This window comes from Ictalurus furcatus, chromosome 16 (assembly GCF_023375685.1).
Source record: "Ictalurus furcatus strain D&B chromosome 16, Billie_1.0, whole genome shotgun sequence".
NCBI lineage: Eukaryota > Metazoa > Chordata > Actinopteri > Siluriformes > Ictaluridae > Ictalurus > Ictalurus furcatus.
The window spans coordinates 9,542,168-9,614,256 of record NC_071270.1 but is presented as its reverse complement, the minus strand read 5'-3'; the positions used below and the strand labels follow the sequence as shown (position 1 = coordinate 9,614,256).

General features: G+C 38.2%; 2 protein-coding genes across 4 annotated transcripts; one reads left to right on the top strand and one right to left on the bottom strand.

Annotated features, from left to right (window-relative positions):
* The first annotated feature begins 13,951 nt into the window (after positions 1 to 13,951).
* On the top strand, positions 13,952 to 71,097 carry LOC128620334 (adhesion G-protein coupled receptor G2). 3 transcript variants are annotated; one of them, XM_053645238.1, is made up of 36 exons: positions 13,952 to 14,009; positions 29,004 to 29,101; positions 34,503 to 34,652; positions 34,967 to 35,059; positions 35,197 to 35,289; positions 35,421 to 35,519; positions 35,657 to 35,749; positions 38,593 to 38,640; positions 38,742 to 38,815; positions 41,610 to 41,776; positions 43,895 to 43,934; positions 44,107 to 44,144; positions 44,242 to 44,372; positions 44,635 to 44,752; positions 47,749 to 47,813; positions 47,999 to 48,046; positions 48,147 to 48,214; positions 48,321 to 48,352; positions 52,275 to 52,317; positions 52,401 to 52,426; positions 52,665 to 52,783; positions 54,665 to 54,785; positions 54,983 to 55,149; positions 60,978 to 61,203; positions 62,751 to 62,907; positions 63,876 to 64,025; positions 64,248 to 64,376; positions 64,490 to 64,535; positions 64,982 to 65,085; positions 66,057 to 66,181; positions 66,551 to 66,822; positions 66,937 to 67,036; positions 67,126 to 67,409; positions 69,227 to 69,328; positions 69,498 to 69,650; positions 69,850 to 71,097. In XM_053645238.1, the coding sequence occupies exons 1-36, from the start codon at positions 13,990 to 13,992 to the stop codon at positions 69,951 to 69,953; spliced, it is 3,903 nt and encodes a 1,300-aa protein (XP_053501213.1). In that variant the 5' UTR covers positions 13,952 to 13,989; the 3' UTR covers positions 69,954 to 71,097. The 3 variants fall into 3 exon arrangements, with proteins under 3 accessions (XP_053501213.1, XP_053501215.1, XP_053501214.1); XM_053645240.1 differs by lacking the exon at positions 13,952 to 14,009 and adding an exon at positions 26,270 to 26,926 and having other exon boundaries at positions 29,007 to 29,101; XM_053645239.1 differs by lacking the exon at positions 13,952 to 14,009 and adding an exon at positions 26,270 to 26,926.
* Positions 15,661 to 19,761, bottom strand: rhbdd2 (rhomboid domain containing 2). Its single transcript, XM_053645254.1, has 4 exons — positions 19,310 to 19,761; positions 18,730 to 19,134; positions 18,214 to 18,364; positions 15,661 to 17,656 (listed from the first exon to the last, which is right to left on the bottom strand). Exons 1-4 carry the CDS (start codon positions 19,494 to 19,496, stop codon positions 17,269 to 17,271), a joined length of 1,131 nt encoding a protein of 376 aa, XP_053501229.1. The 5' UTR covers positions 19,497 to 19,761; the 3' UTR covers positions 15,661 to 17,268.
* Positions 71,098 to 72,089: the final 992 nt, after the last annotated feature.

Below are 72,089 nucleotides of genomic sequence, written 5' to 3'. Positions count from 1 at the left end.
AGTTGTTTCACAGTAACTGATCTCATAAACAGAAAACACATTACTCAAATTAACATTAACACATGAACTAAATTCTGAAGATTAAAGTAAGATTTCTTAACTTATTGAATGTTATTAATTCATATTAACAGAATTAAGTGTCTGAATTCTAAAAAACCACCTGTTAGGCTTCACATTCATTCACCACAAACAAAAGCATTTCTACTTCATCATTGAACATAAAAATTGTAATATTTAGGCTAATATAACCCTTTTTTTATATTAACTCATACTCATTAACATTAACTACATATGAAATATACTACTCTACAAATATTTTTCTGTGCAATATTGACTTTTTTCAACTCATCTTCATTTAAATCTTTCAATGGTGTACTGCCCTTTAATTTAGTGGAGGGAGATTAGACTCGATGCCGAAATGCTTCACTGCTGCTACTTCCGGTGTAAAATTTTAGCAGTGCAGAGCTTAGAGTTTACAAACTACAGTTTTGTCATCATTCCACACAAGACATCTTCATTACAAAATCTATGTGTTTTCCCACCCTCTTTTTGTTAGTAAAACCTGGCTCCTAATTTCTCTCTTAATGATTGTGGAAGTATGAAGGCTGTACTTATTGTTTCCCACCTGGTTTCTGAATGTTGGTTTACATTTTAGGAAAAAATCATTATTGTAATTGTAAGGATTTTTATTATCCTTTTTAGGGGTTCAAGCCCGCAGGGCTGAAACTCTGTTGTAGTTGTAAGGATTTTTATGATTCTTTAAATTTAAAAAAAAAAATTTAATTATTATTATTCTGCTCTAAAACTGATCGTGCAGACCAAACCGTAAAGCCTAGAGAGCTGAAACTTTGAAGGAAGGGTACTTCCCCAGAGTACTACAGCATCACAAAGTTTCGGCCTGATCGGCCAGACGGTGGCACTATAGTGAGCATATTTAGAAAAATGGCCATAACTTTTGAATCGTTTGTCACATATTCAAGAGTCTTATATCTGTGGAATCCTTGGGACCAGACGAACAAAATGGATATCCGATTTGGTTTGTGCAAAGTTTTAAAGAGATCAGCCACTAGGTGGCGCTATCACTATTTTTGTCTGTGTTCTCGGTTGTATATAACCGAACAAACATGAACAAACATAACTAATATATATCAAATTATAGGCTGTCTCATTCTAAACATATTTGCCTCAAGTAACATTGGTGTCTAACAAACCGTTCAGTAAATATTTCAGATAATGTTAAAAACCTACTTTTGTGAACTAGTCATAGGTTTTTTGCTCAAGTGAAATAAAACTATTGCAGGACAATACTTTGGACATGGACAATACTTTGGACTAGCATGATTTACCCTGTTGCTAGCATGATTTAGCATGTTGCTAGCATGAATTAGCATGTTACTAGCATGAATTAGCACTTTGCTAGCATGATTTAGCATGTTGCTAGCATTATTTAGTCTGTTGTTAGCATGATTTAGCACATTGCTACTATGATTTAGCATGTTGCTAGCATGAATTAGCATGTTGTTAGCATGTTGCTAGCATGATTTAGCACTTTGCTAGCATGATTTAGCATGTTGCTAGCATTATTTAGTCTGTTGTTAGCATGATTTAGCACATTGCTACTATGATTTAACATGTTGCTAGCATGAATTAGCATGTTTTAACACACTGCTAGCATGCATTAGCTCATTGCTAGCATGATTTAACTTGTGTATTTGTGGGTTGTGATCTCTGGATCCAGTATGTGAATGGAATATTTGACTGATTCCAGCTGCTGCTGCTCCGCTCCCTGTATACGGCTTGCCCCGTGTCCGTTGTGGAGGAGTGTGTTCAAGCCATCTTCGTACAATTTCTCTGCTATGGCAGTTTGAGTAGTCGATTGAGAACCTGCCTCGGCTAAGGATGGTGTTGCTTAATGCCAGATCAGTGGTAAATAAGACTTTTATTATTAATGACTTTTTCTCTTTTTCAGGAGTTGGATTTTTTATTCATTACTGAAACTTAGCTTACTACTGGAGACTTAAGTCCATTCTCTGAACTTTCACCCCCACCTCTATTTTCAAAGATAATATTTCTATTGGAGGTTTGAGCTGCAGCTGTTTACATTGGATCTGAATGGCTCACTTTTGATTGCTCTGACATACTGCCCCCTTAAGCACAACACTGACTTTTTAAATGAGTTTTCAGACTTATTGGGGGAATTTACACCGAAATATGATAAACTGTTAATTCTTGGAGATTTTACTGTTCATGTGTGCTGCACAGTGGACTCATTAGCCAAATAATTTATTACTCTGATTAATGCATTTGATCTAGAACATCATGTAAATACTCATACTCATCAGCTTGGACATACACTTGACCTTGTGCTATCATATGGCATTTCTCCTTATGATCTTGATGTATTTGATAATGGGTCTTCTGACCATAAATCTGTCATGCTTTCTGTTCCTTGGGTATCTAATACTACTAAAACCACTAAATATGTCTGTCAATCTCGATTAATTACCTGAGCCCTGGATTGACAACAACATACACTCTTCGAGGAAGATCTGTAGAAGAAAAAGGACAGACTCTAGATTTCCTTTGAGATACTTAGTGATTCATTATCCAAATTCCAGAAGGCAGTCAGAGTAGCGAAATCCAGATATTTTCTGGAAAATCATTAACAATAATTTCCATAAACCCAAAACTCTTTTTACTATTTTTAACACTGTTGCTAATCCAACTGTCTGTGAGTACCCAGCTATGTCAAAAACTGTGGGTGAGGATTTTCTTAGAGTTTTTGTTAATGAGATCAATGATATCAGATTGGGGATATCTCTCCCTGCTTTTGAGCCTTCCATTCCCTCTGTTTGTACTGCTGAGTTCAGCCAGTTTGAACCTATTTCTTTTATACATCTTCAAGAAATAGTGGGTCAGTTAAAGCCATCAGGCTTCTCCATTGATGCTATTCCTCCGTATTTCCTGAAACAAGTTTTTGATGCAGTGGGTCCCTAGTTTTTGACTGTGATAAATTGATGTTTTGAAACTAGTAATGTTGTGTTTACTAGTTGTAACACTGATGTGTTAAAACATGCCACAGTTTATCCCTTGCTTAAGAGACCGAAATTAGACCCTACTGTTCTAGCTAATTTTAGACCTATTTCTAATCGGTCTTTTATTACAAAGATCTTAGAGAAAATAGTTTTACAACAGTTGCTGAGTTTTGTAGATGAAAATAAGGTCTTTGAGGTTTTTTTTTTCAATCAGGTTTTAGAAAACACTACTCGACAGAGGCCGCACTTTTGAAGGTTTTAAATGATATTGTACTAACTGGTGACGCTGGAGACTATGCTGTCCTTCTTGCTCACTTGGAGCACTGTGCTGGCATAAAAGGAAGTTCTCTTAAATGGTTTAAAGAAGTTTTAAAGTTAACATTATTGAACATTCATCTGAGGAAGCTCCTCTATCGTGTGGTGTGCCCCAGGGATTTCTCTTAGCTCCCATTTTGTTTTTCATTATATATGCTCCCAGTGGTTTCTATCTTTAGGAAGCATGGACTGTCATTCCTTTGCTATGCAGATGATGATGATACTCAAATCTATCTGCCCTTAAAAAAAAAGAGTCCTGATGGTTTGGAAGTACTTATGACCCATTTGTCTGATGTGAATGCTTGGTTGTCTTTACAATTAAAATTTTCTTAATTTTAATTAGAGTAAAATGGAATAACTGAAATAATAGTGAATTATGAATGAATTCGAAGTCAACAGGGTAAACAAAGTCCATGATCAGAAACGCAAACACGAGATAATGCTTGGAAATACAACAGAGACTAAGCAACTGAGCATAATACTTTGCAAAGTTATTGTGTAGAACCAGTCTCTTTATACTGTGGTTGTGAGTGCTGTGAATGGATGCAGGTGTGCATGATTAAAATGAATGTGAGTGTTCTGGGAATTGCAGTCCACGACGGCCATGCTTGTAGGCTGCAGTGCAGGATGGGAAATGTAGTCACTGGTTTGCTGTGATATGACACTGTGATTTATCCTCTTCTGTGATAAATCTGGGTGTTGTTTTTGATAAAGGTTTGAAATTTGACAAACAGATAAATATAGTGGTCAAATCATGTTTCCTTCAGCTTCGACTACTAGCGAAAGTAAAACCTATTCTGTCAAGTAAAAATTTTGAAAAAGTAATTACCTCTATTCCATCTAGACTGGATTACTGTAACTCACTGTATTTTGGGATTAGCCAGTCAACTCTATCCTGCTTGCAGATAGTTCAAATTGCGGCTGCAAGACCTAACCAGTACTAAAAAGCTAGATCACATTACAGCGGTTTTACATTCTTTGCATTGGTTGCCTGTGCATTATTGAGTAAATGTCCAAATTCTTCTCTTAGTGTTTAAATCTTTAAATGGTTTAGCTTCTCTTTACCTTTCGTATTTTCTGACTGAACATCATCCAGATTTGTCTCTCCGGTCATCCAACCAGAGATTGTTGTGCATCCAGAAGTTGAAGCTGAAATGTAGGGGTGACAGCGCCTTTTCAGTAGTTGCCCCCAGATTGTTGAATGCTCTGCCCTTCTGTATTAGAGCTGCACCATCACTATCTGTTTTTAAACCTAAACTAAAAACCTATCTTTTTGATTTGGCATATAATCAATGAGGAAGTTTTATTGCACTGTATTTTAGTATTGATATTGTATTGTTTAAGTGTCCTGTTTTTTGTTGTGCAGCACATTGGTCAAACTTGGTTGTGTTTAATGGTGCTATATAAATAAAACTGACATTGACATTGGTTGCTAGGCAGTTGCTAGGGTGTTCTGGGTGGTTGCTAGGGTATTCTGGGTGGTTGCTAGGGTGTTGCTAAGCAGTTGTTAGGGTGTTCTGGGTGGTTGCTAGGGTGTTTTGGGTGGTTGTTTGGGTGTTGCTAGGTGGTTGCTAGGTGTTCTTAGTGGTTGCTAGGGTATTGCTAGGCGGTTGCTAGGGTGTTCTGGGTGGTTGTTAGGGTGTTGCTAAGCTGTTGCTAAGGTGTTTTGGATGGTTACTAGGGTGTTGCTAGGCGGTTGCTAGGGTGTTTCTAGGGTTTTATGGGTGGTTTCTAGACTGTTGCTAGGGTGTTATGGGTGGTTGCTAGGCTGTTGCTAGGGTGTTGCTAGGGGGTTGCTAGGGTAGGGTGGCAGGTAGTGTTAAAATACTTTTGGAGTCAGACAGCATTCCAATACTTTTAGAGCCAGACAGCATTCCAATACTTTTGGAGCCAGACAGCGCTCCAATACTTTTGGAGCTAGACAGAGTTCCAAATACATTTGGAGCTAGACAGTGTTCCAATATTTTTAGAGCTAAACAGAGTTCGAATACTTTTAGAATTACACAGCGTTCCAATACTTTTAGAGCTAGACATTATTCCAATATTTTTAGAGCTAGATAGAGTTCCAATATTTTTAGAGCTAGACAGAGTTCCAATACTTTAAGGTAGACAGCATTCCAGTATTTTTAGAGCTAGACAGAGTTCCAGTATTTTTGGAGCTAGACAGCATTCCAGTATTTTTAGGGCTAGACAGCATTCCAATACTTTGAGAATGCTGGGTGGTTGTTAGAGTGCTACTAAGCGGTTTATAGGGTGTTCTGGGTGGTTGCAAGGCTTTTGCTAGAGCATTCTGGGTGGTTGCTATGGTGTTGCTAAGTAGTTGCTAGGGTGTTCTGGGTGGTTGCTAGTGTGTTCTAGGTGATTGTTAGGGTGTTGCTAGATGGTTGCTAAGGTGTTCTGAGTGGTTGCTAGGGTATTGCTAGGCAGTTGCTAGGGTGTTCTGGGTGTTTGCTAGGGTGTTCCGGGTGGTTGTTAGGCAGTTGCTAGGGTGTTATGAGCGGTTGCTAGGGTGTTTCTAAGCTGTTGCTAAGGTGTTCTGAGTGGTTACTAGGGGGTTGCTAGGGTGTTGCTAGGGTGTTATGGGTGGTTGCTACGATGTTGCTAGGGTTTAATAGATGGTTACTAGACTGTTGCTAGGGTGTTATGGGAGGTTGCTAGGGTGTTATTGTAGTTGTTAGGCAGTTATGGGTGGTTGCTAGGGTGTTATGGTGATTGCTAGGCCGTTATGGGTGTTTGCTGGGGTGTTATGGTGGTTGCTAGGCTGTTGCTAGGTGGTTGCTAGGGTAGGGTGATAGGTAGTGTTCCAATGGTTTCAGAGCCAGACAGTGTTCCAGTACTTTTGGAGCCAGTGTTCCAATATTTTTAGAGCTAGACAGTGTTACAATACTTTGAGCTAGACAGCATTCCAATATTTTTAGAACTAGACAGAGTTGCAATACTTTTAGAGCTAGACAGCGTTCCAATACTTTGAGCTAGATAGCGTTCCAATACTTTGAGCTTGATAGTATTCCGATATTCTTAGAGCTAGACAGCAATCCAATACTTTTGGAACTAGAAAGCATTCAGATATTTTTTGTGCTAGACGGCATTCCAATGCTTTGAGCTAGACAGCGTTCCAGTGCTTTTGGAGCTAGATAGAGTTCTAATACATTTGAAGCCAGACTGAGTTCCAATACTTTTGCAGCTAGGCAGAGTTCCAATATTTTTAGCGCTAGACAATGTTCCAATATTTTTAGAGCTAGACAACATTCCAATATTTGTAGAGCTAGCAAGTGTTCCAATACTTTTAGTGCTAGACAGTGTTCCAATACTTTTAGAGCTAGACCACGTTCCAATACTTTTGGAGCCAGACAGTGTTCCAATATTTTTTTTTGAGTTAGACAGCATTCCAATACTTTTAGTGCTAGACAGCATTCCAATACTTTTTTAGAGCTAGAGTTACAATACTTTTTTAGAGCTAGACAGCGTTCCATTATTTTTAGAGCTAGACAGTATTCCAAAATTTTTTAAAGCTAGACAGCATTCCAATACTTTTAGAGCTAGACAGTGTTCCAATACTTTTAGAGCTAGACAGAGTTCCAGTACTTTTGGAGCTGGACAGCGTTCCAATACTTTGCGCTAGACAGCATTCCAATACTTTGAGCTAGACAGCATTCCAACACTTTTAGAGCTAGACAGCGTTCCAATACTTTTCAAGGTAGACAGTGTTCCAATACTTTTATAGCTAGACAGCGGTCCTATACTTTGAGGTAAACAGCGTTCCAATAATTTCAGAGTTACAATACTTTTTAGAGCTAGACAGCATTCCAGTACTTTTAGAGCTAGACAGTGTTCCAATACTTTTAGAGCTAGACAGTGTTCCAACACTTTTAGAGCTAGACAGCGATCCAGTATGCTTAGAGCTAGACAGTGTTCCAATACTTTTGCAGCTAGACAGCATTCCAATACTTTTGCAGCTAGAGTTCCAATATTTTTAGAGCTAGACAGCATTCCAATATTTTTAGAGCTAGATAGCGTTCCAATGCGTTGAGCTAGACAGTGTTCCAATACTTTGAGCCAGACAGCGTTCCAATACTTTGAGCTAGACAGCATTCCAATACTTTTAGAGCTAGACAGCATTCCAATCCTTTCAGAGCTAGACAGCGTTCCAAAATTTTTAGAGCTTGTCAGCGTTCCAATACTTTGAGCTAGACAGCGTTCCAATACTTTTAGAGCTAGACAGTGGTCCTGTACTTTGAGGTAGACAGCGTTCCAATATTTTTAGAGCTAGGCAGAGTTTCAATATTTTTAGAGCTAGACAGCGTTCCAATATTTTTAGAGCCTAACAATGTTCCAATATTTTTAGCGCTAGAAAGCATTCCAATAGTTTGAGCTAGACAGCATTCCAATATTTTTAGAGCTAGACAGCGTTCCAATACTTTTGCAGCTAGACAGAGTTCCAATATTTTTAGAGCTAGACAGCGTTCCAATTCTTTTATAGCTAGACAGCAGTCCTATACTTTGAGGTAGACAGCATTACAATACTTTGAGCTAGACAGAGTTCCAGTATTTTTAGAGCTGGACAGCATTCCAATATTTTTAGAGCTAGACAGCGTTCCAATATTTTTAGAGCTAGACAGCGTTCCAATACTTGTAGAGCTTGACAGCATTCCAATATTTTTAGAGCTAGACAGCATTCCAATACTTTTGCAGCTAGACAAAGTTCCAATATTTTTAGAGCTAGACAGAGTTCCAGTATTTTTAGAGCTGGACAGCGTTCCAATACTTGTAGAGCTAGACAGCATTCCAATATTTTTAGAGTTAGACAGCATTCCAATACTTTTGCAGCTAGACAAAGTTCCAATATTTTTAGAGCTAGACAGCGTTCCAATACTTTTGGAGCTAGACAGAGTGCCAATACTTTTGGAGCTAGACAGAGTTCCAGTATTTTTAGAGCTAGACAGCGTTGCAATATTTTTAGAGCTAGACAGCGTTCCAACACTTGTAGAGCTAGACAGCGTTCCAGTATTCTTAGAGCTACACAGCGTTCCAACTTTTGGAGCTAGACAGCATTCCAATATTTTTAGAGCTACACAGAGTTCCAATACTTTTAGAGCTACACAGAGTTCCAATACTTTTAGAGCTACACAGAGTTTCAATACTTTTAGAGCTAGACAGTGTTCCAATACTTTCGAAGCCAGACAGCATTCCAATACTTTTGGAGCTTGACAGCGTTGCAATATTTTTAGAGCTAGTCTGCATTCCAATACTGTTAGAGCTTGACAGCATTGCAATATTTTTAGAGCTAGACAGTGTTCCAATACTTTTTGAGCTAGACAGCGTTCCAATACTTTTTGAGCTAGACAGCATTCCAATATTCTTAGAGCTAGACAGTGTTACAATACTTTTTTAGAGCTAGACAGCATTCCAATACTTTTAGAGCTAGACAGTGTTACAATACTTTTTTAGAGCTAGACAGCGTTCCAATAATTCTAGAGCTAGACAGCGTTCCAATACTTTTAGAGCTAGACAGCGTTCCAATACTTTGAGCTAGACAGTGTTCCAATACTTTTAGAGCTAGACAGAGTTCCAGTACTTTTGGAGCTGGACAGCATTCCAATATTTTTACAGCTAGACAGCATTCCAATATTTTTAGAGCTAGATAGCATTCCAATACTTTGAGCTAGACAGCATTCCAATATTTTTAGAGCTAAACAGAGTTCCAAGTACTTTTGGAGCTAGACAGTGTTCCAATACTTTTAGAGCTAGGCAGTGTTCCAATATTTTTAGAGCTAGACAGCGGTACAATACTTTGAGCTAGACAGCGTTCCAATATTTTTAGAGCTAGGCAGACTTCCAATACTTTTGGAGCTAGACAGAGTTTCAATACTTTTTAGAGCTAGACAGAGTGCCAATACTTTTAGAGTTAGACAGAGTGCCAATACTTTTAGAGCTACACAGAGTTTCAATACTTTTAGAGCTAGACAGCGTTCCAATACTTTTGGAGCTTGACAGCGTTGCAATATTTTTAGAGCTAGTCTGCATTCCAATACTGTTAGAGCTTGACAGCATTGCAATATTTTTAGAGCTAGGCAGAGTTCCAATACTTTTTAAGCTAGACAGTGTTCCAATACTTTTTGAGCTAGACAGCATTCCAATACTTTTTGAGCTAGACAGCATTCCAATATTTTTATAGCTAGACAGCATTCCAATATTCTTAGAGCTAGACAGTGTTCCAATATTTTTTAGAGCTAGACAGCATTCCAATACTTTTAGAGCTAGACAGTGTTACAATACTTTTTTAGAGCTAGACAGCGTTCCAATACTTTTAGAGCTAGACAGCGTTCCAATACTTTTAGAGCTAGACAGTGTTACAATACTTTTTTAGAGCTAGAAAGCGTTCCAATAATTCTAGAGCTAGACAGCGTTCCAATACTTTTAGAGCTAGACAGCGTTCCAATACTTTGAGCTAGACAGTGTTCCAATACTTTTAGAGCTAGACAGAGTTCCAGTACTTTTGGAGCTGGACAGCATTCCAATATTTTTACAGCTAGACAGCATTCCAATATTTTTAGAGCTAGATAGCATTCCAATACTTTGAGCTAGACAGCATTCCAATATTTTTAGAGCTAAACAGAGTTCCAAGTACTTTTGGAGCTAGACAGTGTTCCAATACTTTTAGAGCTAGGCAGTGTTCCAATATTTTTAGAGCTAGACAGCGGTACAATACTTTGAGCTAGACAGCGTTCCAATATTTTTAGAGCTAGGCAGACTTCCAATACTTTTGGAGCTAGACAGAGTTTCAATACTTTTTAGAGCTAGACAGAGTGCCAATACTTTTAGAGTTAGACAGAGTGCCAATACTTTTAGAGCTACACAGAGTTTCAATACTTTTAGAGCTAGACAGTGTTCCAATACTTTTGGAGCTTGACAGCGTTGCAATATTTTTAGAGCTAGTCTGCATTCCAATACTGTTAGAGCTTGACAGCATTGCAATATTTTTAGAGCTAGGCAGAGTTCCAATACTTTTTAAGCTAGACAGTGTTCCAATACTTTTTGAGCTAGACAGCATTCCAATACTTTTTGAGCTAGACAGCATTCCAATATTTTTATAGCTAGACAGCATTCCAATATTCTTAGAGCTAGACAGTGTTCCAATATTTTTTAGAGCTAGACAGCATTCCAATACTTTTAGAGCTAGACAGTGTTACAATACTTTTTTAGAGCTAGACAGCGTTCCAATACTTTTAGAGCTAGACAGCGTTCCAATACTTTTAGAGCTAGACAGTGTTACAATACTTTTTTAGAGCTAGAAAGCGTTCCAATAATTCTAGAGCTAGACAGCGTTCCAATACTTTTAGAGCTAGACAGCGTTCCAATACTTTGAGCTAGACAGTGTTCCAATACTTTTAGAGCTAGACAGAGTTCCAGTACTTTTGGAGCTGGACAGCGTTCCAATATTTTTACAGCTAGACAGCATTCCAATATTTTTACAGCTAGACAGCATTCCCGTATTTTTAGAGCTAGACAGAGTTCCAAGTACTTTTGGAGCTAGACAGCATTCCAATATTTTTAGAGCTAGACAGAGTTCCAAGTACTTTTGGAGCTAGACAGTGTTCCAATATTTTTAGAGCTAGACAGCATTCATATACTTTGAGCTAGACAGCATTCCAATATTTTTAGAGCTAGACAGTGTTCGAATACTTTCAGAGCTAGACAGTGTTCCAATACTTTTAGAGCTAGACAGTGTTCCAATATTTTTAGAGCTAGGCAGACTTCCAATACTTTTGGAGCTAGACAGAGTTCCAATATTTTTAGAGCTAGACGGCGTTCCAGTATTTTTAGAGCTAGACAGCGTTCCAATATTTTTAGAGTTAGACAGCATTCCAAAACTTTTGGAGCTAGACAGAGTTCAAATACATTTGGAGCTAGACAGAGTTCCAATATTTTTAGAGCTAGACAGCCTTCCAGTAGTTTTGGAGCTAGACAGAGTTCAATTCAATTCAATTTTATTTGTATAGCGCTTTTTACAATAGACATTGTCTCAAAGCAGCTTTACAGAAAGATCAACATGGTATACAGATATTAAAGGTGTGAATTTATCCCAACTGAGCAAGCCACTGAGTTGCGACGGTGGCAAGGAAAAACTCCCTAATATGTTTTAAGAGGAAGAAACCTTGAGAGGAACCCGACTCAGAAGGGAACCCATCCTCATCTGGGTAACAACAGATAGTGTGAAAAAGTTCATTATGGATTTATATGAAGTCTGTTTGGCCTTAGGAGCAGCCGTAGTCCCAGCAGTCTGGAATTAGAGAAGATTTGAGCTCCATCCAGAGGCAGAAAGGATCTGGATCTCTAGTATCTCCATAAATTCGTGTGGGGCTCGGCAAAAGGAGAGAGGGAGAAAAAAGATTATTATGACTGCGAAGTAGTAAAATAGAATCTAGTCAGGGTAGGCTTGAGTAAACAAATACGTTTTAAGCCAAGACTTAAACACTGAGACTGTGTCTGAGTCTCGAACACTAATAGGAAGACTGTTCCATAACTGTAGGGCTCTATAAGCGAAGGCTCTTCCCCCTGCTGTAGCCTTCACTATTCGAGGTACCGTCAAATAGCCTGCATCTTTTGATCTAAGTAGGCGTGGCGGATCATATAAAACCAAAAGGTCGCTTAGATATTGTGGCGCGAGATCGTTTAGTGCTTTATAGGTTAATAAAAGTATTTTATAGTTAATGTGAGATTTTACTGGGAGCCAATGCAGTATTGATAATATTGGTGTGATATGGTCGTATCTTCTAGTTCTAGTTAGGACTCTAGCAGCTGCATTCTGGACTAACTGGAGCTTATTTATATTCCTACTGGAACATCCAGACAGTAAGGCATTACAGTAATCTAATCTAGAGGTGACGAATGCATGAACTAGTATTTCCGCATCATGTAGTGACAATATGTTTCTTATCTTAGAAATATTTCTGAGATGAAAGAAAGCTATCCTAGTAATATTATCTACATGAGCATCAAATGATAGGCTGGAGTCAATAATCACTCCAAGGTCTTTAACTGCTGTACATGATGAAACAGAAAGACCATCCAGAGTAACCATGTGATCAGAAAGATTACTTCTAGCTACACGTGGGCCTAATAAAAGTATTTCTGTTTTATCAGAATTAAGTAAAAGGAAGTTAGTTAACATCTAACGTCTAATGTCCTTTACACAATCCTCAACTTTACTAAGCTTCTGTCTGTCCTCTGGCTTCACTGAATCATACAACTGTGTATCATCAGCATAACAGTGGAAGCTAATTCCATGTTTACGAATAATTTGTCCTAGGGGTAGCATATATAAAGTAAAGAGCAGTGGGCCTAAAACAGAACCCTGTGGAACTCCAAAAGTAACCTCAGTACGCATGGAGAAATCACCATTTACATCTACGAACTGATAACGATCGGTCAGATAAGACCTGAGCCAGGAGAGGACTGTTCCCTTAATGCCAACAACATTTTCTAATCTATCAAGGAGAATAGTGTGATCTATAGTATCAAAAGCTGCACTAAGGTCGAGTAACACAAGCAGCGAGACACAACCCTGATCAGAGGTCAGTAGAAGGTCATTTATTACTTTAACTAACGCTGTCTCTGTGCTATGATGAGGTCTAAATCCTGACTGATACATTTCATGAATGTTATTCCTATCTAAGTACGAGCATAACTGCTTTGCTACAACCTTTTCTAAAATCTTAGAGATGAAGGGGAGATTTGATATTGGTCTATAGCTGGACAATTGAGACGGGTCAAGGTCAGAACAGAGTTCCAATACTTTTGGAGCTAGACAGAGTTCCACTGTTTTTAGAGCTAGACAGAGTTCAAATACTTTTGGAGCTAGACAGAGTTCCAATATTTTTAGAGCTAGACAGCCTTCCATTAGTTTTGGAGCTAGACAGAGTTCAAATACTTTTGGAGCTAGACAGAGTTCCAATATTTTTAGAGCTAGAGAGCGTTCCAATATTTTTGGAGCTAGACTGCTTTCCAATACTTTGAGAATGCTGGGCAGTTGCTAGAGTGTTACTACACAGTTTATAGGGTGTTCTGGGTTGTTGCTAGGGTGTTGCTAGAGTATTCTGGGTGGTTGCTAGTGTGCTGCTAGGTGGTCGCTAATGTGTTCTGAGTGGTTGCTAGGGTATTGCTAGGCAGTTGCTAAGGTGTTCTGGGAGGTTACTAGGCAGTTGTTAGGGTTTTCTGAGTGGTTGCTAGGCGGTTGCTTGGTGATTGCTATAGTGTTCTGGGTGGTTGCTAGGGTGTTGTGGGTGGTTGCAAGGGTGTTGCTAGGGTTTTATGGGTGGTTGCTTGACTGTTTCTAGGGTGTTGTGGGTGGTTCCTTGTCTGTTGCTTGGGTGCTATGGGTGGTTGCTAGGGTGTTATGGTGGTTGTTAGGCTGTTATGGGTGGTTGCTAGGGTATTATGGGTGGTTGCTGGGGTGTTATAATTGTTGCTAGGTTGTTGCTACGGTGTTATGGATAGTTGTTAGCTGTTTGCTAGGGTAGGGTGGTAGGCAGCATTTCAATACTTTCAGAGCCAGAAAGTGTTCCAATACTTTTGGAGCCAGACAGCATTCCAATACTTTTCGAGCTAGACAGCGTTCCAGTACTTTTGGAGCTAAACAATGTTCCAATACTTTCAGAGGTAGACGGAGTTCCAATATTTTTAGAGCTAGACAGAGTTCCAATATTTTTATAGCTAAACAGCATTCCAATATTTTTTAGTTAGACAGCATTCCAATACTTTTTAGAGCTAGAAAGAGTTACAATACTTTTTAGAGCTAGACAGCGTTCCAATACGTTGAGCTAGACAGTGTTCCAATACTTTGAGCTAGACAGTGTTCCAATACTTTTAGAGCTAGACAGCATTCCAATACTTTTAGAGCTAGACAGGATTCCAATATTCTTAGAGCTAGACAGCATTCCAATACTTTGAGCTAGACAGCATTCCAATACTTTTAGAGCTAGACAGAGTTCCAATACTTTTGGAGCCAGACAGTGTTCCAATACTTTTAGGCTTCAGGCCATGTGCACTCAGGTGTGTGAATTTTGACAACCTGGCACCATGAGGCACATAAACGCCAGCATCCGAGCTGAGATCCACAAAACGCTCGAGACCCAGGTTCTGAACATTCCCTCAATGTAAGTGAATGGAAGTTTTTGGACATTTTCGTCATCAGCAACGGGAATAACGGGGTTGGAATCAATTTGGAAAAATAGAGCCTGACCAGTGTGATCGGCCTGAAGTTATAACGAAGTAATAAGAATTTTTTTATGCAAGTCAATGGGAATTTTGGCCACAGCAATAACAATTATGAAGATTTGCTTTGCAAGCACCACTAATAATACGCTTATAAAACAGAACAGTATGTTGGCTTTGTTAAGCCAACATAATTAATGGAGAAAGCCAGGTGATACCAAAGGTAATTCCAGGCAAAAATTATTTTGCAAATGTATGACCCCTTGGCTATTTATGTTTATAGTCAGGTAAAGGCTTACCTGATAGAGTGGCTAGTGAGCAATGCTACATAGGTATCCTGTTTAGCATGGCAATGCCTTCCTGTATAAAAGCAAGGTCCATTTGTCCAAGGTCCAGAGTTTGGTGTAGAAGAACTTGATTGGAATGCACAGAATCATCATGAGCCATCTTAGTCTGCTAGTCAGGCCTTTGTTTGTAAAATAGCGCACATTGTCACTAATAATAGCACATAATAGCCACCTGATGTATGAATATGCCCATAATAAACCACCTGTAGAATTGTGTAGATTTTTACACTTGATAGGAGGTTGTGTTGTGGGTTTGCTAACGCATTTTTATTTTTGCAATAAGGGGCCAATTCACTGTGTTGAGCCTGGCATTTTCCCTATATGTATGACCACCAACAAAATGTGTATATGTCAGAAAAAATACAAGTTACAATACATATTCTGTGAATGGTCTTTTAGTAAAGTATGTGTGATTTATGGCTGTGACCAGGTTGGGTGGACAGATAAAATAACAACTTTATCAATGTCCAAATTTTTATGGACCTGAGTGTACATTAAAATAGCTTTCTATAAAATTCCACTTGAGAAAACTATATCTCAGAATGGACCTAATATAAAAAATAAAACAACAACAAAAAAACCAGCAACAGAATGTGAATTCTAGACCCATATTCCAATAAAAGCTTTGTGACAATTAGGGCTGCAACTAACAATTATTTTCATAATCGACTGGGGGGGAGGGGGGCAAACTTTCATTTATATATATATATATATATATATATATATATATATATATATATATATATATATATATATAAAATAAGATCCACAACTGAGTGTTACAAATATAAACTTCAGACTAAAACTTTACACAACTGTTTGTCCAATTATATAAGACTGAAAAGAGCCCAATACACACAGACACACACCAGAATATATATTAATTTAGGACTGTAGTTTAATTCAGTGCTTTTTGCGCATTCATAAAAAATAATGCATAAATACTTATATATATATATATATCTGGAAGATGATGCCACTTTTCCAACAGTCCATTGCTTTTCTGTTTCCTTTCAGCTTTGTTTTGCCTCCGAATAAATATTTATTGACAGCCAATTAGGAGGAGAATGAGGACAGAGTACCATGTACATGTCAAGTGTGCAGAGAAATATATATATATTAGTATTTATGCATTATTTTTTATGAATGCGCAAAAAACACAATTAAACTACAGTCCTAAATTAATATATATATTGCACCTTGTGGCTTCTGTTACTGTCTTTAGGCATATTGTTTTCCTTGTGTTTACTTTTGCTCATAGTATTTTAATGAGACATTACAGATTGTACTTGCATCACTGCGTCTACACCGCAAGTGAGGAGCAACACGGCCTTATTACTAACAGATCACTTCCGTTATAATAAACAACAGAATTTACACTGACTACAAATACAGCATATAATAACAATAAACTTAAATAAAACTAAACCTTTTAAGCAACTCGCACCAGTTTCCCCTGCCCCTTACACACAGTGGAGCATTTTGGATATAAACATAAGTTTGTGCTTGTGTATCACTGTCGTGCATCCCTGCTACACAAACTTTAGCGGTTAGTAAAAAACAACAACAAAAAAAAGTGTCCCATTTGAGATGATATTACCTTTCTAAAATTCATACACTAGACGGTAGAGTACACAGTGCATAATGTAGGTGTATAGTACGTCATTTGGGACACAACTTTAGTATTTACTCTCCGAAGCGTGTTTTTGGAACAGAAGTAACATAATGAGTAAATGTACCTGGTGCCGCGTGCAGACCGACTTATCGATAATGAGATTCGTTGACAACGATTTTCATAATCGATTATTGTCAATTTTTTCGATTAGTTGTAGCAGCTCTAATGACAATGTTTGTCAATAATGAGGCATCAGGAACTGAAAGCTGAAATTCTGATCTATTATTTCATATTCAACTAACCTCAAATTTCTTCAGTATAGCAAAAACAAAATTATTTGTTTAGCAGTTCCAATACTTTCAGAGGGGACTGTATGTAAATATAAGTATACAAGTATATAAGTATATAAATATATGCATACTTTTTTAAATATATATATTTTCATGTATAAATCTGTTTTTACTTTTTTTTGCAATGCAGTATTTCTTACACACTGATGAGTAAAAAATTTTTGAGTAAGATAGTAAAGCAACAATAACAAAAAAAGAAAAAGTAAACTCACCCTATATCAGCTTGTAGTACAGCATCACAAAATCAAAAGTTACATTGATTCATGGCTGGCTTGTTATTCTTAGCTACAGAGTGCCTGTATAAGGCCCTCCAACTGTTATCATGGGTCGGCATCACTATATTCATTTTTATTTTACATTTTGGGTGGACTGCTCCACTCAGGTGGACATTGCTAAGTGGAGAGCACGGGGACAGATGCCACAGAGTCGGCTTGAACTGTTGTGTGTGATGGGTTACCAAAAGACTGTACAACCATATTCATATGAGGGCTAAAATGAGAATGGGCATAAGGAAACTTTGGCATCCAAAAATCGCTGGCCTGATATTGATGACTGTGCCCATGTCCACAGTCATGTCCATGTGTATGTCCATGGCTGGATCCAAATCTGGGCCCAATGCTATATCCAGGGTTTAGAGAAGGTATTGTGTAGTTCTGTTGGATAATGGTTGGATGTGACCAACCATCTACGCTGCTTAGAGCATTTCCTTTGGCTTGAGAAGCAAACATAGATGCTGGAGCATAAGCCTGGACAGGGTATGAGCCAGGTGATGGGCTGCATCTGAAAGAGTTATCAGTGCATTTTATCATCAACATATCTTGACATATCAAAATAGATAATAAAACTGACTACTCTGAGATGGAAAATTATGTTATATATTATAAATCAGAGTTTCTCTAACATTTTGCAACCACTGACCCCTTTATCTGTAAAATAATTTCCTCAGACCAGGTCAGTACAGATTTGTTTTATAAACAGAATCTAACTATTCAAATATTAGACTCATTATTTAAATATGTACAATAATATATTGACTATATATTAGTAACATAGAACATTTTAATCTTAAACTTTCCACTGACAACACACATTAGGTCCAAGTTTACATTATTTATAGGTCGACATGTTTTTAGTATTTGGATTAAACTCATTCAATACACATCAAACTTAATAACTATAAGAACTCACTACAAAATATAACTTTGATAACAATGGGTTGTGACACCTTGTTTATGCTTCACAGACCTCACTTTGAGAACCACTGTTATAAATGATATATGTTTATAGTAAATACAAAAAGATTATTCTTATTTTTTGTTGAGAAAATGATTACTCACATAGTGTGCAGGATTTTTTTTCGCTCCCCTGCGGATGCAGGGACAAAATGCACCCATGTTATTTTCTTCAGCAATCTGAATGGCACCATCTTCTCAAACACACACGCTTTGGACTCAGACATCTGAAACACTGAAAACCATTTCATGCCATCTAATACAAATCCTTCAGTCAAGGACATAATATGTAGGTGCAGCTCTGTTCATCTACTATAGTTACATCATACATACGTGAATAGAATTTACTGAAGTTTAAACTTTAGAAGACCAAAATGTATATTCTGCCATTTTTAGGGCATCCAGGGCATTCTGGATGTCAGTAATAGTAAATCAGTGTAATCACACTTTTGTTGTAATCTTGGAGATATTTCACCAATCATCTGAGTGGCTTCAACAGTATGAATTTATATTTACTAGATGTTTAAAATGACCTGTATGTCAAGTTTTAAGTCACAAGTCAACTGGACACTGATAAATGGCAAGACATGCAGACACGCACAATAACCAGGAAAAGGATACACATCTGCCCAGTAATTACAGCCAGGACATTGCATAAGAACACAGTATTTGGGATAAAGAGATAAACAATGAGCATCAGGAGCCAGGGAAGAGCTGCAGTGGGCACAGTAAAGCCTAGCAGGAATGCCTTCCTCATGCGGGAACTGATGGTCACCATGCCCAGCATGGCGAGAGAAGCTGGGATTAGGCCTGAAACTGAACTCCTTGTAGATGGAGAAAACAACAACAGTTCCAGTAGTACATGTATTACGCCAATAGAAGTGACCAGAAAAAGTAAAAGGTGTAGGAATCGCACTGTGCCCACTCCTTTCTCTAATCCACTGCAAAACGACACTAGCACAGCCACACTGAGAAAGAGGTGTTCCACATCCTTATGGTAAAAGCAGTAGGTGAGAAGTTTGTGAACTAGGTGGGGTTAAATAGAGAGACAGAGTTAAACTTTACATAAACCATACATTCAGCAGAAGATACATCATGATTATACAGTGCATATTATTAGTTAACTGCTGAAAGAGGCACGGCATTATATTAGTTACCTGTGTACAATGCATTTATGACATATTCTGTAATAAAATCTTACCATGGCCGTTGAGAACAACGCTGGATTCCAGACTTAGTGTATGTCCCGAAATGTTGAAGTGATTCGTAACGATGCTCAGGACACAAGATAATGTGACTACAAACACGACCCCACTCGTAAACTCGAACGCAGACACAAAACTATAAATCTTCCACAGTCCATCACGAAACTTGCCACGCATTTTCATTGTAAAGACTATGACATAATGTTCCTTTTCCTAAATGAAATCAAACAAAATCGAAAAGGCTCGAAATATAGTTCATGTTGGGAACCCGGTGACGTATCAACTTCCGTGTTGGGGAAACTTCAACCTGTCGTATTCGAGACTGCTATACTGCGCAGCGTTTGCGCAGCGTTTGCGCAGCGTTTGCGCAGCGTTTGCGCAGCGTTTGCGCAGCGTTTGCGCAGCGTTTGCGCAGCGTTGCTAACCTTTGTTTTTTGTTTTTGTTTGTTTTGCATTCAAACTTTACCAGAACATTAAAAGCTAACGCATGTGAAAATATAAGTACTTACAGACTGAGTTAAACTTATCATTAATACATACTCACTACAACAAAGAATCAAAATGAAAAGCAATACAAAAAATAAATAAATAAAATTACAATAAAGGAATATATTGTAGGGGATTAAACAAAACCATAATGGTTAAACAGATCATATAATTTCCTGGCAATATGATTTCTCATATTTTTTTAAGGCCTGGGTATATAGGCACTGCTCCTTTTTAAAAACATTAAGTTGGGTGCTATTTAAAAATTTGTGAATGAAATATTTTAATAAAATAATTAAACAATTTATAAAGCATACACTTTTGTCCTCCAAAAGTACTCCAAATTTAACCAAATCCCATGCAATAGTGGGTAAAATAGACATTTTGTTTTATCCAATGATATACCTCAATCCAAAATGGATTAACCAACACTGAAAAAAATAAATGTTCAACAGTCACTATATCATTATTACAAATTTGGCATGTGTTTGAATTCATATTTAATCTCATTCTTAGGAATACCTTAGTTGGGTAAATATACATAATTTTAATGTGCACTTCTTTACATTTAGGTGGAAGGGGAAATCAAAGATATTTGCTTCTGAACTAATTCCCTGATTTTCTACTGAGATGTACAAAAAATTTTATCTCTTCTCATATGACCAGGATAGTGTTCCTGCACAAGACATTTTCTTATAAACCTATTAATACATTTCTTACCTACAAAATTTATTTAGCCTAAATTACGACACAATATCTTGGGAATAGCTGCAGAATATGTAAAAAAAAAAAAAAAAAAACCTTTTATAATTCAAATAATTCATAAAGGAATGCTTCTAATAACTAATACTTCTTTATATAGTTTCTTTTCTCCACAATTAAAATTGAATGGGTGCATAAATCATTAAAACTCAAAATACAGCCATACTTATCCATAATGTGCAACTCTGAGATAATATACAACGATTATTCCATAAGGATATATTATGTGGACTGAAATTGTGTTTAAAAAGCATTTCCAATACAAGAGGACTTGTTCATGAAAAGCAGATAGCTTCAGTGAAATTTTAGATAATTCAAAGTCGCACTGTAATAAAAAGATTATAGCTCCATATTCAACAATAAATAAACCAAATGGAATTGCAAACCAGTATGACTGTTTATTTTAAATAAAGGATTGCAACCATTTAAGTACCCCATTCAGGAAATCAAAGTTTACTGCCTTTAGCCCACCTTCCTTGTAATCTAATTTTTTAATATAGTGGCATTTCTTTCTCCAAATGAAATCAAAAGTTTGTTAATTATTTTAATCATTTTAGTCGAAATAGGCAATGGAAAAACCTGGTAAATTAACCTTGAGAGGCTCTCTATTTTCGTAAGTAATATTCTCCCAAATATTGTAATGTCCCTCTGCAACCAAATATTCATATTTGTTCTACATTTTTGTAATATTTTGTCAATATTCAACCTTTCTATACTCTCTTTATCTTTTGAAATTGTAATTCCTAAGTATTTCACCTCCTTTTTAATTGGAATATTATATAATGAGATTAAAGGGAGCTTGTGAATAGCCATCAATTCACATTTTGATGTATTTACTTGTAGTCCTGATGCTTTGGCAAAACATTCTACAGACTGGAGTGCTAATGGGATCTGCATTTAGTTTTTTTTTAAATTTTTTTATTTTTGTTTTTTTAAAGGGTATCATCAGCAAGTTGACTGACAGTGAATTCGTGTTCCATAAAAGTAATATCAGCAATATTATCCCTCTTTAATAAGATGGATAACAGTTCCGCTACCATAATAAACAACAGAGGTGAAATACCATAGCCTAGCCTTATACCTCTATTTACTTGAAATCTTGGGCATGTCCCCTTGGGAAGAGCTACTGAGATACAGTGGTGCTTGAAAGTTTGTGAACTCTTTAGAATTTTCTATATTTCTGCATAAATATTACCCGAAATCTTCAGATTTTCAAATAAGTCTTAAAATATTACATCTGTGAGTGGCAAAAGTATGTGAACTGCTAGGATTAGCAGGTTTGTTTGAAGGTGGAATTAGAGTCAGATGTTTTCAATTAATGGGATGACAATCAGGTGTGAGTAAGCGCCCTGTTTTATTTAAAGAACAGGGAGCTATCAAAGTCTGATCTTCACGACACATGTTTGTAGAAATGTATCATGGCATGAGCAACAGAGATTTCTGAGCACCTCAGGAAAAGAGTTGTTGATGCTTTTCAGGCTGGAAAAGGTTACAAAACTATCTCTAAAGCATTTGAACTCCACCAATCCACTGTGAGACAGATTGTGTACAAATGGAGGACCATTGTTACCCTACCCAGGAGTGGTCTACCAACAAAAATCACTCCAAGAGCAAGACATATAATTGTCCACGAGGTCATAAAGGAACCCAGGACAACTTCTAGGCAACTAAAGGCCTCTCTCACCTTGGCTAATGTAGTTCATGAGTCCACCATCAGGAGAACACCAAACAACAATGGTGTGCATGGCAGGGTTGCAAGGAGAAAGTCACTGCTCTCCAAAAAGAACATTGCTGCCCCTCTGCATTTTCCCAAAGATCATGTGGACAAGCCAGAAGGCTATTGGAAAAATGATAGATGAGGATAGGATATGAAAAATGATAGTGGATAGATGAGGCCAAAATAGAGTTTTGGTTTAAATGAGAAACGTTATGTTTGGAAAAAGGAAAATAGAAAATACTGCATTCCAACATAAGGAACTTATCCCATCTGTGAAACATGGTAGTGGTAGTATCATGGTTTGGGCCTGTTTTTCTGCATCTGGGCCAGGACGACTTGCCATCAATGATGGAAAAATGAATTCTGAAATATACCAGCGAATTCTGTCATGATATCTGTCCATGAAGATATCAAATGTCATGATATCTGTCCATGAAGTGAATTTTAAGAGAAAGTGGGGCATGCAGCAAGACAATAACCCTAAGCACACAAGTCATTCTACCAAAGTATGATTAAAGAAGAATAAAGTTAATGTTTTGGAATGGCCAAGTCAAAGTCCTGACCTTAATTCAATAGAAATGTTGTGGAAAGACCTGAAGCAAGCAGTTCATGTGAGGAATCCTACCAACATCCCAAAGTTGAAGTTGTTCTGTACTGAGGAATAGGCTAAAATTCCTCCAAGCCGATGAGCAGGACTGATCAACAGTTACCGGAAACATTTAGTTGCAGTTATTGCTGCACAAGGGGCTCACACCAGACACTGGAAGCAAATGTTCACATACTTTTGCCACTCACAGATATGTAATATTGGATCATTTTCCTCAACAAATAAATGACCAAGTATAAATTTTGTCTCATTTGTTTAGTTGGGTTCTCTTAATCTATTTTTAGGACTTGTGTGAAAATCTGATGATTTTTTAGGTCATATTTGTGCAGAAATATAGAAAAGTCACAAACTTTCAAGCACCACTGTATTTTAGTCACTATAAAGTATTTTGATGATATTTATAAATTTTGGACCAAAACCAAAATGAAAATGGATGTCCAACCATATCAAAAGATTTCAAAAAATTGAAAATAAAACAAGTCCTTCGTCCTAACTTAGTTGATTGTATTCTATGACGTCAAGTACCAGATGAATATTGTTATGTATTGACCTACCCTTAAGGAACCGAGACTGAGTTTCAATAGTTATTTGAGGAAGACCTTTATTCTCAATTGTAGGAATATTATTCGTCACTTTCTCAAAAAATCATTTGTTAACCTTTGTCAGTGTAGCTCTCCAATCCACGTCTCTTGCCTGATTCACAACACCCATGCCCATACATTTGATAATATAGTGGTGCAGGAATGAGACCTTTTTTTTTTTTTTTTTAGCATTTTAGCACTTCTGCTTCCATTGTCCCGAAGTCAATGATTTTTTTGAATGGGCTTTTGGTTAAATGCCTGAAATAAGGTCTGTGATTAACACAAGCTCAAGATACCATGTTTTATTCTACAATATAAAATACATCAGTAATATTCCACTCGTGATTTTTTAAAGCTTTTACATGTCTTGAAAAGGCAGTTGATAACAAGTGATTAAATGGGACTGCAGAGGTTGTTGGGGACATTAAATGTTCATGCTGAACAGGAAAACCCATCTACTACAGCCTTGTTGTGTTTATACTCATGCTCTTGCAAACTATTCTAACTCAAACTTTCCAACTTGTAGATTCATCAATTTATATTATTTTCCATCTGTAGTGTTTTTTAAATAAAGATTGAAAGAATTGTCAGAAGCTTAGTGGTGGTGATGTGAAGTCATGCAACCGTGGTATAGTTCATTTTAGCCTAACTTTAACTTTTTACTTCTGGCTATTGTATTTAGGCTTCAAAATTCATAAAAGTTGTGTTCATTTGTGAAGATTATCTTGATGAACAAAGCGTGTAAGAATCATATACTTTTGTTGGTCACAGTGCTTATTTTCTGCAATAATTTAAAAGCCTATGGAAAAATCCTACTGGATTTTTGTTGAGGGAACCAGAGTGATGCTAACTTCTGTGTTGGCCTACAAAAATGCACCTTCCCTGCAGCACTGTATAATTTAGGAAGCTACCAGATCTGTAAGGTGCATATGTGTAAATTTACGACATTAGTGATTTGTATGTCATAAGGAGTGGATGTTTTTTAAACATTGCCAAAAATATCTTACGGAGGGAGAGTTTTTCCCCAAATGTAGTAAAGGTTTGTGAGATGAAATAGCTGCATGGTTTAAATGGAGTGTATGGAAGTATTTGGAGTGTACGGAGATAGGCTAATTAAACATGGCACACCTGGTGGCAGCAGTGCAGTGCATAAAATCATCCAGATACAGGCCAGCAGCATCGGGTAATTTTCGCATCAAACATCAGAATGGGGGAACAATTGTGATCTCAGTGATTTTGACATTTCTATGACAGCTGATGTCCTCTGACTTTCATGCAAAAAGTCTCTAGAGTTTACTCAGAAAGGTGCAATAATGAAAACATTAAGTGAGCGTCAGTTTTGTGGATGGAAATACCTTGATCCATGGAGAATAGCCAGCCTGGTTCTAGCTTAAAGAAAGGCTACAGTAAGTCAGATAACCACATTTGTGGTGAGCAGAAAAGCATCTCAATATGCACAACACATTGAATGTTGAGGTGGATGGGCTACAACAGCAGAAGACCATGTCAGGTCCCACTTTTGTCAGCCATGAAAAAAAAAGCTGAGGCTGCAGTGGGCACAGGCTCACCAATACTGGTGCTGATTTGTATATGTGTAATGGTTAATATTGTGTATGTTCCCCTTGTGCTGCCAGAACAGCTCAGACCCATTGAGGCATGGACTCCACAACACCTGTGAAGGTGTGTTGTGGTATCTGGGACCAAGCAGTTAGCAGCAGATCCTTTAAGCTCTGTAAGTTGGATTTGGCAGCCAAGTCAACACCTTGAATTTTTGCAGTGTGGCAGGGTGCATTATTTTGCTGAAAGAGGCCACTGCCATTAAGGAATACCGATGCCATAAAGGGGTATACTTGGTCTGCAACAATTTTTAGGTAGGTGGTACAGGTCAAAGTAAAATCCATGCGAATGCTAGGACCCAAAGTTTCCCAGCAGAACTTTGCCCAGGGCATCATACTGCCTCCACCAAAATCATGCCCAAATGGAAGTTGGTGCACGTATCATGGTACACAAAAGAATCAAGTCTACTGTGTCTTCGAGCTGTGAAGAAGTGATAACATATAGGTTCCCCTTGTTGTATCGAGAGCCATAAATGCCAGGCAGAATCACACAGATGCTTTTCCCCCCTGAAATATTTCCCCCTGAAATATTATAAGCCCCATGAAATATTTAGGACAGTAAAGTACTAACTACAAGCTGAAGAACCCCCGATTTTGTTATACCTGAAATATATTTACTTAATATGTTCATGTTACAGACTATAAAATTATATTGAAATAGCTACATATAAAGCCATAACTTAATAATTTCATTAGGCGAAGCAAGTCTGAACAAGTGGGTCACATTCATTTCCTCCTACATCAGCACATACGCACTACAACCAACCATCTACAGTCTGACCTCTTACAATGCCACACACTTATTATCACATTCATCAAATTTAGTTCTTTTAAATGTGTGAAAAGCTTCCCTTCCCTCATGGGCAGGTGGATTCCCTCTTGAGCCATGTTATGGAAGAACTAAAAAATAACAACAACAACAAAAAAAAACCCCAGAATGGCTAAACTTTGTATTGTGTTGAATGAAGGAAATTCAGTCAGACTGAATTTTATGTGCACATAAACTTTCTGTTACTTTGTTTAATAACCAACTTTTTTACCAACCAATTACACGTAACACAAACCATTCATTCACAGGCATGTGTAAGTAATATAAAACCAGGTATCACATTGCAACAGTAAAATTGTTTTAATGTTCCATATTTTTTTTTATGTTTTTAGAACTATAGTAACAGGTCTGACAAACAGTGAAAAACGCCTGGGCAAGGTGTGCATAAGTGACAGGTATGATAAATGTATGGGTGGATCCAGTTGACGTGAACAAGTCACGTGTTTTGTATTCTTTTTAAGCAAATATTATTAATGTGTGTTTGTCTCTTAGGTTAGAATATGATTTCTCAAAATAGTTATTAGTGTTTTAACAATAGGCGTTTTTGTCTCTCATCAGAATATTCAGTATGTACAATATCTGATACAGAAGGTTGTGCCCAATGAAAACTTGAAGCTATTATGAGTTTTTTTTGTTGTTGTTTTTTTTTTGTAGCCAGATTTGGAGTCATTGTATGACAGGGTGGGTCACATTTTCAGGAGAAAGAGGCGGGTTATACAAGCAGTTGTTTTACTTGCAGTCTGCCTCAGCCTAAGGCAGATTAATTAACTCTGGCATACAAGGCAACACAGACGCACAATTTATTCAAAGACATAAACGGTAGCTACATATACCTTTGTCGTTTCATATAAGCAAAGACGCTGGATCCAAATTCAGATCTGAACCCGACGGTTGGGAAAAACCGATGGGTTATTGAGGGAAATCACCGTCAGTCTGCGGATGGCGGAAACTCCGCTCTCGCACGTGACAATATAAACGCTGGCACACGCGCTGCTCGCCGATGTCCGACTACAAGGTACTGGGGGCCCTTACACTATCAAGCTCTGATCACTTAACGTCTACAACATTTATATATCCTACTTCATTCTGATACAAACAAATACTCTAATTTCATACGAATTTATTAATCGTTATGTATATCCTGAATACGACTACGTAAGTGTTTTATTGGATAGTCTATTAAGATCTAGTTTTGACCATGTCTTTTAGTGAGCGTATAAATATGGGGCAGTTTAGACTATGGTGTTTACTTTTCTGATAAAGATTTATTATATTTGAAGTTTTAATTTGGTTTTAAGTTTTAAATTAAATTTGAATTATTTTCAAATTACATTCAGTATTAAATTATGCAAGTCGATAAAGGCTAGTCAAATTAAGAATTCTAGATTTCTAAGGAAGCTTTTCAAATTATGTGCAAAAAGGACTAATGATAGGAAGCTTCCGAAAATAAAGCCTTTTTATCAGACATTCTACAAACAAGACAAACAAGCATTGCTCAAGTGGAAATACGCAATATTTCCAGTAATTCCAGGGCGAAGATTTACCTACGTTTGTGTGTGTGTGTGTGTGTGTGTGTGTGTGTGTGTCCCCGCGTGCGCGCGAGTGTGCCCAGTTCGTCATAGCCAACTGTAAATTAATGACATTAAACTGACAGTATACATTGTAGCCTATCTAATAATATAGGTTTTAATAAAACAGATCACTGCACTTTGATGGAATATTTTCTCCACTCAATTGGTAGGGCTGCTGACATCATTTTGGGTGTGGTCAGGGTATGCATGTGGTTAATGTGTCAGTGTTTGCTTTATCATTATTTGCCATTTACACGAGGTTACCCTCTCATAACCTTTAATAAATCTCTTTACCCTGTTAGGAACATTAAAAAAAAAGTGAAAAACAGAAATGAACTGGTCACATGTTCAATAACTTACCATAAATTATATAAATGGTTAATAGTAGTACTATTATCTGTGGGGCTTAATTTAGCTCTGTTATCTAAAAGCCTTGACAATCCTATTATTATCACCTTTTGTAGTTTTATTACTAATTTGGTTAAAAAATTATGAAAATTTTTCTGAAAAATAAATCTGAGGTTTACATACCTCAGGCTCTTATTCATGGAAAATGAGAGAGTGAGTGACAAACAGATTGGTCAGCAGCAGCAATGTCCTCATTTTGGTTTGAGGTGGTGAAGCAGGCGGTCAGTTTTTGGAAGCTCGTTTTTACTGGTCAATCTGCTTGGGAACATTCCTCAGTAAGAGACTGGAATCTGTGGCTGGTCATCTGGACTGACCTTCTCAGCCTTTTGACAATCAATGAGTTAATGAAAAATAATTTGAAGAAAATATGGTCATCTCAGTGTCTGTTCAGAGATAAATATACAAGGCATTACTTTAAATAAAACTTGAGTAGCCACCCCACTGAAACAAATATATTATTTTCACTTAATGTCTTCACTTAACATATTTAACATTTCAGAACAAAATATATTTATAAGAAACTATATCCTGTAGCTGTTTTTAGAAAAGAAAAACACATTGCAGTTTGAAAACACTGAAACTTGTAAGAAAGTTTTACATCAGGATAATAGATTAAAATGTCTAGTGCTGAAGGGAACTATAAAAGAGAAGGAAAAGGAATTGTTATTGAGTAAGTTCAAATGGATTGGGATGCATGGAATGCTACTTTCAAGCTTATTTAAGTTCTAAAAAACTACAATAATTTACTGAATCTTGAAGTGGATGATATTTATAAAGAAAACTGTCTAGATATTAAAGAGTACCACATTATCGTTTTTTCATATATGCTGCATATATGGTATATTAGTTTAATATTTCAACATCATGAGTTTTATGTCAACATCACATTCAAATTGCAGGTATATATATATATATATATATATATATATATATATATATATATATATATATATATAGCAAACATATAGCAAAACAACAATAAACAAATAAATACATAAATATGAAAAAAAGTTGTACAAGTCAGCTTTTGCAGCATGTCAGTAGCTGCAAAGTTAGAAAAAGACTATGTAAATGAATTACAGCGGTTACTTCACCCTGCCCATCTCGTTACAGAAGGATGGTGAGTACAAGCCTCTTTGTGTCGTGTAACAGGCCACAGAAGGTTCTGGACCATGTTCTACTCTCTGTCCTATTCCTGCTGTCTCACACAGGTAAGACATAACATCATACATCATAGCCATAATGCCACACATTTTAGAGTTGTATTATGATAATGTTGATGTGAATGTAATCTGTTCACTTCAGAGGAGCTTTAATGCATGAATGAGAAACACACTAAATGAAGTCTAATGGAAAATTGGACCCTTCTTCAAAATGTCAGATAAAAAAAAAAACACCTATACATATATAGAAAAAGGAGCAAAAGGAGTCTGTCGACTTTCTTTTCGACAGACATCTTTTGAAAAAATGTTTCCTCTATAGGACGTGTTCATCCTTCTTTTTATATTGGTCATGTGGCTTGAGATGCATGTCATTGTGTTTATTAAAGTGGAAAACACCTACGACATATAGTGCGTCAACAGGTGGCATTATTTCCTGTTTGTTATTGTACAAATGCTTGAAACACAATGGTTCATTTAACCTGAATATAACTTAGACAACCTGCTGGACTGGTTTTTATCTGCGACTAGTTTCTGATTTCCAACAATAAAAAAAGAAAGAGTTGGTGTTTATAAGAGAGAGTATAATTAGTGTCATTGTAGTTACTTTCAGTAGTGTAATATGTGTAGGTTCAAAAGATCAGTGGAAAAATTAGGGTAAATCTCTTTCCTTGAATTAGACTGACTATGTGAATTTAGGTAAAATATGCATTCTTGAACCTATCAATAATAACCTACATGTCACGAAACTTACGTAATGGAGGTTAGGACAGATGCAAGTGCAGTGAAAGAGGTTTATTAGAGAGAGAGACAGGCAGACAAATCCAAAACGGTAATCAAAAACATGGTCAAATAACAGACAAAAGGTCAGGCGATCTACAAACAGGCATAAATAGGGCGAGGCTAGAATCAGAATCGGGAAACGAGAAAGGTCAGTGAACATGAAACAATACGAGAAATGAGGAACAACCGCTTGGTAATGAAATAAACTCAATACTACGCTAGGTTGGTTGGCTGTGTCGTCATTCTCAGGCATGAAGAGAACTTGGTTACACATGACGTCTCCTTCAGGCATGAGTAGAACTTGATTGTCAGTGTCAGCAGAGTCGGGCGTGAGCAGAACTTGGTTGTCCATGTTAGCAGACTCGGGTGTGAGCAGAACTTAGTTGTCCTTGTCAGCAGACTCGGGCGTGAGCAGAACTTGGTTGTCCGTGTCAGCAGACTCGGGCGTGAGCAGAACTTGGTTGTCCGTGTCAGCAGACTCAGGTGTGAGCGGAACTTGGTTGTCCTTGTCAGCAGACTTGGTCGTGATCGGAACTTGGTTGGTCCTGACGTATGCTTCAGGCGTGAGCCTTGTTGGTCGAACTTTTTGGTCGTGATGTCGGCTTCAGGTGTGAGGAGATCTTGGTTGGTTGTGTCAACAGACTCTGGTGTGAGCATAACCTGATTGGTCGTGATGTTGGTTTCAGGCGTGAGCAGAACCTGGTTGGTCGTGACATTGGTTTCAGACTGGAACTTGGCTTGGAAGGTCACATCGTCAATCTCAGACTGGAACTTGGCGTGGAAGGTCACATAGTTGATCTGAGACTGGAACTTGGTGTGGAAGGTCACATCATCGATCTCAGACTGGAATGTGGCGTGGAAGGTTGCCTCATCGACCTCAGACTGGAACGTGTCTTGGGAGGCCGTCTCTTCAACCTCAGACAGGAACTTGGCTTGAGTGGTCGCCCCTTCGACCTCAGATAGAAACTTGGCTTGGGAGGTCACCTCTTAGACCTTAGACAGGAGCTTGGCTTGAGAGGTCGGCTCTTCGACCTCAGACATGAACTTGGCTTGAGAGGTCGCCTCTTCGACCTCAGATAGAAACTTGGCTTGGGAGGTTGCCTATTCGACCTCGGACAGGAACTTGGCTTGAGAGGTCGCCTCTTCGACCTCGGACAGGAACTTGGCTTGAGAGATCGCCTCTTCGACTTCGGACAGGAACTTGGCTTGAGAGGTCGCCTCTTCGACCTCGGACAGGAACTTGTCTTGAAAGGTCGTTTTTTCGACCTCTGACAGGAACTTGGCATGAGCAGAACTTGGGTTGGCCATCTCTTCGACCTGGGACAGGAACTGGGCTTGAAAGGTCGCCTCTTTGATCTCAGCCGTGAACATGGCTTGGGAGGTCACCTTGTTGACCTCTAGCAGGAGCTTGGCAGGTGAGACCATATCATGGGTCTCGAGCTGGAGCTCTGGAGCTGAGGTCACCACGTTGACCTCCGGCTGGAGCTCAGCAGGTGAGACCACCTTGTGGATCTCGAGCTGTAGCTCTGGAGATGAGGTCACCATGTTGACCTCCAGCTGGAGCTCGGCAGGTGAGACCACCTCGTGGGTCTCAGGTTGGAGCTCTGGAGATGAGGTCGCCACATTGACCTCCGGCTGGAGCTCGGCAGGTGAGACCTTCTCATGGGTCTCGAGCTGGAACTCTGGAGCTGAGGTCGCCACATTGACCTCAGGCTGGAGTGCCGCAGGCACTCTCTTGTGGAGCCGTTTGTGAGTACGCCAGCTGCTCTTGAAACATCCCCGAGAGCAGAAATATGATCCATGGATCCCAAGTTTCCTGCATGTGGGACATTGTAGCAGGGCCTCTTTTCCGCAGCCCTTGGTCCTGCAGGTCTGTGTCAACTACAAGACTACCATGTCGGCCGGGGACTGAAGCTGAGCTGTGGAGGCTGCCCTGTCAATCCACTCATAGTAGGTGTGGAATGGCAGGTCAGGCTTGTTTGTCACACTGACTCCCCTCAAAAGCCGATCCAGGTTGTAGCTCTTTCCTGGATGCCCAAACTTCTTCAAGAATAGTTCTGCAAACTGAGTTACATTGTTGAGGGCACTTGACCATGTACTGGCCAGATGCTCTGCCCATTCATGGGCTGGGCCATAAAACCGGGACACAATGAACCTAAGCCACTGCCTCTTGTCCGGCTTGTGGTTCGCCAGGCTCGAAAAGTACATTTGGCTGTGGAATAAGAACTGCCTCGGGTAGTCACACAATCCGTAATTCGTCTCCGGGAGGTCTATGACAGTCCACAGGGGAAACTGGACTGACATGAAGGGTGGCCAGACATCCCCATGTACACTGCTGTGATGCTCTCCTCGCTCTCCTGCTGCATCCATAGTAGGCATAGTATTCTGTCATGAAACTTACGTAATGGAGGTTAGGATGGATGCAAGTGCAGTGAAAGAGGTTTATTAGAGAGAGAAGGACAAGCAGACAAATCCAAAACGGTAATCAAAAACGTGGTCAAATAACAGGCAAAAGCTCAGGCGATCTACAAACAGGCATAAATAGGGCGAGGCTAGAATGAGAATCGAGAAACGAGCTCAGTGAACATGAAACAAAATGAGAAATGAGGAACAACCGCTTAGTAATGAGATAAACTCAATATTAGGCGCCGTGCAAAGAGACACGAGGGGTTTAAAAGACAAACATTATCAGGGGTGAAACACAGGACCGCTGAAAACACACCTACGGAAAACAACCAATGACAAGACAGGGGCAGGGACAGGACAGAAACCATAACAAAAGCACATGTCCAAAGTAAACAAAGTCAATGTCATTGAAGAACCAAAAGCGTGCATTCGGTAAGATCTTGCGCATCGGACTCGTGCTTCAGGCTTGTGCTTCGGGCTCGCGCTTCGGGTTTGCGCTTCGGGCTCGCGCCATGAGCTTGCGCTTCGGTTTTCCGAGCACTCTGCAATACTGCAGCGCTGGTTCAAGGGGAAATCGTGACACTGCTGGTATTTTCACAGCCTAAAATGAGCATAATATAATATTAGGAAAGTGAACATTTTACCGTTAGAAAATTGGAGTCCTGCAGCACCAGAGACTGACTTCAAATTTATTTTACAGTAAAAAGAACACTTAATGTCTGGGTAAATTACAGTCTGCTCTGAAAATATTGGAACGGCAAGGCCAATTCTTTTTTTTTTTGCTGTACACTGAAGACATTTGGGTTTTGATATCAAAAGATGAATATGAGACAATAGATCAGAATTTCAACTTTCATTTCCTGATAATTACATCTAGATGTGTTAAACAAGAACATGTCCCCTTTTGTTTGAACCCACCCATCTTTCAAATGATCAAAAATATTGGAACTTGTGACTGGCAGGTGTTTATTGTTGCCCATGTGTACCCTGTTAGATTGATTGTTTAAAGTTTAAACATTGAGTTAATAGTTCTGAATGTCATCTCTTGGTTTGAGCCCTGGATGTCAGGCTGTGAAGACACTTAAAATGGATAAGCCAACATGAAGATCAGAGAGTTGTCTATCAGAGAAAAGCAAGTCATTTCATCCACCGTTCAAAGAAGATTTTGAGAGCAGAAATATAGAGGCCATACCACAAAATGCAAACCACCCATCAGCAGTAAGAATCGGAAAGTCAGATTGGATGAGCCACAAATCCTGGTTCTGGAACCAGGATTAACCTTTACCAAAGTAATGGAAAGGCCAATTTGCGGAAAAAGAAAGTATCTGCTCATGATCCAAAACGTACAGGTTTATCGGGAAAGCATGGTGAAGGTAGTGTCCTGGATTGGGTTTGAATTCATGATGTAACTTATGATGGTAGCAGCAGAATGAATCCGGAAGTCTACAGAAACATTCTGCAAATTTACAGAGAAATGCATCCAATCTAATTGGGAGGAACTTCATCATGCAGCAAGACAATGTCCCAAAACACACTACCAACACACTGAGACACAGTGTATAGCGCTTTGTAGAACTGCTAAGGGTTAAAAAAAAAAAAAAATGCATTATATAAGTGCAGACCAGACCAGACCATTAATCTACTTTAAGACTATCTGTTCCTACGGGGCATGGTGGCTTAGTGGTTATCACATTTGTCTTGCACCTCCAGGGTTGGGGATTTGATTCCCACCTCCACCCTGTGTGCATGGAGCTTGCATGTTCTCTACTTGCTTAGGGGGTTTAGTCCCCAGTCCAAAGATATGCATTGTATGCTGATTGGCATCTCTCAATTGACCATAGTGTGTCTATGTGTGTGTGTGTGTGTGTGTGTGTGTGTGTGTGTGTGTGTGTGTGCGCCTAGCGATGGTTTGACATGCCGTCCAGGGTGTCCTCTGCCTTGTGCCCTGAGTCCCCTGGGATAGGCCATGACCCTGTGTAGGATAAGCAGTACAAAAAATGGATGAAAGGATGGACTATCTGTTCCTATACTTTAGGTTACATAAAGTGGATGGTGTGCCACCAAAGTTGTTTAACACATCTAGATGTAAATATCAGGAAATTAAAGCTGAAATTCTGATCTATCATTTCATGTTCATGTTTTGATCTAGAACCAAATGTCTTCAGAGTATAGCAAAAACAAAAGAATTGGTCTTACCATTCCAGTATTTTCAGAGGGGACTGTAATTTGTCTCATTTGCTTATTTCTATGTCTTTTCCCCCAGTAACATGCACCTTGACAACAAATGCAACTACAACAGCACCAGGAGGACAAGGATTTCTATCATCAACAAAAATAGCTACACAGCTTATTTCAGTTCCCCCAACTGCTGTTATGAACACATCATCCACATTACACCAGGTTATAACATCTGGTAAGGAAAAACAAGGATGTGTGTATGTTTGATTCAAAGGGTTGGTTGCTGTAACCCGCTAAAGCATATTTTTTTGCGTTAAAACAATGATTTTTAAAAATAATTATTAGTGTTTGATTTTATTGTTTTTCTCTCCCTCTGGCTTAGTGGTTTAGTCACCAAATATACAAATAGACATCAGTAGTGAACATGAGTACCACAACTACCACTGTTTAACTGGTCACAGCTATTGCTAATGTTACAAAAGGGTGCTGTACCATATGCTACTCTTGTAAAAAAAAAAAAATTAAAAAAAAAAAGTGTTTCTGTTTCAGGGACCAATAATCTAACAATCACTTCTGTAGCAAACACTACCACCACAACTACCATGAGCCCACAGGTCATAGCTACTGCTGAAACTACAACAGGTGGGTTAACAGAGTACATTTGTTTTTGCGTGGTTCTGCATTCCTGATCAAAGTAGCCATTGTTAAGTGTTCCTGGTTGTTGTACCACATGCTACTCTTGTGGAAAAGGTGTTTCTCTCTCTGTCTCGTTTGTTCAGGAACCAAGAAACCAACAAACACTTCAGAAGTGAATACTACCACCACAACTACTGCAACCTCACTGGTCACAGCTTTTGCTAATGCCACAAATGGTGGGTTAACCAAATAGAGTCATTTTAACATGGTTCTGTATTAGTAATCAAAGTAACCTTCATTAAGTATTCCTGGTTGCTGTACCACATACTACTCTTGTAGAAAAGGTGTTTTTCTTTCTGTCTGAAAGTTTCAGGGACCAATAATCTAACGATCACTTCTGTAGCAAACACTACCACCACAACTACCATGAGCCCACAGGTCATAGCTACTGCTGAAACTACAACAGGTGGGTTAACAGAGTACATTTGTTTTTGCGTGGTTCTGTATTCCTGATCAAAGTAGCCATTGTTAAGTGTTCCTGGTTGTTGTACCACATGCTACTCTTGTGGAAAAGGTGTTTCTCTCTCTGTCTCGTTTGTCCAGGAACCAAGAAACCAACAAACACTTCAGAAGTGAATAGTACCACCACAACTATTGCAACCTCACTGGTCACAGCATTTGCTAATGCAACAAATGGTGGGTTAACCATATAGAGTTATTTTAGCATGGTTCTGTATTAGTAATCAAAGTAACCTTCATTAAGTATTCTCGGTTGCTGTACCACATGCTACTCTTGTGGAAACAGTGTTTCTCTTTCTGTCTTGATAGTTTAGGGACCAAAGATCCAGCAAACACAACAGTAGTAAACAATAGTACCACAACTTTAGGTTACTTACGTAACCCTGGTTCTCTGATAACAGGAATGAGGTATGTCACTATGGGAAATGCCTTGGGCATGAGCAATACTGAAAGCACCAATAACACCATGTCTGTCAGTTGACACGGCTGTGATGAGGGAGTCCCGCCTCCCTAACATATGTTTCCAACGAGGCTATTCACATGAAATTGTCACCAGACTTTGGTGTATATATATATATATATATATATATATATATATATATATATATATATATATATATATATATTATACACACACACACACACACATACATACATACAGTCATGTGAAAAAATAAGTACGCCCCATGGAAAGTATAACGTGCCTATTAAAAAAAAAAAGTTTTTTAATCATTTATTCAACAGAAATATCAATAGGTGTGATATTCTTCTGTGGTATAATTAAGTACACCCTTGGCCTTGGAAGCGATTATTCCCCTCCTTAGCAGAAATAACTTCTTGTAGGAGTTTTACATAATTGTCCAACAGTCTCTGACATTGGCTTGCTGGAATTTTTGACCACTTTTCCATGCAATATTCTTTCAGTTGCAAGATGTTTGAGGGTTTTCTTGCATGTACTGCCCATCCCGCTACAACATTTTAATGGGATTCAAATCCGGGCTTTGACTAGGCTATTCCATAACCCTCCATTTCTTCTTTTTTGTGCCATTCCTTGGTAGATTTGTTATTGTGCTTAGGATTATTATCCTGTTGAAAGGTACACTTTCAGTTCCACTTCAGCTTTTGGACAGATGGCCTCACATTATCTTCAAGCACTCTTTGATATGATGCAGAATTCATAGTTGAATCAACAAATGCAAGCTGTCCGGTCCCTGGGGCAGCAAAGCAATTCCAAACCATAACATTTCCACTACCTTGCTTCACAGGTGGTAAAACCTGTCTTTGGTTTGAGCCAAATATGTCTGCTGTTACTGTGGCCAAACAACTCTATTTTTAATTTGTCTGTCCAGAGCACATTATTCCAAAAGGCCTGGTCTATGCCTATATGCTAATTGGCAAACTGTAGTCTTGCTCTGTTTTTCTTTTTAGACAGCAAAGGCTTTTTCTGGCATGCTTCCCATGCAGGTCAAATGTGTGCAATCTCTTTCTGATTGTAGAAGAATGCACTTTGACACCAACAATTGCAAGACTACTAGTAGATCCTGTGATGAAATTTTGGGGCTCTTGACAGGTTCCACTTGCACTCTCTAAGCAGGTTCTAATCACTGGCACCCAATCTTGAACACCTTATTCAAATTTTATGTATTTGAAAGTGTGATAAATGTAGGGGTGTAATTACTTTTTCCATGCGATTGATCTGTTTTTTGTTAATTTAAATTCTGAAAATTACTAAAAAATGTTAATTTTATGTGTCATTTGATAGTGTCTCACCTTAATTAATAGGCAGTGTTTCAAAGAGGATCAAATATTTGCTTGTCCAAATATGTTAAAAACATTTTTTATTTAAAAGCAACAGTTTCCATGGGGTGTACTTATTTTTTCACATGACTCTATATAGGCATATGTTTTTGTGTAATCTTGCCCCTCCTTTGCCCAGTGTTTACAAGTAGCCTATGGGTTGAAACCTCTGCTCTCAAAAAGGTCTTTCTTAACAAACATCAGCAGTATACAACACGACTAAATGGTCTGCACTTATATAGCGCTTTTTTCCAAAGCGCTTTACACTGTGTCTCATTCAGCCATTCACACACACACTCACACACCAAGGGTAGCAGAGCTGCCATGCAAGGCGCTAACTTGCCATCAGGAGCAACTTGGGGTTCAGTGTCTTGCCCAAGGACACTTCGGTATGTGGAGTCATGTGGGCTGGGAATCGAACCGCCAACCCTACGATTAGTAGACAACCTGCTCTACTACAGCCGCCCCAAATATCACATCACGATAGTAGAAGAAACCAACAGTTTGGTGATGTCAGTGAGTTGCAGGCTTGATGCAGTTATTGCTGCATCAAAGGAAGGGATTGTGTGGTCTGATACAAAAGGGTCTATGTTTTATATTGTTTAATACATCTAGATGTAAATACCAGGAAATAAAAGCTGAAATCCTAAACTTTCATCTCATATCCATCTTTTGATCTCAAAGCCAAATGTCTTTGGTGTATAGCACAAACAAATGAATTGTCCTTGCCATTCCAATGGTTTCGGAGGGGCCTGTAGGTGGTTTTGGAGCTATCTGTGATTCCCTCTATCTTGACTAGAGCCCTAGGATTGGATGGATTTTTTTTTTGTAAGAAAGGCTTCTGTCTAGTCACTCTTGCCCAAAGCCCAGATATGTGAAGAATATGAGAAATTGTTGTCTCATGTAGGGAGTGATCAGTACTTGCCAGATATTCCTGGTGTTCCTGGTATATTTCATGTTTTAGAAATTCTTTTGGTTGCTGGATCACATTAAAGATAGAAAAAGTTCTGACATGATTCATCTTGGTTTCATGTTGTTGTTGTTGTGGGTTTTTTTTTTTTTTTTTTTTTTTTACATAACAACAACCTATAATTTTAACAGGTGTGTAGAATTTTTATATCTACTGTATATTATACATTGATTAAAATGTTGACTTTAAAATTTGAGACATGCCCATAATTAATTTTATTATTATTATTATTATTATTATTATTATGATACAGCACCCTGGCTAGTGCATTGCAACTTCTCACAAAACTGTGACAATGACTGTGAGTATTACTACCTAATTCACAGTAAAACATTTCTGATTCAGGCATAAATGAGAAATGCATTTGATCAGCTGTAACATTTTTGGGTTTTTTTTTTGCAGCTGTGTACTACTGGATGACAATCAGTGTTGAAGTTAATGGAGCTGAGTCTAATGAGTCAGATATATCTGCATGGGTAAGTGCTGAAGTGGTATTTTCATTTTATATGTGTGGAAAGAAAGTTGAACATTTATTTTGTTTTTGTTTACTTATACTGTGTTACTAATGGAAGTGATAACTGCTACAGTGAAAAAATGTGATGCTTATGTATGAATGTTCATAAATACACACGTGCACTAAAGATTTAGGCTTCTCCAACTTTACTGAAGTTTTTTCCCTTGTTGCTTCTTGAAATTTAAATGGTTTACATATACCTAATACCAATTATGTATATTTACATAAGTATTTTCTGCTTTTGTCTAATTCACCTGATAAACCAGTATCAGAAATTTGATTGAGGTATGATGTCGGGTTAGCGTCTAAAGGGTGCTGAACTACAGTACCCAACAGCCACTGCATGTCACATGACCATGTCACATGTTCCACTGTTCACCTGTTTCACCCTATCAGCACCACTATTTACTATTTAAGATCTAGTTTTTCTGTGCCTTTTTGTCAAGCTTCTGTTGCTGTTGATGGTTGTGTTTGTTTGTTATTTTGCTTGCCATAGTTCTGCCCATAGTCTACATGTTTTCTTGTGTTGTGTTTACCCACTATTTTAGTTGCTATTTTTACACCGTTCACAATAAAAAGACTGCACCTGCATCCATCTGCACTTACATTTCATGACAGAAAGCATGTCCTTTAACATGGATACAGCAGACTTGCATCACTGCATGTGGGCCCAAGAGGAGCAGATCCAGGAGAACCAATCAATCTGTGATCAATCAACGACCGACGCTTAGTAGTACCTACTCAGTGTGGCTCAAGGTCCCTTTCAAGAACCTTCAAACTAACTGTTCCTCAGTGGTGGAATGAACTTCCAACCTCAATCCGGACCGCAGAATCTGTCACAATCTTCAAGAACCAACTAAAGACCCACCTCTTCCATGAAAACCTAACCAACCCCTAAAAAAAAACTTACTCTGGCACTTACACCTCTACTCTGCACACTTTGCTTCTTCTAGAACTCAATTAATGGATCTTGTATGGTAGCACTACTTGCATTCTTCTCTGCTTGATATATCGCTTTGCTTGTATTTTCTCATTTGTAAGTCGCTTTGGATAAAAGCGTTTGCTAAATGAATAAATGTAAATGTAAACCAGAGGCAGTTTGACTGGCTTGAGCCACTCCAACTCATGGCTGGGTCCAGTGTCAGGTGCCTCCTCTGGATATTTTTTGGAGAGGGGGCTCCCATTCTGGCTGAAGCTGTCTCCCACTCTCCCTGCCCCACTTTGAACATTGCCCAGTCTCCCTGCTCTGCTGAGGATGTCACCGTGTCTCCTTACTCTGCTGAGGATGTCGCTCTGCCTCCCTGCTCCTTTGAGGACGTCGCTCTACTTTGAGGACGTCATGCTCCACTGAGGGCATTTCCCTGCCCCTTTGCATCGCAGAGGATGCCATTACAGATTTCAGCCTTGCCATGGGCATCATTCCGTCTCCCTGCTCTGTCACTAAGCCCTCCGGCTCCGCTGAGGACACCACTCTGGCTCCGCTGAGGATGTCGCTCTGCCTCCTGGCTCCTCTGAGATTGTCACTCTCCTATCTTGCTACATGGAGAACATCACTTCCCCCTCTGGTTACACCTTGGACTCCCCCTGCTGGCTTTGCAGTGACTGTCACTCCATTTTTGTGCTTAGCCTTGGAAGTCGCAACGCCCCTTTGCTACGTTATGCTACCTCCCGGCTAAGCTAAGGGTAATGCTCCCAGAAAATTTTGTTGGTCTAAGGGCCCTTGTCCTTTCTCAGAGGACTCTCCAGGCCCCCTCATACTAGTGTTTCTTGATTCACAATAATAAGTCATCACTTGCATCCATCTGCACTTTTTTCCCCCCGACATATGAATTATTAAGAAGCGAAATTAAAAGCAAGGTGCCAACTGAAAGCAGAAGATAGAGTGTTCTGGATTGTAGAGGGAGGCAGATGCAAGTGTAGATAGTTTATTATCTGAAGTACAAATAAAATAATGAAAACACAAAAACAAGAACCATAAACATGAACTGTGGATGTGAGGCAAAAAAACAGACTACTTTGGCGCACACACAACAACAAACAACAATTACAACAGAAGCTTGACAGTGAGACGCACTGAAAAACTAGAACTTAAATAGTGGTGCTAGCAAGGCATAAGGAGACTCAGGTGAGAGTGATTAGTGAGACATGTGATGTGCTGGGGCTCAGGGGTAGTGTAGTTCTGGGTCTTTTGGTGCTGCATGAGTAGCAGAAAAAAAATTACAGCTGGAACAGAATATATAGATAGACCTGAAATCACGTTGGGAATTGTGCAGGATTTGCTTTTGCCATGCAAAAGAAAGTGCCTAAGATTAGCTTGCTAAATCTGCTCCATCTTTATGACTTGTAAAGATATTTTAAATGATTGCTATTTCATGTTGCGTAAATCTGGATTAAACATTTGCTAACATTACCATTATTTACATTTTATTACATTATTTTATGATCTGGCACCAGAAAAAGTAGCTTGTGTCCAGAAAATCCTTTTTTATGTGCACACTTTGAGATTGATTAAATGTGCTCACTGTTTTGTCCTTTAACCTTTTTTTTTTTTTTTGAATAGAATTGTTAAGTTATTCACTGAATATAACTTTAAATCTGAAGAGAAAAATTACATGTAATCAGTGGCATTTAATTTTTTGTGACAGTTAATTTAATATCTCTTCATTTACAGAAAATTTTCAAAAACACATACAGTGCCTAACAATAGATGTACAATTAACCCTGCCAGTCTGATTAAAATCTCAAATGTTTTTCAGCTTCAGAATCTGTTCCAAAATCAAAGTGAATGTAGTCCCACACTTCCTACAATTACACCATTAAAAATCAATACCTATTCGCCCAGTGGATCTAGTAATGGCACCACTGTCAACAGCAGAGTATCTACGTCAGCCCCCATTACTGCTGCCATCACACAAAATGTCAGGTAAGTTACTACAAGTGTATTTTATATTGGGACACTTGGAAACAGTAAGTAATGTGAAGAACAGTATTTATTGCTTGGTGAGAAAAGTAGATATGCGGTACATTGTTTTAGCCTCAATAGATGCTATCAAAATATTTATTTAATTTGTATTATGTTGACATGCAGTGCTTTGATATCATCAGGCTGTATTCCTCATCAGCCTTTAATCTATAATAGAAAATATGTTAGCTTTATATCAGTACATTGTTCATAATGTCTCAGCTTAGTAAAACTTTTAAAAAGTACAGTGCTGTGAGAAAGTATTCCAGATTTCTTCTGTTTTTGTGTATATCTCATACTAAATTGTTTCAGAAATGTATACGAAATCTAAGATAAAACAAAGGCAACCTGAGTAAACACAAAATACAGTTTTTAAATGATAAGGTTATTTATCGAAAAGTTATCCAATACTAACTGGTCCTGTGTGAAAATGTATTTGCCCCCATAGTTACTAATTCCCTAAATCTATGAAACTGCATTCATAATGGGGTTCAGCTGAACTAGATGCAACCAGGCCAGATTACTGCAAACCCTGTTCAATCAAATCAGCACATAAATAGAACTTTTTCAACAGCATGAAGTTAGTTAAAAGGCCAAAATTGAAAGAAATTCCAGAAATGATGAGGAAGAAGATCAGTCTGGGAAGGGTTACAAAGCTATTTCAAAGGCTCTGGGACTCCAAAGAACCACAGTGAGAGCCATTATCTCCAAATGGAAAAACTCGACACAGTAGTGAACCTTCCCAGAAGTGGCCGACCTTCAAAAATTTCTCCAAGAGCACAGCATCATCCAGGAGATCACAAAAGAGCCAAGGACAACATCAAAGGACCTACAGACCTCTCTTGCATCAATAAAGATCACTGTTCATGACTCCACTATCAGAAAGACACTGGGCAAAAATGGCATCCATGGAAGGGTGGCAAAGCAAAAACTACTGCTAACCCAGAAGAACATTAAGACTTGTCTGAATTTTGGGCACACCTTGATGACACTCAATCCTTTTGGGAGAATGTCCTGTGGACTGATGAGTTGAAAGTGGAACTGTTTGGAAGACAGGGGTCTCATAACATCTGGCATAAACCAAACACAGAATTCCACAAAAAGAACATCATACCTACAGTCAAGCATGGTGGTGGGAGTGTGATGGTGTGGGGATGCTTTGCTGCTTCAGGGCCTGGGGTAACTTGCAATAATTGAGGGAAACATGAATTCTGTTCTCTACCAGAAAATCCTAAAGGAGAATGTCCGGTCTGCTGTCTGTAAATTAATCTCAAACACAATTGGATTATGCAGCAAGACAGTGGTCCAAAGCATAGGAGTAAATTGCGTTTGCTTACAGTTATTGCTGCTAAAGGTGGCTGTCACAGCTCAGTCCGATCAGAACTCAAATTCCCAAGATGCAACACTCACTTCTCATGCACGCATGCGCTCACCATCCCCGGAGTTCTGATCGGACACACCTGGCACCAATCACACACACACACACACACACACTCTCACCCTCACCGCTAGTACTTAGGGAAGTCATTCACCCAGAATCCACGCGAAGTATACGCTCAGTCACGCGTTTCTCTGCGTTACCAAGCCGTTCTAGTTTGTTTGTTTTCTCGTGATCCTTGACCCTTGTTTCCGGTTTCGACTACGCTCTCTGCCTGACCCCGTTTGTGTTGTTCGCTCGATCGCTTGACCCTTGCCTGTCCTACGACTACGTTTCTTGAACTTCCTGATACGACGCTCTACACCTGCCGCATGCTCCTGCTTCCGTGCCGATTCGAGGTTCGTGACAGTGGCACATCCAGATTTTAAGTATAAGTAGGCAATTCGCTTTTCCACATGGGTGCTATGTGTTGGATAACTTTTTTGTTTCAATAAAAAATAATTAATAAAAACTGTATTGTGTGTTTACTCAAGTTGCCGTTGTTTTATATTGTATTTCGTTTGAAGATCTAAAATGATTTAGTATGAGATATACAAAAAAAACCCCAGAAGAAATCAGGATGAGGGCAAATACTTTTTTTCACAGCACTGTCCAATCTTACAAACTTGTGATAAATGCCTCTTTCTCATTGCTTGTTGTAGTGTGTCAAATGGAAGTGAAACTGCTACAAACATAGTCAAAGTAAGCACTATTTTACTTTCTTTACTGAGTGTTTACTAAGTATGTGTTTTGTGTGTGTGTGTGTGCGCGTGTGTGTGTGTGTGTGCGCGTGTGTGTATAACATGAATGTATATGTTGGGATGAATAAGTCTTTGTGAAAAACAAAAGTTAGTTTATTTATTTAAATTTTTAGGATGTGACGGTCATGTGTACCAATAAGACTGCTATAAGGTCTGTTATCCAAATTTCTTCTCCTTTGCTATTTTCCTATTAAATCCTTATGCAAATATGATGTAAGGTTGCTAATGGCTCAAAACTTCTGATCTAGGCAGACTACATGCACTGTGGTGTTGCAATTAACACAGACAATCAGTACATGCTGCATTATTCAAACTGTGAGCACAGTACAGAATAAATCCTCCATACAGGCTTATGTGGTTGGAGATGTAGAGCAAGTGGGTGAGTGCTCTTACTACACAGACTAAAATCATAAAAGACTGATACTTGTAAAGTGCTTATTTTGCATGCAATACCACTGACAGTTTTCATTTGGATTCTGGTTGATTCTGATGTCCATTTGGTAGAAATAACTGTTGATTTGGAAGAAATGATGATGAAATGTACTCATACTAAGGAAATGTGCCACAGTGTTATAGAGCTACAGAAAATAGAATATACAGAGTAAAGACAACATGTAATTCACCAGTTTTTAACCTGACAGTAAAAGGGATTTGTCGCAGCAGTGCTGCAGGACCACCAGTTGGAAACTTTGAAAAGTGCAATGGTTCTCTTAGCCCTGACATTATCTGCAATTCAAGTACCACAGTTAATGTGTCATGGTAAGAAATCTTGTATGTTTAGCAGTAATTGTTATTACACAAAATAACAAAAGATGGACATGAGCCAATAGATCAGGATTTCAGCTTTCATTTCCTGATATTTACATCTAAATGTGTTAAACAACTAAGGACATGGCACCTTTGGTGGCAGACCACCCAGTGTTTAGGTGAGCAAAATAACTGGAACAGAAATTAAAGTAAATATCACATCACATTTGGGTGCATATCCCTTGCTTGCAGTAACTGCATCAATTCGCCAACCCACTGACATCACAAACTATTGCATTATTCTTTTTTGATACTTTTCCTGGCTTGTACCTCAGCTTCTTTCAGTTGTTTGTTTTGTGGGTTTCTCCCTTCAGTCTCCTTTTAAGGAGGTGAAATGCTGCTCAATTGGGTTAAGGTCTGGTGATTGAATTGGCTAGTTTAAAACCTTCCACTTGTTCCCCTGATGAAGTCCTTTGTTGTGTTGGCAGTGTGTTTTGGGTTATTGTCTTGCTGCATGATGAAGTTCCTATCAATTAGATTAGACTAGCCCATCTGGTCTGATCCGACAGAAGAGCTACTGTACTATGGAAGAAGGTGGCCAGGTCTAATGAATCACGTTTTCATTTACATCATGTGGACATGCGGCCAGGTGCATGTGTGTCACTTACATGGGGAAGAGATGGCACCAGGATGTACTATGGGAAGAAGGCAAGCCAGCAGAGGCAGTGTGATGCTCTGGGCAATGTTCTGTTGGGAAACCTTGGGTCCTGGCATTCATGTGGATGTTACTTTTACACGTATCACCTACCTAAACATTGTTGCAGACCTGTACACACCATCATAGCAATGGTATTCCCTAATGGCAGTGGCCTCTTTCAGCAGGATAATGCACCCTGCCACACTGCAAAAAATTCTTCAGGAATGGTTTGAAGAACATGACAAAGGATTGAAGGTGTTGACCAAATTTCACAGATCTCAATCTGATACGAATCTTTGGGATGTGCTGGACAAACAAGTTCAATCCATGTAGGACCCACCTCGCAGTCTACAGGACTTAAAGGATGCTAGCATCCTGTTGCCAGATACCACAGCACACCTTAAGAGGCATTTCTCTGTAAATTGGCAGACAGCCATGCAAGCCTATGCCATGACACTACCTGCACCGTGCTTGACTGATGAGCTTGTTTTGGATCATGAACAGATCCTTTCTTTCTCCACACTCTGGCCTTTCATTCACTTTGGTAGAGGTTAAGCTTGATTCCAGAACTTTTGTAGCTCATCTGTGGCTGTGTCCAATCCAATCTGGACTTTTGATTACTGGACTTACTGCTGATGAGTTGTTTGCATCTTGTAGTATGGCCTTATATTTCTGCTCTCAAAGTCGTCTTTGAATGGTGGATTGCGATTTCTTCACCCTTGTCCTGTGGACGTTGTTGATGTCACTGACTGTTGTTCTTAGGTTTTTCTTCACAGCTCTCATAAACTGCTGTTGTTTTCCATGGCTGACCTGTTTGATGTCTGGTTGTTAGTACACCATTGGTTTCTGAGCATTTCAAATTGTTGTATTTTTGATCAGAAAGAGCAAAAAAAAAGTGTACATTTTGTACATTCTTTAAAAGAAAGAATGCCCTGGTGAACTCAAACACTAAAAGGCCCAGAAGAAAACAACTTTGGTAGATGACAAAAAATTCATTTCCTGTTGAAGAAAACCCCCTTCACAACAGTTGGCCAGATCAAGAACAGCCTCCAAGAGTTAGATGCATCTATGTCAAGGTCAACAATCAAGAGAAGACCAAAGTATTCACCAGAGTAAATCCAAAGGGTTTACCACAAGATGTAAATGATTGGGCTTTTTTAGATGTGTTTCTGGCAAACTCTGTTTTGAGGCTTACCAGACAGTTCTGGAACAACATCCTATTAACAGATGAGACAAAGATCAGCTTGTACCAGGATGATGTGAAGAGAAGACTATAGAGAGGGAAAGAACTGCTCATGATCTAAAGCATACCGCCTCATCTTATGGTGTAGGCATGTATGGCTGCCAGTGGAACAGGTTTGTATTTATTGATGATGTGACTGCTGACAAAAAGAGCAAGTTTAATTCTGAAGTTTATAGGGCTATATATTATCTGCTTCAAAAGTCAATGGATGGTTCCTCGTAGTGTAAATGAACAATGACCCGAAGCACAGCAAAGGACTGCAAGTATTAAAAACAATTATTTAATTTAAGATTATGGTATGGTGCATTCAATTCATGTCGGAAATATTGTTTTTACGAGAACATGCACATAAACTCCACCGCAAAGTCATAATTACGAGTGGGAAACTCTGGACTTTCTTTGAGCCCAGAGTTTCCTAGATGGGGGTGTGTCAGAAAGAAAACATGGTGGAATCAATGTGGAATCAATTTGTTGAAAGATAATTGACTGCACAAAATATGATAGCAAAGTACAATTACAATATAACATGTAACGATAAAGTTTACAGTGGCTTCATGAATTTAAAAAAACAACAACAAAAAAAACACACCTTTTGTGCATTCTTTGTTCTTTGTTTTCTAAAAGTAAAGTTAAAAAACCTTGTTACACTGCCCTCTTGCTCTGACCAAAGTGACTTGAACACACCTGACATTGTAATTACGACTTCACAACTTGTAAAAAGGAACTTCCCAGGAAGACTTGAATGCACAGTTTGTTTGCCCAAATATTTTTTTGTCTCTTTAAAAAAAGAAGGAAGGGGGTGGGCACATATTTTAAAAATGCTGTAATTCCTAATTGGATGTAAATACCCTCAAATTAAAGCTGAAACTCTGCACTTTGAGCTCCTGTCAATTATTTAATTTCTCCAATATACTGTGTTAGACAGCTGGGAGAACAATAAATTTGCCAATGTCCAAATATTTATGGAGCTGACTACATATATAAATACGTAATTATTCATAAATATATACATACAAGACACACATACAGAAACAATATATATATAAACACAAACTATATATTTTTCAGCAATGGAAATAGTCAAACAGCATATGTTTCACTTGCCATTCCAGACCAAAAGAACTGCACCTTTGGTATGTATAGCAAACATGGTGGCAATATATGCTCTTCCTTTTAGAGCTATATTATTCAGGGTCATCATTTCTTTCATCCTTATTATAGCCTTTTGCCTTTTGATACTCTGATCATTATAGACCTTGGTTATATAGCATGCTATCATATCACATTTGAAACGTATTTTAATTCTTTTACTCCTCAGAAACCCAACAAAATACTTGTAACTGTTCCTCCTATTGCAACAGCACTGGTGAGAGAATATAGTCAATATCAATATAAAAAAGCAATATAGTGCAAATTAATAATTGGGATTTCAACTCAAGCTGTCTTTCTCTCCGTTCTTTTTATAGCTGCCTATTATAGTTTGGACATTGAAACTTCAGACTTCAATGTTAACATGATGCAAGTCATTTCTCTGGTGAGGCTGTATTGTGTGCCTTACACACAGTACATCATTTTTAATTTACAGTAATATGAACTCTAGTTTATGTTGGAAGGACACTGATCATTTTCTTTTTCCACAGATATTAACAAATTCTACATGTAACGACACTAAGTATGTATACCATATACTATTTCTCTCTCTCTCTCTCTCTCTCTCTATATATATATATATATATGTGTGTGTGTGTGTGTGTGTGTGTGTGTTTACAGTGGTGCTTGAAAATGACCTTCTGCATAAAACATCAACACATTTTCATACATGTCCTAAAAAATTTGAACTGAAAAAGTAAACCGAATTAAACAAATGAGACAAAAATATTATACTTGGTCATTTATTTATTCAATAAAATGATCCAATATTACATATCTGTAAGTGGAAAAAGTATGTAAACCTTTGCATTCACTATCTGGTTTAACCACTTTGTGCAGCAATAACTGCAACTAAACATTTCCAGTAAGTGTTGATCAGTCCTGCACATCAGCTTAGCCCATTCCTCAGTATAGAACAACTTCCAAAATCTGGGATGTTGGTGGGTTTCCTCACATGAACTGCTTGCTTCAGGTCCTTCCACAACATTTCTATTGGATTAAGGTCAGGACTTTGACTTGGCCATTCCAAAACATCATTATACTTCTATAACCATTTTTGGTAGAAAGACTTGTGTGCTTAGGGTCGTTGTCTTTCTGCATGCCCCACTTTCTTTTGAGATTCAGCAGCAAAGATGCAGCAAAACAGGCTCAAACCATGATACTACCACCAACAGGTTTCACAGAGGGGATAAGGTTCTTATGCTGGAATACATTGTTTTAATTTCTCTAAACATAACGCTTTTCATTTATACCAAAATGTCCATCAATCCACAAAACATTTTTCCAATAACATTCTAGCTTGTCCACATCATCTTTTGCAAATTGCAGATGGGCAGCAATTCTCTTTGTGGAGAGCAGTGGCTTTCTCCTTGCCACCCTGCCATGCACACCATTGTTGTTCAGTGTTTTCCTAATGGTAGACTCATGAACATTAACATTTGGTAATGTAAACACTAACATTTAGTTGCTTAGAAGTTATCCTCAGTTACCTTTACTTTTACGACATTTGGCAGACACCCTTATCCAGAGTGACTTACAGAATTTCTTTGAATTCTCTATCAATAAATATATCCTGATACTGGTTCACTAGGTCACAGACTAAAAATACCAACTCTGTTGGGGAGGTAATATAGCAACAAAAGCACACAGACAACACAATTTAAAATTTTTTTTAAATAAAAGTGCTAATTTAAGTATGTTAGGAAGAGGTAGGTCTTTAGACAATGTTGGAAGACCACCAGTGACTCACCTGTTTGGACATCTAGGGGAAGTTTATACCACCACATAGGTGCCAGAACAGAGAAGAGTTCCTTTGTGACCTCCTGGATTATTATACATCTTGCTCCTGGAGTGATGTTTGTTGGTCGAGCACTCCTGGGGAGGGTAACGATGGTCTTTAATTACCTCCATTTGTACAAAATCTGTCTGACTGTGGATTGGCTGAGTCTAAACTCTTTAGAGATGGTTTTGTAACCTTTTCCAGCCTGATGAGCATCAACAGCTCTTTTTCCGAGGTCCCCAGAAATCTCCTTTGTTTGTACCATGATATATTTCCACAGACATGCGATGTAAAGATCAGACTTTGATACAGTGCCCTCCACTAATATTGGCATCCTTGGTAAGTATGAGCAAAGAAGGCTGTGAAAAATTGTCTTTATTGTTTAACCCATTGATCTTTTATAAAAAAAAAATTAACAGAAATAATCTGATCTCATGGATATCAAAGAATTGCAAAAACACAGGTTTATTAAAAAAATAAAGTTTGTTAAATATAGATGTGCAACAATTATTGACCCCCCTATGAATTCATATGAGAAACATGTATCTGAAGTATATTCCCATTTATATTTTACATTTTTAGTACACCTGGGTGACTTGGAACAGGAAATTGTTCAACCATGACTTCCTGTTTCACAGGGAATAAATATGAGGTAACGCATAGGCCAAATTCCCTTAGTCATTCATATCAATAGGTAAGACCAAGGAATATAGCTGTGATGTGAGGCAAAAGGTTGTTAAGCTTTATAAAATGGGAAGTGGCTATATGAATATAGCAAAAGGATTGAAAAAGCCTATTTTCACCATCAGGGCAATAATTAAGAAGTTCCAGTCAACTGGAAATGTTATGAATCAACCTGGAAGAGGACGTGTGTCTATATTGTCTCAACACACTGTGAAGAGGATGGTTTGAGTGGCCAAAAAATTCTCCAAGGGTCACAGCTGGAGAATTCCAGAAGTTAGTTGTGTCATCAGGTCAGAAAGTCTCCAAAAATACAATCTGAAGTCACCTACATCAACACAAGTTGTTTGGAAGGGTTTCAAGAGAAAAAGCCTCTACTCTCATGCAAAAACAAACTGAAGCGTCTTCAGTTTGCCAGACACTACTGGAACTTCAACTTCAAACTTTGGGATTGGGTTCTATGGTCCAATATACCAAAATAGAGCTTTTTGGCAATTAAACCCCAGAGAAGATTTTGGTGCACACAGAGAGGTAGCCATATGGAAAAGTATCTCATACCCATGGTTAAATATGGTGGTGGCACTTTAATGTTTTTGGTCAGTTTTTCTGCCAGAGGACCTGGACATTTTGTTAGGATACATGGCATCATGGACTCTATCAAATATCAACAGATATTAAATGAAAACCTGACTGCCTCTGCCAAAAAGGGCCGTGGTTGGATCTTCCAGCAGGACAATGATCCAAAACATACATCAAAATCAACACAAAAATGGTTTACTGACCACAAAATCAAGGTCCTGCCATGTCCATCCTAGTCCCCTGACTTGAAAACCTGTGTGGTGAACTGAAGAGGAGAGTCCACCAGCGTGGACCTCGGAATTTGAAGGATCTGGAGATTCTGTATGGAGGAATGGGCTCGGATCACTTGCCATGTATTCTCCAACCACATCAGGCATTATAGGATGACACTCAGAGCTGTTATCTTGGCAAAGGGAGGTAGCACAAAATATTGACCAAAAGGGTGCCAATAATTGTTGCACACCTATATTTAATTTTTTTTTGTTTATTTAATATATACCTGTTTTGGTTGCAATTGTTTGATATCCACAAGAGCAGAGAATTTTGTGATTTTTTTTTTTTTAACAAAAGATCAAAAGGTTAAACAATAGACAATTTTTCACAGCCTTCTTTCCTCATATTTACCAAGGGTGCCAATATTAGTGGTGGGCACTGTAGGTCCAGATTGTCATCCCATTGTTTGAAAACACCTGACTCTTATTTCACCTTCAAATTAACTGCTAATTCTAGAGGTTCACATACTTTTGTGAATACATACTTACATGCCTTATTTGTTTAATTGGGTTCTCTTTGTCTACTTTCAAGACTTGTATGAAAATCTGATGATGTTTTAGATCATATTTATTCAGACATATAGAAAATCTAAAGGGTTCAGAAACATTCAAGCACTACTGTGTGCATAGGTTATTTCTTGCAGCTCTTAAAGTAACATTTATAGAATAAAGTAACATTTATAGAATAATTATGAACTTTAATAAAAAACAATTTTGGAACTTAACCACTGCATTTAATGAAATTGCACCATTCTGTGTAAACTCTAAGGAATGTGGTGTGTGAAATTCTTAGGAGATCAGCATTTTATGAAATCCTCAAACCAGCCATGCTGATATCTACATCCATGCCACGATCAAAGTCACAGAGACCACACTTTTTCTTCATTCTGATGTTTGATATGAACATTAACTGAAGCTCTTGAATCTGCAGGATTTTTGTATAGTGCTGCTGCCATATGATTGGCTGATTAGATAACTGCTTGAATGTGCAGGTGTTCCTAATAAAGTGGATGGTGTGTGTGATTGTACATGGATATTGATATGTATTAATTTGGATTTATGTCAAACAGAAATGTATTTAGTGTATAACAAAAACAAAAGAATTGGTGTGTGTGTGTGTGTGTTTCATTTAGTCCTGGTTGCCAGGCTTTGAAGAACATTTCCAAAATCTATGAAGTAAGTATCTTTGGGTTAGAAGTAAAGGGATTAATTTTTTTTTTTATTTAATGTTTATAATGATATATATTTTGTTCATATAGAACTCTACTGTGATGTGTGATATAACGTAAGTTTGCTTTCAGTATTTACTTTGTCTGTACAAATTTACCTTTAGATTTGCTAGTTGGATTTTTCCAAATCAGTTTATGATTGAGAGAAGATACAATATAAAGAATTAAGAGCTAAAAACTCAGAGCTACAACATATTTCGATATGCTTATACTAGTCTGATGACAACAGAAATTTACAAATACTACAAAGTTTTTATTTTTAATTTACTACTCTTCATTTACTCGCCTTCAAAGATGCACCATCCTTCTGAAACTAAGCAAAGTCATAGAAGTGTGTTTACTCAGATCAGCATTACTGGGTGCATTCCAAAACCAGAGCACCATGGTCACTGATATAACTGTCACCAGAGTGGGTATGTATATTAGTCTTACAGCTTCAACAAAAGAAAAGTGTAATACATGCATACTTCATGTATACTTCATCTTCATGCTTCATGCTGCATTTCACTCTATGGACTGTATTCAGAGTTAGCAACTGAAAATCAGGGCCAAGTTCAAAAGACATGTCAATGTTTATGCAGGGAATGTTCTCTCCATGTAGAGTCAGCTTATGCAGGTGCTCACAGTGATTTTCTAAATTTTCAAGCATATAGTTCATGCTTCTGAAGTTTGCAGATTTTTCTTGAGTAGAAGCATTGGAGATGGTAGTGCCTAGACTACCACCTTTAAAGACAAGTACAAGACATTAGAAAAATATACAAAATGGTATGAAGAGGCGAGGCTAAGGCAGATTTCTTTCTATCCCAGACTGTACATTCATGCTGCCTACCAGTGACAGTAGTATCATGTTATTACAGTAAAACACCCACTAGAAGTGTTTGTGTGTAGTAGTGTGCTCCACATCATTCTTATGCTATCAGTGAGAACTTGTGATATGATTCATTGCTCAACCCTAATAGTTTCATTTTTGAGCTAGTGAGAGATTTTAGCCCTCCCCTCTAATATCATGACCATCTGTTAATGCTATCAAGCAAGAAATTGTCAAATAAAAACACTAATTCAATTATACAGTTGATAGACAGGGGTCTACACAGCCAAGTTAAAATTGCAGGTTTTTGTGAAGTAAAAAAAAGAAACCAAGGTAAATCATGTCAGATCTTTTTCCACCTTTAATATGATATAACAACCAATAAAATTCAAGTGAAAAACAACAGGAAACATTTTAGTGGGGGAAAAAAAAAAACAACAACTTAATCTGGTTACATAAGTGTACACACCCCATAACTAATACTTTGTTTAAATTTATTATTATTTTTTTTAAAAAAAGCACTTTTTCTAATAAAGTCTGTTGAGTAAGAGAATACTAACAAATCACATGTTAATTTGGAAGTTTTATTCCACTCTTCCTAGTAAAAATGCTCAGGATCTATCTAATTGCAAGGTGATCTCATATGCACAGCCCTCTTTAAGTAATTTAATAGGATGTATCTCTGAAGCATTATTTCATCACGCAGATAGGTCACATGTGGCAGTTATGCTTCTATTTTAACAAAGATTTCATGGCACACTGGCTGCCTCCAATGGTGCATCAGAGGCATGTCAAACGTGAGCCTGCATATCACTGTGTCCTTGTTTTATGTGCTGTGTATTATTTTTTAATTTGTGTGTGAGTGAAAAGTAAATTCCATAGAAATCCATTGACATTACAGAATCAAACTTTTTTTTACTTTAACTTTATTTCAAATTATAACCTACAAAGATGTCATGATCATGCAACCTGTAGATTTATTTATTTATTTATTTATTTTTAAAAATATAAATAAAAGGATAAACAGAAAATAGATGAATCGGCTGGTTATTCACCAGCTGTTTCATGTCACATTTTCATTGTGCTGTGGTTTTGTTGACACAGTTGTACATTTGGGTGCTAAAAAAGAAAGCTCTCTGTTGTGCTTGTAGCCCGCATGGAACGTGCGTGGTATGGATTGAACTGATGGTCGTAACATCCTGCTATTATGACACAAATGCTTATTTGATATGTCTGATGTGAATTTGCGGTATGTCCATACTTATGTCTGAGGTCTGAATACCAGTGTTTGCAATTTTGGTATTAACTCTCCAATGTGTGCACATAACTCAACTCTGAATACGGGCCTATGTGATTTGTGTCATGAGATTTAAAATATTTTTTATGTTCAAATGATTTATGACATTGATGAATATGCATGTAATATGTATTACTGCATAACAGCACACCTCAATATTGCATTGAAACGCAAGCTTTTGTCTTTCAGCCATATGCAGCTGGGAAGATAGTCTAAATGCAGATCTTTTGCAATCAAACATATTGCCAGTTTCTGTTCTGCTTCCTGATGTCTGCCCAATTGGAAAAGTAAACATTGTATCAAATTCCTGGTCAGTGCACTACTTCTTATTCCATAAGTCTGATTGATAAATATGCTTTGCAAAAACCCTTCTATGAAAACTGTTTAACAACTTTGTGAGCCTTTATTTGAATAACCAAATAAATGAAATTACACACTGCAAAAATTGAGAACATGATACATTTTTAATTATATTGTCTCTTTCTACACTTAAATCTTGTATAACAGCAAAAATGGAACAAATATAGCCGTGCCTTTGATGGAGAGGTGCAACAACATCCCAGTGAATTCTGCTGCCACCAGCATGCCATCATCAACTGCAAACACTAATGTCACCAAAATCACAAATACAGCCTCAGCCACAAACACTTCAGAAGCTACCTTGGACACAACAGGTAGGAAACCCACTTTTACAGGAACACAGATCTGTCTGGTATCATGTCATAGACATGCAAAGAATATACACTGCACAGCATGTTCTGTATATACAAGATAGGCATGTTTGAGACCAAAAGTTGCACATATAACACGGGTAAAATATTCAATCTCAGTTTTTCACAACTCCAAACATTTCATGTTACCATAAATTTATTTGGCCTGTCAATTAAAGCATCTACTTTGTTCACTCACAGGCAATTTTAAAACAAATGATTAGAGGAAGATTTATTTCAGCTTTAATTAACTATATCAGAATTCCAATGGGCCAAAAGTTTACATACACCAGGTTGACTGTCTGGAAGATTCCAGAAATGGATGTAATGACTCTTAGATGCTTCTGATTTGGCAGTTGTCATAATTTGGAGTTAACTGGGAGTGCACATGTGGCTGTCTTTAGAAAGAGTGCCTTTTTTGTGCTTGATACCACTGGAAAATTCAAACAACACAGCCAAGACCTCAGAAAAAAAAAAAATTGTGGCCCGGTTCCTCCTTAGGAGCAATTTCCAAACAACTGAAAGTACCACAAGCATCTATAATATACAATATTATACTATAATATACAAATATATAAATCTTGGGACTGCACAGACACTCATTTAAAAAAAAAGGAACATATTAACTCGCATGGATGAACAAACTTTGGCCCGAAAGATTTAACTGAACCCCAAGACAACAACAAAGGAACTGGTGAAAGAGTTGGAGGCATCAGGTACCAACATATATACCTCCACCTTTAAGAGAGTCCTACAACCCCAAAGGCTGTTGTGAAACAAAGAAGTCCTTCTTCTAAGACTGGCATAAAATAACCTGACTGAAGTTTTCAGGTAATCACCGCCTTTTGTAAGATTGTTCTCTGGACAGATGAAACAAAAATGTAACTAATTGGCCATAATCAGCACTATATACAGTATCTCACAAAAGTGAGTACACCCCTCACATTTTTGTAAATATTTGATTATATTTTTTCACGTGACAACACTGAAGAAATGACACTTTGCTACAATGTAAAGTAGTGAGTGTACAGCTTGTATAACAGTGTAAATTTGCTGTCCCCTCAAAATAACTCAACACACAGCCATTAATGTCTGAACCGCTGGCAACAAAAGTGAGTACACCCCTAAGTGAAAATGTCCAAATTGGGCCCAATTAGCCATTTTCCCTCCCCGGTGTCATGTGACTTGTTAGTGTTACAAGGTCTCAGGTGTGAATGGGAAGCAGGTGTGTTAAATTTGGTGTCATCGCTCTCACACTCCCTCATACTGGTCACTGGAAGTTCAACATGGCACCTCATGGTGAAGAACTCTCTGAGGATCTGGAAAAAAAAAAAAGAATTGTTGCACTACATAAAGATGGCCTAGGCTATAAGAAGATGGCCAAGACCCTGACACTGAGCTGCAGCACAGTGGCCAAGACCATACAGTGGTTTAACAGGACAGGTTCCACTCAGAACAGGCCTCGGCATGGTCGACCAAAGAAATTGAGTGCACGTGCTCAGAGTCATATCCAGAGGTTGTGTTTGGGGAAATGGATGCATGAGTGCTGCCAACATTTCTGCAGAGGTTGAAGGGGTGGTGGGTCAGCCTGTCAGTGCTCAGACCATACGCCACACACTGCATCAAATTGCTCTGCATGGCTATCGTCCCTGAAGGAAGCCTCTTCTAAAGATGATGCACAAGAAAGCCCGTAAACAGTTTGCTGAAATCAAGCAGACTAAGGACATGGATTACTGGAACTATGTCCTGTGGTCTGATGAGACCAAGATAAACTTATTTGGTTCAGATGGTGTCAAGTGTGTGTGGCGTCAACCAGGTGAGGAGTACAAAGACAAGTGTGTCTTCCCTACAGTTGAGCATGGTGGTGGGAGTGTCATGGTCTGGGGCTGCATGAGTGCTGCCGGCACTGGGGAGCTACAGTTCATTGAGGGAACCATGAATGCCAACATGTACTGTGACATACTGAAGCAGAGCATGATCAGTATGCAGTATTCCAGCATGATAACGACCCCAAACACACCTCCAAGATGGCCACTGCCTTGCTAAAGAAGCTGAAGGTGAAGGTGATGGACTGGCCAAGCATGTCTCCAGACCTAAACCCCATTGAGCATCTGTGGGGCATCCTCAAACGGAAGGTGGAGGAGCACAAGGTCTCTAACATCCACCAGCTCCGTGATGTCGTCATGGAGGAGTGGAAAAGGACTCCAGTGGCAACCTGTGAAGCTCTGGTGAACTCCTTGCCCAAGAGGGTTAAGGCAGTGCTGGAAAATAATGGTGGCCACACAAAATATTGACACTTTGGGCCCAATTTGGACATTTTCACTTAGGGGTGTATTCACTTTTATTGCCAGCGGTTTAGACATTAATGGCTGAGTGAGTTATTTTGAGGGGACAGCAAATTTACACTGTTATACAAGCTGTACACTCACTACTTTACATTGTAGCAAAGTGTCATTTCTTCAGTGTTGTCACATGAAAAGATGTAATCAAATATTTACAAAAATGTGAGGGGTGTACAGTGAGGGAAAAAAGTATATGATCCCCTGCTGATTTTGTACGTTTGACCACTGACAAAGAAATGATCAGTCTATAATTTTAATGGTAGATTTATTTGAACAGTGAGAGACAGAATAACAACAAGAAAATCCAGAAAAACGCATGTCAAAAATGTTATAAATTGATTTGCATTTTAATGAGGGAAATAAGTATTTGACCCCCTCTCAATCAGAGAGATTTCTGGCTCCCAGGTGTCTTTTATACAGGTAACGAGCTGAGATTAGGAGCACACTCTTAAAGGAAGTGCTCCTAATCTCAGCTCGTTACCTGTATAAAAGACACCTGTCCACAGAAGCAATCAATCAATCAGATTCCAAACTCTCCACCATGGCCAAGACTAAAGAGCTCTCCAAGGATGTCAGGGACAAGATTGTAGACCTACACAAGTCTGGAATGGGCTACAAGACCATTGCCAAGCAGCTTGGTGAGAAGGTGACAACAGTTGGTGCGATTATTCGCAAATGGAAGAAACACAAAAGAACTGTCAATCTCCCTCGGCTTGGGGCTCCATGCAACATCTCACCTCGTGGAGTTGCAATGATCATGAGAACAGTGAGGAATAAGCCCAGAACTACACGGGAGGATCTTTTCAATGATCTCAAGGCAGCTGGGACCATAGTCACCAAGAAAACAATTGGTAACACACTATGTCGTGAAGGACTGAAATGCTGCAGCGCCCGCAAGGTCCCCCTGCTCAAGAAAGCACATATACATGCCTGTCTGAAGTTTGCCAGTGAACATCTGAATGATTCAGAGGACACCTGGGTGAAAGTGTTGTGGTCAGATGAGACCAAAATGGAGCTCTTTGGCATCAACTCAACTCGCCATGTTTAGAGGAGGAGGAATGCTGCCTATGACCCCAAGAACACCATCCCCACCATCAAACATGGAGGTGGAAACATTATGCTTTGGGGGTGTTTTTCTGCTAAGGGGACAGGACAACTTCATCAAAGGGACGATGGACGGGGCCATGTACCGTCAAATCTTGGGTGAGAACCTCCTTCCCTCAGCCAGGGCATTGAAAATGGGTCGTGGACGGGTATTCCAGCATGACAATGACCCAAAACACACGGCCAAGGCAACAAAGGAGTGAGTCAAGAAGAAGCACATTAAGGTCCTGGAGTGGCCTAGCCAGTCTCCAGACCTTAATCCCATACAAAATCTGTGGAGGGAGCTGAAGGTTCGAGTTGCCAAACGTCAGCCTCGAAACCTTAATGACTTGGAGAAGATCTGCAAAGAGGAGTGGGACAAAATCCCTCCTGAGATGTGTGCAAACCTGGTGGCCAACTACAAGAAACGTCTGACCTCTGTGATTGCCAACAAGGGTTTTTCCACCAAGTACTAAGTCATGTTTTGCAGAGGGGTCAAATACATATTTCCCTCATTAAAATGCAAATCAATTTATAACATTTTTGACATGCGTTTTTCTGGATTTTTTTTGTTGTTATTCTGTCTCTCACTGTTCAAATAAATCTACCATTAAAATTATAGAATGATCATTTCTTTCAGTGGGCAAACGTACAAAATCAGCAGGGGATCAAATACTTTTTTCCCCTCATTGTATTCACTTTTGTGAGATACTGTATGAAGGAAAAATGTTAAGGCTTTAAATCTGAAGAACACCATCCCAACTGTGAAGTATGGGTGTGGCAGCAACATGTTGTGGGGGTATTTTGCTTCCAAAGGGACTGGTGCAATTCAGAAAATAAATAGCATCATGAGGAAAGAGGATTTTCTAGAAATACTGAAGCAACACCTCAAGACATCAGCCAGAAATTAAAAACTTGGATACAACTGAGTCTTCTAACAGAACAATGATCCTAGGCATACCTCCAATGCTGTAACAAAAAGGCTTAAAGACAAATAGGTGAACGTATTGGAGTGGCCATCATAAACCTTGATCTGAATCCCATAGAAATTTGTGGACTGAACAGAAAAAAGCATGTCTGGTCCCCAAACATAACTGAATTAATCCAATTCTGTCAGGAGGAATAGACAAAAAGTTTGACAATCTTTAATCAGAAGTTTGTAGAAGGCTACCCCAAACTTTTTTATTTAAGTTCATGTAATTCAAAAGCAAGGCAGCCAACTGCTAACAAAGGATATGTAAACTTTTGAATCACTGAAAATCTGATATAGTAAATAAAAGCTGAAATAAATGTCTCTTATCTATGATTTTGAAATCTCCCTCTGGAAATTAATTATATACCCTAATTGACTTCACATAGGAAATGTATGGTAACATGAGATGTGTAGAATTGTGAATGTAAACTTTTGGCTTCAACTGTATATAAAACAGGCATTATTTTTCTTTCCAAATATTAACTTGGAACAAAAGTGTCTGACTTAATATCTTCAGCAGCAGTGTACGACTAGTCTCAGCCTCAGACATTCAGCACAATGGCCACATAGCATCTAATATATTTTGTAATCTTTTCTGGCCACAAGCATTAGAATCTTGAATCTTGACTGGCTCAAGATTTAAAAAAAGTAACTTTTGAACACAATGACAATTTCACTGGACTAAAGAAATTTATGGAATCCATTATTTAAAATTTACTAAAGATTTCTGCTTGAAGCTGATGCTTGTTGATGGCATAAAGGAAAAGGGCTGTGGTTTGTAATCTGCAGTAAAATATCAGTCAAATCGCTGATAGTGGATAGTTTTTGGCCATGTTTATTGACAAAACACACCAATCTCTTTAGTGAATGCTAAGTCTGGCTTGCAAGATTAGTGTACAACTTACTGATTATTAATTAAGATTTTCCACTTATATTATATTTAACAATAATCCAGTACATATGCACCTGATTCTTACTACACTATATGGCAAAACATAAGGTAACACCTCAGCAATAAAGGGGAATTGCAGGCCACTCAAGTTCTTCTACACCAACCTTGGCAAACGATAGCTTTATAAACCTCACTTTGTGCAGGGGCATTGTAATGCTGGAACATATTTGGGCTAGGCCTCTTAGTTCCACTGTAGTGCTACAGCATACAATGCTATACAGTTGTGTCCTTCCAACTTTGTGGCAAAAGGTTGGGGAAGGCCCATATATGGGTGTGATGGTCAGGTGTCCACAAGCTTATGACCATATAATGCATGTCAGTTATGAGGTCAATTCTTAATATTACTTTAACAATGTAAATAGGAAAACATTGGATACATTAAATAATGCATGCATAGTACTAAACTCATTAGTGATTATTATTTATACCATGCCACATACAGCCTCCACAACCTCATCAACCAGTGCAGAAGCAACAGCTGAAGGTCTTCTGAATCTGAGCAGGAATGCATCTGCTTTGAACTCCACACAGATACAGGAGGTTGTATCTCTGCTAGAGTCACTTCTTTCTGGGCCCAGTGTTAGCTTGGGTCTAGGAAACATGTCTATCAACATTGTCAGCAATCTTATAGACGCACCTCCTAATATGCTGGCATCCAGTTCAAACAGGTAAAAATGAACAGATTTACAGATTTACTTGTAGCCCTCAAATAGAATTGAATAACTATAATTATTCTCCAAGAATAATTATAATTATCAATTATATACTGTACTGTGAGAAAGTATTTGCCCCATCCTGATTTCTTCTGTTTTTGTGTATATCTCATACTAAATTGTTTCAGAAATTAAAACTAAATTTGAGATATAACAAAGGCAACCTGAGTAAACACAAAATACACTTTTTAAATGATAATGTTATTTATTGAAGCAAAAAAGTTATCCAGTACCAACTGGGCCTGTGTGAAACTTTATTTACCCCTGTAGTTATTAATTCCCCAAATCTATGAAACCGCATTCATAATGGGGTTCAGCTGGACTACGCGCAACCAGGCCAGATTACTGCAAACCCTGTTCAATCAAATCAACACTTAAATAGAACTTTTTCAACAGCATCAAGTTGGTTAAAAGGCCTTACGCAGTAGTAGGCTATGCCAAAATTTAAAGAAATTCCAGAAATTATGAGAAAGAAGGAGATACATCAGTCTGGGAAGGGTTACAAAGCTATTTCAAAGGCTCTGGGACTCCAAAGAACCACAATGAGAGCCATTATCTCCAAATGGAAAAACTCGGCACAGTAGTGAACCTTCCCAGAAGTGGCCAACCTTCCAAAATTCCTCCAGGAGCACAGCAACTACTCATCCCGGAAGTCACAAAAGAGCCAAGGACAACATCAAAGGAACTACAGACTTCTCTTGCATCAGTAAAGGTCATTGTTCATGACTCCACTATCAGAAAGACACTGGGCAAAAATGGCATCCATGGAAGAGTGGCAAGGTGAAAATCACTGCTAACCCAGAAGAACATTAAGGCTCGTCTGAATTTTGCCAATACACACCTTGATGATCCTCACACCTTTTGGGAGAATGTTCTGGTGACTGATGAGTCAAAAGTGGAACTGTTTGGAAGACGGGTGTCCCGTTACATCTGGCATAAACCAAACACAGAATAACACACAAAAAAACATACCTACGGTTAAGCATGGTGGTGGAAGTGTGATGGTGTGGGGATGTTTTGCTGCTGCAGGGACTGGGCAACTTGCAATAATTGAGGGAAACGTGAATTCTGCTCTCCACTTGAAAGTCCTAACGGAGAATGTCGGGTCTTCAGTCCATAAATTGAAACTCAAGCTCAACTGGATTATGCAGCAAGACAATGATGTTTAGGAGTAAATCCTAGTCCAAGAAGTAAGTGAAAGACTGATCTCCAGTTATCGGAAGCATTTGGTTGCAGTTATTGCTGCTAAATGTGTCACAATCAGATTTTAATTTTAAGGGGGCAATTAGTTTTTCACAAGTGTGATAGGCGTTGGATAACTTTTGTTTCAATAAAAAACATAAACAAATAAAAACTGTATTATGTGTTTACTCAGGTTGCATTTTTTATAGATCTAAAACTATTTAGTATGAGAGATACACAAAAACAGAAAAAACATAACATAATATTCATAACATATATTGTGCATATAATAAACATGATACCTTTTCTGATTTGATAAGGATCACTGGCATTGTGGATACTGTTGGCTTGAAGCTGGTTGTCCAGGGACAGAGTCAAAGTATTCTCTCTCCATCTGTGGCTCTGGCAGTGAAACTGGTGGATGGGGCTCTTTTTCCAAAGACCACATTCACTATCACTGACCCGTCCAACTTGCAGGTAACAACTCAGAACTGTTCAAAAAAACATTGTGCATTTTGTATCGTGAAATGTTTTGCTTATAGTAATTGTATAGCTATTATAAAATCAGGCAAATATACTATAGTATGTCATGGTGATTCCCTATTAGAACCACTCTCACAATGCTTTATGTGAACTGTAAAGTAATTATTTTAGGGGGATAAATCATATTGATCACATTCATTTAATTTAATTTAATTTCTTTATTTAACCAGGTTAAAAAACTAATTGAGAGTAAAAATCTCTTTTATAAGAGTGACCTGGCCAAGAGGGCAGCAACAAATAACACAAATATAAAAATTTACAAAACAATCAAGGATCACAACAACAATTTAACAGGGGATAAAACAATTACCAGGTTGAACATATTGGTTGAATAGTGATATTAATTTCAAAACCAAATATGTTGTTATACCATTGTCTGTCAGAATACTCAATTCTGATTGGCTGGAAGGTGTGTGTTAAAGCCGTATATACCACAGGTAGTTCCGGTCAGTTTAATCACCGTTCTTAATTAATGCGCTGCCTATAAACAACTGTAACCATAGTAACATACAGTAGTTAAACTCATAGTAGCATACTGTTACTCTCTTTCATCGTGCATTAAAATCATGTATAATGCACACCTAGCCATGGATTATCCTACTTATAAGAGAGAGAGAGAGATTGTGCAATTGTGAATTACCAGCATCCGTGCCATGTCTCTACTAATAATGAAGCTGTGCGAGTTTAACTTAATTTACTACGGTTATTGTTGTTTATAGAACTACCTGTGGTGTACGATTTTTTAACACACACTCTTCAGCCAATCATAATCAAGCATTTGGACAGACCATGGTATAAAATCATGTAATGCACATGGACTATCCCTTACATACATGATATCATGAAAACCTTTAATATCATGGATTGTATGCGTTTCTAAAGTGTCTCTTAATGTATTTTAGATCAGCTCCAGGCTGGGGAGGACTGAGCCCAGCTCTCCTCAGGGTTCCATAACTCTCCCTGCTTCCCTCACAGGGAACCTCACTGCTCAGCAGCAGCAGCTGGCCTCCAGAGTACAGTTTAATTTCTACCAGAAGACCACTCTTTTCCAGGTGTGTTCTATTTCCATGCTACTATATGATATTTTTTATTGGCTAAGTTCACATGTGCATAATACCTGGCTAGATTTGACAGGTTTATGAGGTCAATCAAGATATATCAGATAGAACTAGCTATGGGAAAGTTACAGCAATACAACATGTGCAGTATGAGCATGTGCTTTTCATCTACATCAACCTGACATGCATGCATTGTGTTGTCATTACAATCTGTAGGACCACACATTAAACCCAAACAACAGCAGGCTGATCAGTGGGATTCTTGGCTCCAGTGTGGCTAACTTGTCCATCTCTAACCTGAGAGAACAAGTAGTCTTTACCCTGAAGAACACAGAAACTGTTGTGGTCAGTGAAAGAAGCCTTTAAAACTAATCTTAAAATACATTTTTATTTTGGTTGCATGGTAAACAAGTGTTCAATATTAATACAATTAATATTATCGCGCTCAATCTCAACAGGTTAACTCTTCACGATCATGTGTATTTTGGAAATTCAACTTAAGCGGTGAGGACTATAAATCAGATTTACAGAAATGTATGGTATAAATGGGTAATGTTGTCAAGGTATAATTACCACTGGAGCTCAGTAAAGAAACATAATTGGCAGAAGCACTTTAAAAAACACTCCCAACATTTCAAGTAGCTCTTCTACACTCTGTCATTTGCAGTGCACCAAGCAGGCCAATTTGATGAACCATACACAGTTTGTCATATTGTTTATATCTTCACTTGTTTTATTAACCTACACTTCTAAGATTGCAGATTAAACTTAAACCCAAGCTAAGTGTTGAAATTGCTGCTTTGGTTAATTTTATCTTCAGAATTTAAGCATACATCATTAAATCAATTTAAGTGTTGTCAACACAATGTCATTGTTCTTTACTGATTTATATGGTTTCTTGATCAAATTCAAGATATTTATTACAATATCTGACTGTTGTTTATTGTTAGGTGGTGCTGGTGGCTGGAGCTCTGAGGGCTGCACTGTGCTGAACCACACTGAAACTGAGACAATTTGTGGCTGTAACCATCTGACCAGCTTTGGTGTGCTTTTGGTGAGAGAAACGTTTGCCTCTCAATGCCCCACTAGTAAAAAAAAAAAAAGAAAACCCAACAACTTTGCTTAGTAATTTATTTGAGAATGTAAATATGAAGAAATATAGATGAAAATATTATTGCATATGGGCTGTTAAGGAAGGTATGAAACATTGTCCAGGGCCTTCAAAATTATTAGGAGTTACAGCATATCTGGAGATAAGTTCATCTTTGAATTAAAATATTAAATATTGCTTAATGCTGTTAGTCACCCTAAACTTGCGATGCAAATCATATTGGAACCTCATAGTGCTTTATCAGTGCATATTCATAGAATCTGTATTTCTTGATGAGGGTAATTTCTGGTGTCAAATAACTTGTGCTGCCACACACGGAATTTGTTATTTAATAAAGAAAAAAGTTATTTACTGTAAATCACATTTAGTGACAAACTTTCTTTCCACATCTTAGTCAAGACAAATCCTCTTATATTGCACTATATTGATGTGGACATCTGACCCTACCCATATGCTTGTTGAACATTCCAAAGTTGGTCCCACCTTTACTGCTATAAGAGCCTCTACTCTTTTGGGAAGGCTTTCCTCTAGATTTTGGAATGTGGCTGTGTTAATTTCTGCCCATTAAGCTTTAAAAGCTGAAGAGCATTAGTGAGGTCAGGCACTGATGTCAGGCTAGAAGGCTTGGTGCACAGTTGGCATTCCAATTCATCCTGAAGGTGTTCAGTGGGGTTGAGGTCAGGGGTCAGGACTCAGAGGTCAGAGTTCTTTCACAGCAGTTTTGGCAAACCATTTCTTTATGGAGCTTGCTATGTACACAGGATCATTGTTCGGTCAGCACTGCTATTATAGTTAGGTTACACCTCTTTCATTTGCTTAGTTTTAATGCATATAATTATTTGACTGGCATTAATTTAATTATTTTTCATTTAATTTTGGCAGCTTAATTCTGTTTGTATAAACTTTCAAAATAGGACCTTTCTGGAGAAGGAATAAAGAATCGTTTGCAGAATACCATCCTAACCTACATCACCTACATTGGCTGTGGCATCTCTTCCATTTTCCTTTCTGTCACCCTCATGACTTATCTGGCTTTTGAGTGAGTTTTGCACCAATCACACATTGCTAAGGCAATATACAATATATAATTTAAGTTATTGCAAATTGCAAAGTCAGAATCATTTAAGCGATCAAATATATGTCCTGTTGGACATCTACATTTACGTCATTTGGCAGACGCCCTTACCCAGAGCGACTTACATATATCTCATTTATACAACTGAGCAGTTGAGGGTTAAGGGCCTTGCTCAAGGGCCCAACACTGGCAGCTTGGTGGTGCTGGGACTTGAAGTCATGACCTTCCGGTCAGACGTCCAATGTCTTAACCACTGAGCTACCACTACCATCTACACTGAGTAAATTTAAGGTATTTAATTCATTTAAGAACAGTATTTATCTTCTCTTGTAGGACACTGCGTAAAGATATCCCATCAAAAATTGTGATCCAGCTATGTTTGGCTTTGCTTCTGTTGAACCTGACATTCTTGTTGGATGCTTGGCTGGCTCTGTACACCAACATCGTGGGTCTCTGCATCTCCACTGCCTTCTTCTTGCACTACTTCTTGTTGGCGTCTTTTACCTGGATGGCCATGGAGGCTGTCCATATGTACATTTCCCTTGTTAAAGTTTTTAACACCTATGTGTCTCGCTACATGGTCAAATTAGGACTTGCTGGATGGGGTATGTGAATAAGTGGTGTATTGCTGTAACTTTCACATAGCTGGTTCTATTTGATATATCTTGTTTAGGTCTATTATAATAGTTTTGCTTGTTATTTATTCCTTTTCATCTAAGGTATTCCTCTAATTGTGGTCATCATTGTCATTGCCATTGATGAAAACAATTATGCACTAGTGTCTTATGGGAAGTTTGAAGATGGAACCTCAGATCAATTGTAAGAGCATCAAATCGTTTTTTAAAATGAATTACATTGATGGAAATCAGATGTGTAACTGTGTGGTTCTGTCATCTTTCTCCATGCAGTTGCTGGCTGAAGAATGAGATTGCCTACTATGTTGCAGTGGTGGCATACTTCTGTGTTGTCTTCATACTGAACCTTAGCATGTTCATTGTGGTAATGGTTCAGCTTTGTCGCATTAAGAGGCAAAATCCCCATAATTTACAGCATCGCAGTGTCCTACAGGACCTGCGGAGTGTGTCAGGGCTTACTGTTCTCCTGGGCCTCACCTGGGGATTTGCCTTTTTTGCCTGGGATGCTGTCAACCTGCCCTTTATGTACCTGTTTGCCATCTTTAACTCATTGCAAGGTATGTATTTAAGAACTTACTGTAAATGTTATAATATCTCTTTAAAGATATACTGCAGTCTTAAATAAAGTCCACTGGCTAAGTCCACTGAATCAAAGCAGAAGTTAATATATTTCAGAGAATACTTTATGACTCACTGAAGCCATTCCTACCTTCCTTTTCAACAATCTGATTCATTTAAAATATCTTGTAGTATTAAGTAGTCTCTTAATATGAAATATTTCAGTACATATCATGAGGCTTTATTCCTGCCATCATGCACTTAGTTAATGGTATGGGATCATCTTGCTTCAGATTGCTCTCTTTTATGATAATCTGTTCACAAAAGCCCTCTAGAAATGAAACAGTGCAAAAATGAGCCTCCACATTCATAATTCTTTCCTATTATTAATAACATTAATCATTTCTAGTTACTTGGCTGTCATTTGGCACATGCCATAGAGTGGATATAAAAAGTCTACACACCCCTGTTAAAACTGTTGGTTTTCGTGATGTGACGTAAAATAAATAAGTAAACCAAGATAAATCAGATCAAATCTTTTTCCACCGTCAATGCAACCGCAACCAACAAAATTCAACTCAAAAAGAAATAGAAATGTTTTAAGGGAAAGAAAAAAACTTACTGTAACATGGTTGCACAAGTGTGCAAACCTTGTAACATATAATTTTTAAAAGGTAGCTTTTGCTTTTATAATAAACCACACTTTCTGGGTAAGAGTCTACCAACTTAGCACCAATTTAGCATTTTATTTTACTGTTCCTTGCAAAATGCTCTAGATCTGTCAAATTGCAAGAGAATCTTCTGTCCACAGCCATCTTCAAGTCATTTCACAGGATAGGATTTAGATCCAAGCTGACTGGGCCATTCCAAAACATTTATCTTCGTCTGAAGTCATTCCTTTGTTGACTTGGATTTGTGCTTTGGGTTATCATGCAGGAAGGTGATTTTTTCCCCTTTATCTTCAGCTGCCTTCTGATGCCTGCAGGTTATTATTATTATATATTTTTCTAAAATAGATTTGTATTGGCAATTTTGAATAGAGCCCCAGTCCTAGCTGAAGAGAAGTAGCCCATCTCTTACATAAACTTATTACATAAACATATCTTTTAGAATTATCCCCAAAAAGTTCTACCTTGATCTCATCTAGTCACCTTATCTCATAGCCCAGACAAAGAATATGAGATATTGTTCTCACATGCAGGGAATGGCTAGTACTTGCCAGATATTCTTGCAGTACCTTTAATGTTGCCATATGTCTCTTGGCAGCCTCCCTGATAAGCTTTCATCTTCTCCTTTCATTAATTTTGGAGGGATGTCCTGTTCTGGTAATGTCACTGTTATGCTCCATTTTCTCCACTTGTTGATGACGACCTTCATGGTGTTCCATGGTACATCTAATGTTTTGGAAATTCTTTTGTACCCCTCTCCTGATCGATACCATTTGTTAATGAGATCTCATACCTGTTTTGTAAACCCTTTGCAGCACATGGCTTCAGCAATCAGATATCAAGAAAATAGCCAATCTTTATTTTGGGTTCATTTTTTTTAGGGTTGAATGTGAAGGTGGGTGAAGCAGGTTATTGTTAGTTTTTTTCCTTTTTTATTTATATATCTAAAAATGACCTATTTCTTTTTCACTTGAATTTTGTTGGTTTCTGTATCTGACAATTTATTGTGGTTTCATTTTTTAACACCATACAACCCTGCGATTTTAACAGGTATGTGTAGACTTTATATATCTACTGTACTACCGTACTTATCGAACACGTTGTGAAGGTGTAATTATAACCCACAGAGCCCTATTTGTCTCCTCCAGGTTTCTTTATCTTTGTGTTCCACTGTGCTGTAAAGGAGAATGTCAGAAAACAGTGGAGAATACACCTGTGCTGTGGAAACCTAAGGCTAGTTGAGAACTCAGGTGTGTTTGTTTTAATTGTCAGATATTTTGACATGTTATGGCAATGGAACATTGTGTGCATTAAAGCATTTCCTTTAATTTATTTCAATTATACTGGATGTGATATTTATTTTTAATAGATGTATCAATATCAGAATTTATACACAGTATTCTTTCATTTGGATAACAGATTGGAGTCACACTGCTACACCGAGGACCAAGAAATCCACTGTAAATAGAGTTGCTTCCTCATTCAGATCAGTGATATCATCCAAGTCCAACAAATCATCCAGTTCTTTCTTAGTCAGTGACAGCTCAGGATCAGACAGGTCAATGGGGATTGGTGAGTGTTAGCCATTCTTTCAATCCTATCCATTACACTTTATGCCACTCTCTCAATCTGTCTATTATGCTATTAACATCCACCTCCCACACCATTCCATTCCAAATTATATTTGGGATAAAGAAATAGCATCTCATAACAAGGGTATACTTGTAATTGCCCGTTTCCTGCCTGCTCTCTTCCTAATTTCTAATCACAGGCAATCCATTAGATGACCGTGCAATCACAGAGCAGGAGGAGCCAAGCTCAGATGTAGTCCAGAATGAGATCAACCACAGGTACAGGAGCCAGAGATCCTTCTGACCTGAAAGGCAACAATCACAATTGTGTTGTAATGTAATTTATGTGAATTTTTGCATAATGTGTATGTTGTACATAATAAACCTAGATATGTAATATTATATATCCTTTTATAGTGTATATATAGTATGTACTGAATAAACCAATTTGTGTAGTAGCATTTACAGGAGATATCCAATGATTAAAAAAAAAGACTTGATTGCTGTTGCCTGAGCTATATTTTATAGGATTAAATTAAATAAATCACTATTAAATCATTTATTAATGTTGTTCAATTAAGTGTATATACTTCAAATAAAATACAATTCTGGCATACATTATAGGTTTATTCTCACATACCATGAAATCACTGCAAAATGTGAAAAGGTGAAAATAAAGTTTGCTTAAATTAAATGAATGGTTGAATTTCTCAATATCAGTCACTAATCTCTCCTTGAAGCATGCTAGTAGCAAGAAATACAAGCATGAACATACACAGGTATGACAGGATTTTTTTGGTGGCTGAATTATGCTAGGGAGTTCTGGGCCCCCTGAAAAAATATTGATGAGGGCCCCACCGCCCTCCACCCATATCATATATGGTACAAGATATGGGCATGGAGGCCCATGTCTTCATATTCTTTTAAAAGTTTAATATCATAATCAATTTATTTAAAAAGTTAAATGTTTATCTAAATATTAGATCAAAACAATGGCATTAAGCCATTAATAACTTCTTATGAAACATTGTTTAAAGTCCTCAAGCAATTACTCAAGACAAACTAATACAATAATAACAAAAGACAAGAAATTATTAAAATAGTAAAATAAAACAAAATGTTAAAGTATACCAGCAATATAATAGTCTTTCCACTCAGTCTGGTGTCGAACATCTGAAGTAAATATTCAGAAATTGAAAAGAATGCAGTCAAATATAAAATAAAACTTAAATTACTTATTGTGTTCATTTTTGATTAAGAGGATACGCTACTGCATACTATATTATTAAACAAATCTAATTGTATTCGTGTTTTCTTGACCGTGTTGTTATATTAAAACATATCACATCAGCAGCGGGAAGGTCTGTAATCCTTGTGACACGCATATCCATTTGTTCCCTGGTTATACAAACCAACTCTATTTACATAAAGCACAAAAAGATGGGGACAGATCAGTGCGCATCAGTACAGTAATGAGAAAATTATGTGACAGTACCGGCAAGGGGGCAGTTCTTATTAGGTGTCCTATTCCTGTGAAAGTAAATTGGGCGGCAAAATGATCAGGGCACGGCCTCCCATCACATTGACATTCCTACAGTGTACCAACCTGTCTTGTTAAAGAAGGTCTTGACAGATTGGGATCCAGCAGCCTCGCCTCCCTTTCCGTACTTTCATTACGTTTCTGGTAGCCAGATTTATGTCCCCCCCCACTCTATCTCCTGCTCTTCCACTGTATGGAAGTGATGTTCACTGCAATGTCCACTAGCTGCGGTGGGATTACAATTTTTTTGGGTTCATCACAGACTGAGCTGAAATAATTAGTAACTATCAGACTAAACCATTTTTAGGGAGGGGATATATCTCTCTCGATCTATCCACACACACACACCCACACACACACATTATATATATAGCAAGCAGTTTGCCTATTGTTTCTTCCTCAAATACCATGATCCACTTCCCAGCCCCCTCGTGGATGTCAGGAAGGTAAGTGATCAGCCCATCAAGATGCTGTGTGTCCCAAGGCACATACTGGGCCTGTGCACCCTTAACCAGAATGGGGAGCACTTTTGCCACATTAGCTGGGCCTTTTGAGCTTTCTCTGGGCCCAAGTTGTCTGTTACGCATATGGAGATGGAGAGGGAGAGAGTGAGCTCATCCAAAATGGGTTGTGCCTCTGATGGAGTTCTTTCTCTTTCCTCAATATCCTCAAAGTACAGTTCTCAACCTTTAATTTGCGTATGCTCTATTTTCTGTGGTCTATACTCTCTTACTGTTGGTTGCCACAACTGTGGTGGTGTTTGTTGCTCCATTGATCTTTCTGTTCTCCTTAATCATTTCCCTGTTGCTTGTAATTCCTTCAGTGTTCTTTCTGCCTTCCTTATATGCTTTTCTAACTCAATTAACTCCCTTATCTGTTTCTCAGCTCTTTCTAGCATGT

Excerpts from the sequence above, each read along its gene's own strand:
- LOC128620334 (XM_053645238.1), top strand. The coding sequence starts at position 13,990 with ATGTTCCAATACTTTCAGAG. Across the intron at positions 35,060-35,196 it reads TACTGCTGAAACTACAACAG|GAACCAAGAAACCAACAAAC; the intron begins GTGGGTTAACAG and ends TCGTTTGTTCAG. Across the intron at positions 35,290-35,420 it reads TTTTGCTAATGCCACAAATG|TTTCAGGGACCAATAATCTA; the intron begins GTGGGTTAACCA and ends TCTGTCTGAAAG.
- rhbdd2 (XM_053645254.1), bottom strand. The coding sequence starts at position 19,496 with ATGAAAATGCGTGGCAAGTTTCGTGATGGACTGTGGAAGATTTATAGT. Across the intron at positions 19,135-19,309 it reads CGTTGTTCTCAACGGCCATG|TTCACAAACTTCTCACCTAC; the intron begins GTAAGATTTTAT and ends AACCCCACCTAG. Across the intron at positions 18,365-18,729 it reads TGTAATTACTGGGCAGATGT|ATGGCATGAAATGGTTTTCA; the intron begins GTATCCTTTTCC and ends GATTTGTATTAG.